Source organism: Gossypium hirsutum, chromosome A01 (assembly GCF_007990345.1).
Source record: "Gossypium hirsutum isolate 1008001.06 chromosome A01, Gossypium_hirsutum_v2.1, whole genome shotgun sequence".
NCBI lineage: Eukaryota > Viridiplantae > Streptophyta > Magnoliopsida > Malvales > Malvaceae > Gossypium > Gossypium hirsutum.
The window spans coordinates 4,137,984-4,206,593 of NC_053424.1; the positions used below are offsets into that span (position 1 = coordinate 4,137,984).

At 31.8% G+C, this 68,610-nt stretch overlaps 10 protein-coding genes, 1 long non-coding RNA gene and 1 pseudogene across 20 annotated transcripts in view; 9 read left to right on the forward strand and 3 right to left on the reverse strand.

The window, feature by feature from the left end:
- Positions 1–7,345: 7,345 nt before the first annotated feature.
- LOC107933922 (C2 domain-containing protein At1g53590) lies at positions 7,346–12,239 on the forward strand. Of its 2 annotated transcripts, none has more exons than XM_016866234.2 (12): positions 7,346–7,805; positions 7,937–8,011; positions 8,462–8,605; positions 8,827–8,922; positions 9,010–9,141; positions 9,332–9,484; positions 9,577–9,618; positions 9,776–9,824; positions 9,967–10,059; positions 10,143–10,326; positions 10,610–10,733; positions 10,848–12,239. In XM_016866234.2, the coding sequence occupies exons 1-12, from the start codon at positions 7,680–7,682 to the stop codon at positions 11,982–11,984; spliced, it is 2,355 nt and encodes a 784-aa protein (XP_016721723.1). In that variant the 5' UTR covers positions 7,346–7,679; the 3' UTR covers positions 11,985–12,239. The 2 variants fall into 2 exon arrangements, with proteins under 2 accessions (XP_016721723.1, XP_016721724.1); XM_016866235.2 differs by having other exon boundaries at positions 7,376–7,805; positions 10,857–12,239.
- Positions 12,240–12,478: 239 nt separating this feature from the next.
- LOC107933927 (ubiquitin-conjugating enzyme E2 36) lies at positions 12,479–14,906 on the reverse strand. The gene is made up of 8 exons (XM_016866244.2): positions 14,767–14,906; positions 14,509–14,536; positions 14,326–14,412; positions 13,883–13,941; positions 13,319–13,380; positions 13,178–13,237; positions 12,881–12,978; positions 12,479–12,780 (listed from the first exon to the last, which is right to left on the reverse strand). The coding sequence occupies exons 1-8, from the start codon at positions 14,800–14,802 to the stop codon at positions 12,743–12,745; spliced, it is 468 nt and encodes a 155-aa protein (XP_016721733.1). The 5' UTR covers positions 14,803–14,906; the 3' UTR covers positions 12,479–12,742.
- A 40-nt stretch (positions 14,907–14,946) lies between these two features.
- LOC107933926 (phosphoacetylglucosamine mutase) lies at positions 14,947–19,851 on the forward strand. 4 transcript variants are annotated; one of them, XM_016866241.2, is made up of 12 exons: positions 14,947–15,029; positions 15,267–15,294; positions 15,530–15,610; positions 15,709–15,971; positions 16,569–16,688; positions 16,789–16,931; positions 17,012–17,260; positions 17,590–18,008; positions 18,088–18,263; positions 18,746–18,842; positions 19,010–19,224; positions 19,317–19,851. In XM_016866241.2, exons 3-11 carry the CDS (start codon positions 15,550–15,552, stop codon positions 19,168–19,170), a joined length of 1,689 nt encoding a protein of 562 aa, XP_016721730.2. In that variant the 5' UTR covers positions 14,947–15,029; positions 15,267–15,294; positions 15,530–15,549; the 3' UTR covers positions 19,171–19,224; positions 19,317–19,851. The 4 variants fall into 4 exon arrangements, with proteins under 4 accessions (XP_016721730.2, XP_016721732.2, XP_016721729.2 ...); XM_016866243.2 differs by having other exon boundaries at positions 15,002–15,134; positions 19,010–19,258; positions 19,363–19,851; XM_016866240.2 differs by having other exon boundaries at positions 15,002–15,134.
- Positions 19,852–20,684: 833 nt separating this feature from the next.
- Positions 20,685–23,989, forward strand: LOC107933930 (persulfide dioxygenase ETHE1 homolog, mitochondrial). 5 transcript variants are annotated; one of them, XM_016866249.2, is made up of 10 exons: positions 20,698–20,910; positions 21,000–21,171; positions 21,269–21,397; positions 21,590–21,697; positions 22,033–22,167; positions 22,826–22,867; positions 22,975–23,034; positions 23,114–23,167; positions 23,568–23,592; positions 23,712–23,989. In XM_016866249.2, exons 2-10 carry the CDS (start codon positions 21,046–21,048, stop codon positions 23,801–23,803), a joined length of 771 nt encoding a protein of 256 aa, XP_016721738.1. In that variant the 5' UTR covers positions 20,698–20,910; positions 21,000–21,045; the 3' UTR covers positions 23,804–23,989. The 5 variants fall into 5 exon arrangements, with proteins under 5 accessions (XP_016721735.1, XP_016721738.1, XP_040930272.1 ...); XM_016866246.2 differs by having other exon boundaries at positions 20,685–21,171; XM_041074338.1 differs by lacking the exon at positions 22,033–22,167 and having other exon boundaries at positions 20,730–21,171.
- Positions 23,990–24,391: 402 nt separating this feature from the next.
- Positions 24,392–27,410, forward strand: LOC107933925 (60S ribosomal protein L18a-like protein). The gene is made up of 4 exons (XM_016866238.2): positions 24,392–24,838; positions 25,573–25,645; positions 26,313–26,427; positions 27,174–27,410. The coding sequence occupies exons 1-4, from the start codon at positions 24,586–24,588 to the stop codon at positions 27,231–27,233; spliced, it is 501 nt and encodes a 166-aa protein (XP_016721727.1). The 5' UTR covers positions 24,392–24,585; the 3' UTR covers positions 27,234–27,410.
- A 155-nt stretch (positions 27,411–27,565) lies between these two features.
- Positions 27,566–30,073, forward strand: LOC107933924 (cytochrome P450 CYP72A219). The gene is made up of 5 exons (XM_041074347.1): positions 27,566–28,354; positions 28,433–28,650; positions 28,739–28,983; positions 29,060–29,435; positions 29,522–30,073. Exons 1-5 carry the CDS (start codon positions 28,072–28,074, stop codon positions 29,954–29,956), a joined length of 1,557 nt encoding a protein of 518 aa, XP_040930281.1. The 5' UTR covers positions 27,566–28,071; the 3' UTR covers positions 29,957–30,073.
- Positions 30,074–33,735: 3,662 nt separating this feature from the next.
- Positions 33,736–35,961, forward strand: LOC107933874 (cytochrome P450 CYP72A219). 2 transcript variants are annotated; one of them, XM_016866184.2, is made up of 5 exons: positions 33,736–34,240; positions 34,319–34,536; positions 34,625–34,869; positions 34,946–35,321; positions 35,408–35,961. In XM_016866184.2, exons 1-5 carry the CDS (start codon positions 33,958–33,960, stop codon positions 35,840–35,842), a joined length of 1,557 nt encoding a protein of 518 aa, XP_016721673.2. In that variant the 5' UTR covers positions 33,736–33,957; the 3' UTR covers positions 35,843–35,961. The 2 variants fall into 2 exon arrangements, with proteins under 2 accessions (XP_016721673.2, XP_040930289.1); XM_041074355.1 differs by having other exon boundaries at positions 33,748–34,240; positions 34,319–34,419.
- A 7,458-nt stretch (positions 35,962–43,419) lies between these two features.
- LOC107933884 (cytochrome P450 CYP72A219-like) lies at positions 43,420–46,157 on the forward strand (annotated as a pseudogene).
- Positions 46,158–48,606: 2,449 nt separating this feature from the next.
- Positions 48,607–49,473, reverse strand: LOC107933904 (uncharacterized). The gene is made up of 2 exons (XR_001693735.2): positions 49,129–49,473; positions 48,607–48,831 (listed from the first exon to the last, which is right to left on the reverse strand). It is a non-coding gene; the product is annotated as an uncharacterized lncRNA (long non-coding RNA).
- A 4,438-nt stretch (positions 49,474–53,911) lies between these two features.
- On the forward strand, positions 53,912–56,147 carry LOC107933872 (cytochrome P450 CYP72A219). Its single transcript, XM_016866181.2, has 5 exons — positions 53,912–54,428; positions 54,509–54,726; positions 54,814–55,058; positions 55,135–55,510; positions 55,597–56,147. The coding sequence occupies exons 1-5, from the start codon at positions 54,146–54,148 to the stop codon at positions 56,029–56,031; spliced, it is 1,557 nt and encodes a 518-aa protein (XP_016721670.2). The 5' UTR covers positions 53,912–54,145; the 3' UTR covers positions 56,032–56,147.
- A 5,594-nt stretch (positions 56,148–61,741) lies between these two features.
- On the forward strand, positions 61,742–63,973 carry LOC107933873 (cytochrome P450 72A15). The gene is made up of 5 exons (XM_016866182.2): positions 61,742–62,147; positions 62,230–62,447; positions 62,580–62,824; positions 62,908–63,283; positions 63,397–63,973. The coding sequence occupies exons 1-5, from the start codon at positions 61,865–61,867 to the stop codon at positions 63,829–63,831; spliced, it is 1,557 nt and encodes a 518-aa protein (XP_016721671.1). The 5' UTR covers positions 61,742–61,864; the 3' UTR covers positions 63,832–63,973.
- Positions 63,974–67,768: 3,795 nt separating this feature from the next.
- Positions 67,769–68,610, reverse strand: part of LOC107933885 (uncharacterized) — a 1,478-nt gene continuing 636 nt past the window's right edge. Inside the window, exons 2-3 of the mRNA XM_016866190.1 lie at positions 68,308–68,427; positions 67,769–68,220 (exon numbers count right to left, since the gene is read on the reverse strand). Of these exons, the coding sequence (XP_016721679.1) occupies positions 68,078–68,220; positions 68,308–68,427 (263 nt within the window). The 3' untranslated portion in view covers positions 67,769–68,077. The remainder of the gene's footprint in view (positions 68,221–68,307; positions 68,428–68,610) is intronic.

Here is a 68,610-nt window from a genome sequence, read left to right on the forward strand (position 1 = left end):
ATCCTCTTTTGAGGGGTTTTTCCACGTTAAATTTGTGTGTTCATCTTCTCAATTTCTTCTACTATTTTTACTTGTTCGTTGCTTAATCGGGACGATCCTAACAAGTGGTATCAGAGCTAGTTTAACTTTCATAGATCAGCCCGGTCAGAGATGGCAGCAACAAGGTTTGAAATTGAGAAGTTCGATGGTGAGACAAATTTCAATCTGTGGCAAGTTCGGATGATGGCAATTCTAGTTCAAAATGGCTTGAAAAAGGTTGTTACAGGGAAAAAGCCTGAGAATCTAAATCAAACAGAATGGGAAGAGCTTGATGAAAAGGCCTTGTCTGCAATCCAGTTGTGCCTCGCGAATACAGTATTGCAAGAGGTATTGATGGAGAAGACCTCATTCGCCTTGTGGAAAAGGTTAGAAACTCTTTATGCGACTAAGTCTCTGGCTAACCGTTTAGTGTTGAAACAACGTCTATTTACGTTTCGCATGAACGAAGGTGAGCTTCTTAAAGATCACATCAGTCAATTCATTACTCTTTTAAATGATTTAAAGAACGTTGAGGTTCATATTGACGATGAAGATCAAGCTATGCTATTATTGTGCTCTTTACCCTCTTCATACAAGTCTTTCAGGGAGACCCTGATTTATGGCAGAGACAAACTCTCGTTCGAAGATGTGAAGGGTCATTTGTTGAGTAGAGACAAACTCGACAATGAGTTTGATTTGAATAGCAAAGCAGATAGACAAGCTTCCGTTTTGGTAGCATCAAAGAAACGAGACAAAAGGTGTCGCTATTGCAAAAAGTTAGGTCACGTCAAAGCAGATTGTTATAAACTGCGAAATAAAAGAGCTGCTGAGAGTAACGAGGAAGATGTAGCTGGTGCTAATTTGGTCGATGAAGGCGGTGATGATTTCTTGTTAGTGTCAACGAGCGATAACTCCAAGCTTACGTCTGAGTGGATCCTAGATTCAGGATGTTCTTTCCACATGTGTCCCAATAGAGAATGGTTCTCCACATACAGTTCAGTTGAAGGTGGAGTTGTGCACATGGGAAACGATTCATCTAGTAAAATAATCGGTATTGGTACTGTTAAAATTAGGATACACGATGGGACGATTAGGACACTCTCAGATGTCAGGTATGTACCTGATTTATGAAAGAATCTCATCTCCTTGAGTATTTTAGACTTGAAAGGATGCAGAATCAACATCGAGTCGAGCGACATTAAAGTATCTCGTGGAGCTCTCGTTTTGTTAAAAGGTAAAAGAACCGGCAGTCTTTATATTCTGGAAGGTTCTACAGTGACCGGTGAAATCGGACGTCCCTCGTCCGTTACGGAGTCAAAGTCAACTCATTTGAAGCGGAGGCAACTTAGTCATAGGAGGGAAAAAGGTATGACCGTTTCGTTGAAGAGAGGTTCTCTTTTGGATGCAGGTTTTGAAAAGTTAGGGCACTGTATTCGTGAAAATCAGACCCGGGTTAGTTTTGATTTGGCAGTGCACAAGTCGAAGGCTAGAAGTCTTCCAGCTTCTAAGCATAGATTCGACTCAGTTAATTCCCTGCATAGTTCAAGATAGGCCCGTGGCGGGTTTTGGCAAAGATGGCATTGAAAGAATTCGTGTCAAGGTGGAGATTGTTAGAATTGTGTGACCCAAATTCTAAGAGATTGCTTGCAAGTCAAGTTAAACAAAAATATATTTTCTTTCTAGAAGATTTAGTATTTATTAGTATAATATATTTAGCATTTATTAGTATAGTTTATTTGACTTACTAATTGAGCCTATAAATAGGCTCCTTTACAATCTTAGAATTAAGAGACACCCATTAGATTAGAACTCATAACACATTCAGAGAATTTTGTGTTTACGTTTGAGGGTTCTTTGTTTTTCGGGTTTTCGGGGTTTAGTTTTTATCTCCATCTTTTGTACTCTTCATTCTTTTGCCATTATAGTAAAATTATCTTTGCCCGTGGTTTTTTATCCTCTTTTGAGGGGTTTTTCCACGTTAAATTTGTGTGTTCATCTTCTCAATTTCTTCTACTATTTTTACTTGTTCGTTGCTTAATCGGGACGATCCTAACAGAATGTAATTTAAAAAAATATAAAATGTAATATAATAAAATAAAATATTGGAGGTCTTTTTTTTTCTGCTTGCTACGAAACGTGATTAGGAAACTTTAAAGGGTTGGAATTTTCTTTTTCACATTAAAAGTTAAAAAATTTATTTTTGGGTGCTTTTCAGTCTTGGGTTATGGGCGTCCGCACTCTCAAATTACCCCTAGGGTCGAACCTACTAAAAAAATCTTGAACTTCGTAGCATGATATGTTCGTTATGATCTTACAAACTCCATTTTAATTAGATTTGTTGCATTTGTGGTATAATGATACGAGTGAAAAAAAATTATGTAACAATTTTATTTATTAAAAATTTAAATAAAATCAAATAGTGCTTTGATTGAAATGGTAAAATTAAGAGTGTGCTATGAATATGTTTTGAGTTCAAATTCTATAATAATATTATTTTATTAAAAGATATGAAAGGGTAAAAATACTTTTACATTAATATTGATAACTTTGTATATAAAATGATATTTTAATAATATCTCAATTAATTTAATACTTAATTAACTCATGGTATCAGCTTGATCAAATATTAATATAATATAGATTCAACAAATTAATCATAATATCTCTAATTATATAACTCGAAACCTAATAAATCAAACTACGTTACTCCCATTTCTTTAAAAGAATTCTTCCATTAAAAATTTTAATTTTATTAAATTTAATTTTTTTAAGAAAAAAATTTAATTCGATCCCATTCATCATTTCTTTTACAAAATAATATTTGATATACCATTAGAACATGAGTCTCAAGCATTATAAATGAATAATAATACCACAGTATATGAAGAAATTATGTTGTATCAAAGGAAAATTTTTCACTTATTTTAAAAAGATCTTAATTTTTACAAGAAATTTTATTCGTTTTTCTAATTACATATATAATTTGTATTAATTATTTTTTTATTTTATGTCTAATTATTTTAAAACATATATATTAAATAAACTTTTTGATTAGATTATTAATTAAAAATCAAATGTAGCATTAATATTTAAATAATATGAAATTGAATATTTAAACGTAAAATATAAAATTATTTCTAATAATTTATAATATATGAATAACAAAACAAAAAACAGATCATTAGATGAAATCAGGTTGAATTCACACCTGAACATTAAAATATTTGTAAAAAAGTAAACCACGACCAGAATCGATATATATATGAATTATAAACAGGGTTTAGCCATGAGACTTTTTTGTGAGAGGCAAAATCAAAATTTTTCTTTTCACAAAATTTTTTGTGAGAAACTTAATATTTTATTTTTCCTTAATTTTCTCCATTCAAACATGTTAAGACTGTTTGGTTTGGTTTGCCTGTCGGTACGTAAGCTTATTCATGCAAAAGTGTCCTTTTATCAATTAAAAAAAACAGCAATAACGTAAAACGTCAGTTTCTAATAGGATTTGACTGCGGCGTCGGCAAATGAGTGTAGAATCTTCTACGGTAAGCAATAGCATGCTGTCCTATTTTCCTCCAATAGCATATTTATTTATCATTAATAATTACTTTTATTTTATTTGTAATAAAAATTATGACATAATTCATCGTTTACAAACACCATCTTCATATAATATTTAGATTTTCTTTTAGATAATTTATGATTGTAATAGTAAATTTTTTAATTTCATAAATAGATTTGAAAATTTGATAAATATTTTAAAGTTGCATTTTAAAAATAAATAAATAAATAAAATATATGAAAAATTTTCAATCCCGCTTTATAACCAGTATATTAATTAATAATCCATAAAAAATAATAACTTTGTATGTTTTAATTAAATTATCAAATTTAATTTTAAATTAATTTTAGATATTTGACTTCTATCAATTTAAATGTTTTAATATTTTTATGAAAAGGTGACTTGTTAAAAAAGTGTGTATTTAGTTCTTCATAAAACAAATTATTTGTACATGATCATAAATGGGTATAAGAAGACTGTACAATCAAACCTAATATATCAAAGCAACTAAGCAGATTGATGGTTTGATTTCAATATATGTTTAAATTTGATACTCAATAATTTTAAAGAGATAATGAGATAGTAATTTTGTAAATTAGATATCTCAATATTAATATTAATTGATCGATGTCTCTAAGCTACCTAAAAACAAGAAGATAATTAATCTTCACTTTAACTTGTAAGGCACGAAATTCCTAAAACCGTATTAAAGAACCATCAAGAAATAATAGATACAAGATCTAACCAAAACATCAAGTAACAACCCAACCGAAACCGACATCCAAAGTCTCAAATGCATAAAATATGATTTTTTTTCGATCACTTCTTGAAAGAGTTGATAGTTCTCATATTTAGAATTATTTTAATATAATTTTCATAGTATTTTAAGAATAAAATATTTTTTTATTATAGTTTATAATTTTTTAAATTAATTAATTTTTATTTAATTTTCATCATTGCTCCTCTTGATCAAATTTACAGTGAAACATATCAAGTTATTCCTTCCACCATAATTTTTTATTTGGTGGAGGTCCTAATAAAAGTCAAAAAGAAAAAAAAAGTATGGGTTTGATCAATATTTTATGGTTCATTTTTTTATATATATAGTCGAATCTCTGTTTCTAAAAAATCTCTTAAAACATTGAAAAATAATAATTTAATTAGCAACAAGTACGCGTTTTATATTCCCAAATTATTGGTTCAATCAATTGATTTAATTAGAAATTTAAAAATTATTTATGATTTTAATATAAGAACAAACTTAGTTAACAGTTTGATCCATAAATATTATAAATTAAAAATGTAACATCATTTTCACTCAAACTTAGTTTTTTTTTCCATCATCACCCAAACTTAATTAAACACGAAAGAAATAATGGCATGTTTGCACATGATGTTTAAGGAACAGTTAGATACAACAAAATACAAGAATGTCAACTCCCCCAACGTGATCCCCATGTGAGAACAAATTATTCTAATCGGTCATGATAATTATTACTTCTATAATTTTTATACAATTTTAAAAAATTATTAGAGAATATAATAATATTTTTAAAATTGTATCAAAATTGAAAATACATATTTTTTTAGAAAAAGAAAAAATTAAATTGATGGTAGTGGGGTCACAACTCCGACATAATTAAAGGAAGCCGACAGTCATTTTCCGACTTTATGTTCCCCCAGAGAGTAAATATCCAGTGCAACTGACTCAATTACATCAACAAAACCAATGACAGGAGGAGATGTTTCAGTCATTCCACATGGATCCCCATGTTGACGTCAGAAGATACGGTTCCCGCAAGCCTCCGATATTTAATAAATGTTCCCAAATCTTATCCATACGTAACAAATGTAGCAACGCGTAACATACACGTGATAGAAACGTGGCGTCCAACCACCAAAGCTGCCAGTCCAAATGACGGGAAAACGTCGAAAAAGGGACATTACAATAACACAATGGCATCCACTTGGAGAAATCGAAACTTGTTAACGTTTAGTCACAAATCCGTGTATCATTGGTGTGTAAAATATAATTTTTTATTGTCAAGTAAAAGTATGACTTATGAATGTGTTATTTTATTATATTAGGAATTTTCCAAATCCGTTAGTCAAAACAACAAAAATACCTAATCCAATTCCAACCAATTATATCTTCACTAATCTTTTTAGTTACCTTAAAAATTCTCTCAGCATTGGTGAGGGTAAAATAGACTACTTAAAGCACCGAATTAATAATCGATAAAAAGAATACGGAATAGAAATAACTTAATTTTCCTATATCAATCTAAAATGAATTACACTCATAATAAAATATTTTTATCTTGTAAACTTTTATTCACCTTCAATAAAAAAATCCTTTCAATCTATCACTATGTTATGGTGACTGACACAATTACTTAATTTGGTTGGGTATAAATAAGGCATGTAGCATGAAATTACTAATATAAATATATGAAGCACGAATGATGTCACCAATTAAGTGCAATGTTGAATTTTGTTAGAATATTGTACGTGTTACACATTGTTGCATTGAATGTTACAAGTATTTGAGTACACCACAGAAGTTGTGATTATGTTGGTAATTTTATTTTATAATAATAATATTAATATTAATAATAATTTTCTATTTGAAGATTTAGTAGTAACAAATATAGAGATTATATTTGTATTGGAATTTAAATTATAAAGAGTGAATTCTTAAAATGGACAATTTAAAGGACATTCAACTAATAGAGAAACTTATGTTTGATATATTTCAATTTGTAGTGGCTCTCGTGATGTGAAATTGTTGATTTATAAACAATGAAAAATTAAGGTTCAACATGTTAACAAGGAAGGTAATAGAGTTGCAAATGTATTGGCTAAACAAATTCTTAGTTGGGAAATATGTTTCTATAGTTTCCTACAACCATTCGTGTTTTATCTCTTGTTCATCACGATTTAATCGAAGATGACAAAAACAATTTAACTTTGATGTAATGAATCAATTTACTTTATTTACCAAAATAAACATGCCATTCTTTATACGAAGCAGAACAAAAATTGGTGTATTTACTGTGTAAATAATTTTTATTTGTTTATATATTTATTGTTTTATTTTTTTATTTCAAAAGTGTAATATTTCAACGCATAAAATTATGAGCAACCCACTCAAAAAGTTATACTTATTAAATATTTTTAATTGTAAATTGTAAAATAGTTAATGACAGCCCATTAAGAAGATGGACTTCAGAGTCTTAGCCTTCACTAGATATAGTTGAAGAGTCATCTTATACATAAATGAAAGTGGAACTGAAAATTTATTTTTAGTTAAAATGGTCAACAATTTCTTACAATGTTTTCATTTGCTCAAATTAAATGTATTACAACGTAAATTTATCTTTTATTATATTTTGATATACTATCATAAATGTTTAAATCTAACCTCACTTATTTTCTTTTTTAAATAATTAAAAAAATTAAAATTAATCAGTTTACATAAAAATTTCAACTGATATCAATTAACGCACTCAAATCTATATCTTTTTGTATTGATAATAATCTTAAAATTAATCGAACTAAAACACAATCGACTATTCAATTAAAATATTGATTTCAAAATTTACAAATATTTAATTATTCTAAAGTAAAGTAAAATAAAAATAAAAGATTACGTTTTCCCCAAATACTTTTTACATTTCCCAACCAAAAACCCAGTTAGTTTAGTTTGCTTCGGTAACACGGTAGCGTTTTCCTATAAGGAAATCAGTCAAACTCCATCACCATACTCAAAATGATTTTTTTAAAATTAAATATAATTACTTAATATTTAATTAAATTAAAAAGAAAAACAACTCTGATCAATTGTATATAAGAAGAAACTTAGTGTAATCTAACTGTCATTCAAGATCACGCATTCATTTGAGACGTAGCAGACCCTTTTGAAATTCAAGTCTTTGATTCAGATTCTTTTTTCTTTCTTCTTTTGAATGAAATCTCTATGAAAGTTCTTTTTCTAATTCCTTAACGACAGTGATTTTGGGTTATGCAGAAAAGTAGTGAAAAGTTGTGATTTTTGTTGAAGTTGGGTTTTTTTCTTTCTCTTTTAATAGTTTTAGAAATGGGTTTGATGGAGATTTCAATAGTGCTTCATGTTGGATTAGTTTTGTTCCTGCTTTGGACGCTTTCTCAATTCAATCTTTGCCATCCAGTTGCTTATTTCGCGTCTCTCATCTACCTCTATTTGGTAATTCATTCATCTTCTTCTGAGAATAAAAAATGAATCTTTTTTTTCTTTATTTTTGAACTTGGATTGAACTCTTTTTTTTTTTTTGCTTTTGTTTACAAAAATTCCTTTTATTTCTTTGTTCATCAAAGGTTCATGAAAGGTATGTGACGAGATTGAGGAAGAAATTGGAGTTCGAGGAAAAACGGCAACAATTCAGGAGAAGGGTGATTCTCAAAATTCTATCTTTTTTTTTTTGCTTTACTTTTAAGTTCTTAAAAAAGATTGATTTATGCTGATTGTTATTGTATTATTTATCAATCATTTTGGATGTATTTTTCCTTTTGGGTAATTCCAATTCTGATACTTATAGTTTTTCTTGTTTTCTACTGTATCAGATCTTCTTTTTTCTTCTTTAATGGATGTTTTAGCATTCTTTATTTGGTTCAAATGGTTACTTTTTTTTGCAGTCAATTTTAGTCTTTTGGATGTTGAGAAAAGTGTTTAGAATCAACCTTTTTATGAAAACAAGAAAAAGCATATGCTTTGCAGCTTTTTATGTTGTTTTATTCTCTTTGTGTAGTATATATAGGCTGGTTGAAGTTTTAGATTCTTAATTTTGAATTTTGATCTTGTAAAGTCTGCCCCTTTAATGCTTTGTTGGCCTTTTTCATTAGGTACTTTCGGATTCCGAATCTGTTCGGTGGCTAAACCATGCTGTTGAAAAAATATGGCCTATTTGTATGGAACAGATTGCATCACAGAAGATTCTGCTTCCCATCATACCTTGGTTCTTGGCTAAGTACAAACCTTGGACTGCTGTATGAATTTTGCTTCTCTTAGTACTATTTTATTGGCTATCTCTGGAAAACTAGTACATAAAGATTCTGATTTAGTAAAATGTTCAATTTAGTGCAAATGAACAATTTGTACTTTTTTAAGACTTGCATTCGCTCCTATGAAGTTACTTTCAATGACCATCAGATGATTATTTTTTGATCCATTTTGGGTGTGTTTGACTGAAATGTTGCTATGCCTGCAGAAGAAAGCTGTGGTTCAGCATTTATATTTGGGAAGAAATCCACCTTTGATCACGGAGGTGAGAGTTCTTCGTGAATGCTCTGATGATGACCACTTGGTATACCTTCTCCCTAACTCCTCTCTGTTGGCTATGATTTCTTGTTTCAATTTTAAGGATGATAGAACTTTCAATTTCTCGTTGCAGGTACTGGAGTTGGGAATGAATTTTCTCACCGCGGATGACATGAGTGCAATACTTGCTGTGAAACTACGGAAAAGACTGGGATTTGGGATGTGGGCGAAGTTGCATGTAACAGGCATGCATGTTGAAGGAAAGGTATTAATAAAAATGGAATGGTATTAGCTATATTCAATTTTCACATTAAAAGAGTTTATAGTCTTTCCTAAGCAGTTGTTAATCGGAGGAATTTGCATGGCATCACATAGTTTGGGCCCCATCCTGCCTCCTGCAAATACTTAACTTTATTGACTTACTGTAATTAACTGGCATTTACTCCATGTTTCAGGTTTTGGTTGGGGTGAAGTTTATCCGGAAGTGGCCTTTCATTGGTCGTTTGCGAGTATGCTTTGCTGAGCCTCCATATTTCCAGATGACTGTGAAACCTGTCTTTACACACGGACTTGATGTTACGGAACTTCCAGGAATTGCTGGATGGCTTGTAATAACTCTTTTTCCTGAAAATCTTTGACTATATTTTGTTATCTTTTCCTTCCTCTCAATCTTATTGTGTATCCTCTTTTGCTCGCGTAGGACAAGCTTCTTTCGATAGCATTTGAGCAGACACTTGTTGAGGTTAGTTTTCCTTAACTCTGTTGCCATACAATGGCATAAATTCCATCTTATATTCCACAAATGCATATCGTAGTTTTAGAATGCACTTACAGGTTTAAGTTACCAGCAACTTGCTTCTGTATTGAACTTTAGCTCCAAATATTTGTTTATTTTGCAGCCCAATATGCTGGTTGTGGATGTTGAGAAGTTTGCTTCACCCATTCCAGGTAATTTTTTTCATTATTTTCCAGTATTTAGTTGCTCTTATATTTTACTTATAGCTCGTTTCCGGTCATTAACTTATTACCAGTTCTGCTATTTCATTAGTCAAATTTTCTCATTCACCTTTTTGTTGATTCTGTCCGACAGAAAACTGGTTTTCTGTCAATGAGAAGCAACCTATTGCTCATGCCAAGGTTGAAGTTATTGAAGGGTCCGACATGAAACCTTCAGATTTAAATGGTCAGTTTTAAATCCAGTATCTTACTTTTCCATCATGTAAAATACATGGTTTTATGGTCATTGATTGGATATAAAATTTTCAGGATTGGCTGATCCATATGTGAAAGGGACACTTGGCCCTTATAGATTCAGGACTAAGACGCAGAAGAAAACTTTGTCTCCGAAATGGCACGAGGAATTTATGATCCCCGTCTGCTCCTGGGAGGCACCTAACGTACTGATTATAGAAGTTCGTGACAAAGACCATTTATATGATGATAGCCTTGGGTTTGTCTCTGAATCTCTAAAATAACCATATTGCTCGATCATGTTTGAAATCTTCAAACAAATTTTCTTTTCATTTACGCCTATTATGCTTTTTGAGTGCCACTGTTTTTGCAGTTTGTGCACTATGTTGACAACCCTTTCCAATTATGCATTAGCACGTCTTAGAAATAGTTCCCTTTTAGATGTTTTTGATCCGTGATATATGATACCACTGTTTGTTTTCCGAATTCCTTATGACTTGTTTAAGACTCTCAAATGGTGTACTGATTTGCTGTGTTTACAGTAAGTGCTCGGTAAATATTACTGAACTTCGAGGTGGCCAGAGACATGACATGTGGTTGCCTCTTCAAAATATTAAAATGGGAAGACTGCATCTCGCAATAACCGTTCTTGAAGAGAACGCTAAGGTAATTTATTCTATGATCCACATTATAGTCGGAAGGTTTTAAATTGCAACCTTGCGTGCAAATTATTATTATGAGTTAATATGTGTCGAGAAACTAAAAAGGATGTATGGACAGTTTACGCAGGTAAGTGATGGTGCTGCAGTTGATGCTTTTGACGCCGAAGCATTAAACAAGGAAGATGTACAAAACTCATTTGCAAATATAGATGTGAATAATGGTTTATTCTCGCCTACTTCTTCAAAGAAATCTCCGACCCTGCCGGATCATTTAGAACCAATAGATGTTGAAGGACAACAAGAAACCGGGATATGGGTCCATCACCCCGGAAGTGAAGTGTCACAAACTTGGGAACCTAGAAAAGGGAAGGGTAGAAGCCTCGAGACACAGATTCATAAAGTGCCTAATAGTTCATTTGGCAGCACCATGTCGGCTGCATCTGGATCCTCTAAAAGTGATGACAGCAGTGCTGAGGAAAACCATAATCCGAAGAATCGAGTCAACAGAGTTAAGCAGGGTTTACGGAAGATCGGTTCTGTATTTCATAGGAGTCCCAAAAACGAGGGTCACTCAGGCAACCTCGGAGAAGTGGTTCCATCTCCCCATGAAAATCTCAGAGCAGTTAATGACAAGGAGATTTTGGTAAAGTTTGTAGTCGACGACAATCTTTCGGCTGATAAGGTCTCAAACGAAGGAAGCTTGAGTCCTGGAGAAGAAAGCCCTGGAAAGATGAAAGACATGGCGAAGAGTATTCTAAAACATGCCGAGAAATCTGCTCGTAGCATAAAACATGTTCTTTCTCGTAAAGGGTCGAAAAAATCACGCAATCTATCAGCTGTGGAAGAACAAGAGTTTCCAATAGAATCCGACTCCGATGATGATGATGATGAATCTTTGTCATCCCCGGGAGTCAAGGGAATACCAATTCTTTCCAATCGCATGCCCAGCTCCCGTGGCAACGATGATACTGAGGAGCATGTCATTTTGACAGATTCAAACAGCCAGTTGAGCCCTGAAACAAATGTTAAGGAACAAGTAGAGAAAACAAGTGTTGAAGGACACAACAACATAGATGACGAAGATGTGAACAATCCCATTAAGCACGGTAATGGAATGAACAACATAGATGACGAAGATGTGAACAATCCCATTAAGCTCAGTAATGGAACGAATGAGCCACCCTTGAAACCAAATCCTTCGGAGAGTGAGAAAAAGGTAGAAGAAGACACTTCTCAAACAGATACCAAAGTTTAGGTTCAGTGTTTGTATGTGCATCCATAATAGAAGACTTGAAAAGAGTTTTGAAGAACAGCGGGCATGGTCCAGCAATTTAGAGTTTTAGATGGATAAGCAATACGTAATACGTTTATACATGTTCCCTGTAAAAATCTCCTTTGTTTGATTTCTCACATTTGTTATATACAACACATCTTTGTAGAGTTCCAAAATGAAAACAGGTTGTACAAGTTTATGGCTTTTTAAACTTTTATTTAAGTTACTTTTTTTTAATTTTAATTTAAAATTCATAATTTAATTGTTGATCATTTCAAAATAGTTAACTGCTCCTGTATTAAATTCACATACAAGGATGACTGCATATTTTGACATCCAAAATACGAGAAAGTCGATAAAAGTTGCCAAATATTGTCTGTAACATAGGTTTCCGAATATTCCGACGAGATAAATTAAATTTAAATTAATCACCTAGTTTAGTCATCAAAATTTAATAAATTAACAATTAGATTCAATTATGTCGTTTAAACATTTTGCTACATTTGAGAATAATTCTTTGGTTTGAGCATTTCAGAGTTTTAGAGAACAATGTATATATTATCTTACAAGCTCAGAGATGAGACTGCACTTGCTTCCAACTCCAAACCGAAATGATTTAACAGGTTGCAACCGGAAGCTATGCTACTATCAGACTCTTTCAAACATTAATTCTTCTGAATTTCCGAATTACATTGCATAAAAATGTCATTTCAAGAGAGCTAACATTTCCACCACTCATATTATGCACCGCTCGCATACAAACGGGTCCATTCCTTAGCTGCAAATAGTTAAGGAAACCAAGAACATCAATAGTAAGAAGCACGGCATATCATCTTTGATTCTAGTAGTGATCTAAGATTGCAACCACAGGGTTTTACCTGTCTCGACGGCTTCGGCCTCATTTGTTTTCCAGTGCTTAGCAATGTTCTCCAAGAGTGGATCATCAGGATTAGGAGCACTCAAGAGTGCTTGAATGCTAGCAATAACGATAATAACTTCAGTATCAACCTAAAACTTGATCAAGATACCGCAATAACTTAAATAACATCTTCAACCCAGACATTAATGAAACCCCTTTCCAAGTATTAGCATGTACATACGAAAAAGCAGTGAAGTCTTTCATGCAGAACAGAAGCTACATAAATAGGGTTATGCTGCACAAAAACTTATAATACCTCAAAAGTACAGTTCGAATCTGGAGAGCCGAACTCCATTTGTCTTTCAGAATATCGAGGCTATTCTTCCAAGCTGCAAGAAAGCTCAATCCTTAGAAGCCAACAAAAGGCATCTTTAACACCATAAAACAAGGACAAAACAAGGAACAGGTAGAGCTGACCTTATCGATGTTAGGATGATATATCTTTGTAAGAAACCGGACCTGTTACACCAAATTTGTTAAGGTGGATAAAAATACAGAACATTCCAAAAAGGGCAAAACTAATGGAAGATGAAAAAATTCTGAGAAACAAACAAGTCCAATCACCATACTAGTAAATGTAAGAACAAGGACTTTGAAAAGCCAGTGCATATAACATACTATTAAATGTTCATTTCCAATCAATATTTTCCTCTCAAATGTCATTAAAAGCAAATAATGACATAGAACCAAAACTTCACCATGTTGAAAGGAGAATAATACCTATTTGCCACACCAATAAAGTAAAAGTGAAATTCTGTTGAACCTGAAACTACCGGAACAGATAAAGCAGCGTTCTCTACATGCAAACTAGTGCATCCCTAATTCATATTAAAATCCAATATATAACATTTTCAGATGAAGTCGATCAATATCGTTTATCAAAGGAACATCAATCGAGCATATCCCAACATATGCAAAAAACATGAAGGTCATGCTTTAAGAATAAGTCAATGTTGATTACCTTGGGAGCCGCCATGGGATATTCTTCAGGCAAAAATAGTTCCAACTTGAAAACCCCTCCTAAACAAAGAACCCAAACAAGAAAATTCATCATATTCCATACATAATCCAAAATGATAAAAAGGTGATGAGATATTACAAAGCATGCGAATTGGCCTTAAATTTCAACACAGAAAACATGGGTCCCTTTCTTTATCTTTAAAAGATGGAAATGAAGTAATATAAACGCTGCATAATCATTTTCTCAAAAGAACAGAAAAAAAAGAAAAAGCAAACTTTACGCATATGGAGGTTATTTTAATAACTAAAAATTGGCTATGGTGTCAATCTGCATGTATTAAATCAGCTGAGATCGAACTATTATACAATAACTTCTAAAATTTTACAGTTCTAACACAAAGAAAAATTATCAGCAACCATCAGATTAAAAAGAAAATCAACTACCTTCATATGGAGATTGTGTTGGACCAAGGATCATCACATTGAAATATCGCATATTATCCTCTGATGGTGAGGCACTAATTCCAGGCGCTGTATTTAAGGGGGGAAAAACAATAAACTCTTTTATTTACCAGGAAAAGAAACCCAGAAAATTCAACAAGAGAAAAAAAAGAGCAGAGTATTTACCTGGTTCACTGAGGAGACGCTGAGTTTCCTGTTTAGATCAAAGATTAAGAAACAAAAATTAAGCATGAAGCATTTACAAAATTCACACAAACAAACTAAGAACACTTAAAATAATTTGCTGAAGCTTTTGATTCATTAAAACCCAAAACAATTCAGCTACCAAATCAAACTCTAAAAACCCAGAAAAAAGAAAAACAAAAATTATGAGGCTTCTAATGAAGAAACCGAGAAGGATCAGAGTGAGACCGAAAAAGGAACCTTTATGATTCTTCGAGGGAGATTACTGTTGGCCATTGGCGAGATCGATTGCAAGAAAAAAAAGAAAGAGGGTTTTTGGGATTTAGAAATTGAGAGAAAACGAAATTAAGAATCTTTTGTGTATGTAAAAAGAAAGAAAAAAAAAAGGAAATTATTTAATGCGCTAAAAAATAATATAAAAAAGAAAGTACTTAACATAATGTTTATGTATAAATATAAAAAATAATATATATACTAGTAATCTCCCTCGAAAAATCATTCAGGTCCCCTTTCGATCTCACTTTGATCCTTTTCGATTTCTTCCCAGAAGATTTTTTTTTCGTTAAATTTTGTGTGTTCTCCTTTCTGGGTTTCTGGAGTTTGATTTGGTAATTGAATTGGTTTGGGATTTAATGAATCAAAAACTTCAGCAAATTATTTTCAGTCTTGTTAGTTTATTTGCGTGAATTTTCTAAATGTTTATTGCTTAATTCTTGCTTCTTAATCTTTGATCTAAACAGGAAACTGAGCGTCTCCTCAGTTTACCAGGTGAATACTCTGCTTTGTTTTTTTTAATTTGAAATCCTTGTTGAATATTGTTTGCTATCGTTTTTCGGTTTAAATCTTATGAGCTGAAAAAAAGTTAAAATTTCTGGGTTTCTTCTCCTGGTAAATAAAAGAGTTCATTGTTTTTTCTTTTTCCCTTAAAGAGTTGATTGTTTGCTCTCATATACTTAATGGTGAATTAATTTTGTTTTTCTGGTAAAAATTTGATCAACCCCAGGAGTTTGATACATTGACACCATGAAAGAGGAACAACGCTTACTTCTTCTCCACTCATCCTCACTCTTCTCTCCTCCTCAAGGTCTTTCCTTTCCTTCAAAAACCAATTGATATTTCTTTTCAATTTTGTTGCTAACAAAAACATTGAACTTTCTATTTTACTTTTTTGGTTTTTTTTAGGAGTGAAGCTATCATATGGGACGGCAGGGTTCAGGGCAGATGCATCGATCCTTAAATCAACAGTTCACAGAGTTGGGATATTGGCTGCTTTAAGATCACTCAAAACCCAATCAGCTGTTGGATTGATGATCACAGCTTCACACAATAAAGTTACTGACAATGGAGTCAAAATTGTTGATCCAAGTGGTGGAATGCTCACTCAAGAATGGGAACCTTTTGCAGATCAACTTGCCAATGCCCAAACTCCTGAAGCCTTCCTCTCAGTGAGTAGCCTCTTCTTTATGTTTTTGGATGCGCATTTTATTCGTTTTATAGTAATTCAGTGAATATTGCTGAAAGATAATGGGAAGTGATGCATTTTTAAATATATTTCCAAATTTTCTTGATGATTAATGTTAATGTGTTCTATAAGAAACAATAGCTTTCTTTCCCCTTGATGAAAATACAATGTATTATGCATATAATTAACAGAAAAGTAAACCAACTAATATAGCCTAAGAAGCCCACTTGTAGTTGAAAAAAATTCCAATATAAAGTTAGAGTAGTTTGTATAAGGTGATACTTACAGTTGAGACCTAATGGTTTTGGGATTGTCGCCTTACCTGTGAGACAAGGTCAGTTGAGAAAGCAACAATCGTTTTGATACTATAGTTTATGTTTGTTTGATGAGTGAACTGAAGGTGTAATAATTTTGTTTAAGCTCAAAAAGTATGCTAAATTTTAGTGTTGTTGTGTATTTGATATAAATGGAGAGGGAGTTTTAGGAAAGGGATGTTGAGTTTGAAGAGTGGATTTAAATTCAATGTTAAATGCGACTAGGAATGCATATTATACTTATCAATTGTTTGTTCATACAACAGCTCATAACAGAATTTGTAGAGAAGGAAAAAATTCCATTAGATGGAGTGCAATCTGCAGAGATATTGTTAGGAAGAGACACCCGGCCTAGCGGAGAATCTCTCCTTGAAGCTGCAAAGCAGGTACACTTTTTTTAATCAACAGGGGATTGCTGAAACTTTGATAATTTTCATTGTGATGTTAAATGCATCTATCATTTGCTAATATCTATCTATTTTTTAGGGAATAAGTTCAATTCTTGGAGCTATTGCACTTGATTTAGGAATTTTAACAACCCCACAGCTGCATTGGATGGTTCGTGCTAGGAATAAAGGCATGAAAGCGACAGAACCTGCTTATTTTGAACAGATTTCAAACTCCTTCAGGTTAGTTGAAGCTTCAGGTTTTTTTGTAGCCATTTTTTAGCTTGAAATTGTACTACCTACAGTAATGTACTATTGTTTAGGTGCTTGGTAGATTTGATCCCAAATGAAACCAAAAGCAGCAAGATGGATAACACAGTTGTGGTTGATGGGGCTGATGGTGTGGGTGGAGAGAAACTTGAAGTTTTGAAAACTATGTTAACCAGTTTAGTTATCGAGGTTCGTAATACTGGTAAAGGTGGGGGTATATTGAATGATGGGGTTGGTGCTGATTACGTACAGAAAGAGAAGGTTGTTCCACGTGGATTTTGTTCCAATGATGTTGGATTAAGGTGTGCTATCTCTTCAGATTTGGGAGTAAATTACTGTTATCAACTGTTTATAAGCTAATTATTCTTGCATCTCACTGAATTGTTGATCAAAGGTTAAAGGCACATTAAACATGTAACAAATTTGTGATATTCTTTTCTTTTTATAACTGGTGTGTATAATTAACAAATTTTCGATGGTTTGATAACTGTCTAGTTAGCACTGCTTCATGAAGTGATCACTAATCAGACAATTGATTGATTCATGATGGTATTTGATGGTATTTTTACTATGATACTGTTTCTAGAGTATGTTTTGAAATCTGGTCGTGCTCTGAACTTTTGTTTATTAGGTGTGCAAGTTTGGATGGTGATGCTGATCGCCTTGTATATTTTTCGGTCCCAACTAACAGTAGCAGAAAAATTGATCTTATTGACGGGGACAAAATATTATCCTTGTTTGCATTGTTCATCAAGGAGCAACTAAGTATTCTGACCAAGAAGGGCACTGAAAACCTTAATAATAATTCTCATGCTCGACTTGGTGTTATACAGACAGCTTATGCTAATGGAGCATCCACTGATTATCTCAAACAATTGGGTTTGGAAGTCATTTTTACTCCTACAGGGGTAAAACACTTGCATGAGAAAGCTGCTCAGTTTGATATTGGAATCTATTTCGAAGCCAATGGTCATGGCACTATCTTGTTCTCTAAATCCTGGTTGTCTTGGTTAGAGGCCAGGAACAATGAATTAGGTTTTGCATCTGAAGGTAATTTATGAATAGAGTCCTTTTCTTAGAAGAATTATCTATTATAGTTTATCGAGTATTATTGTCATTTTTTTCTCAGGATCCGAACAACAGAAAGCTGCTCTAAGACTACTCTCTGTCAGTAAATTGATCAACCAAGCTGTTGGAGACGCTTTGAGTTGCTTGCTTTTGGTTGAGGTTGTTTTGCAACATAAGGGTTGGTCCATACATAAATGGAATGAACTTTACCAGGATTTACCTAGTCGACAACTTAAGGTCAGTTTTCGTTATCACTCTTGGAAAAGAAACTAGGGTAGTCTTTCCCATCTATAGAAGGGATCATCATATCTACCTTTTCTTGCTAGTTTTCCATATTTTGACTAAGATCTTTCTTTTGCACGTTACACCTAAGACATCTTATAACTCGTTGAAGAGATGGACCATTTGATTTTCTATACGAGGGAGAAAGTATGCTTCATGTCTGTTGAACTTGAAAAGGATTCATATAGTCCTCAATAGAGAGGCTGTGTTCGAGGGCTTCTAACTAAACTCCTAGAGTTTGACTAGTATAAGCTTGCAACATTAGCTTAAAAATATTAGATTTATTACATCAGAAAGAGAAAAAAGGGAAAATCTTTGATACAACTGATTTCTGCATGCTGCGTCCACTTTATAATGTTTGTCTTGTAAACTCTGCTATAGTGTAGTCTTACATTAGCAATGCTCAAACAATTTAATGTTTCCATTGCTTGTGCTAGGTCAAAGTTGTAGACAGAACAGCTGTTGCAACAACAAATGCCGAAACTGTAGCTATTAGTCCCCCTGGCATTCAAGAAGCCATTGATGCTGAAACTGGTAACATTTTTGTCATTGGTCTCATCTCAATGCATGTTTTGGTGCTTATCCTTGGGCTTATTTTTTGGTTCAATTAACATCTAACTGTTGGGGGAATATTTTTCTCTTAAATCTCTTTCGAGGCCTCGTGTATATTAACTATTTCTGAGAACTCATACAAAATGCAGCGAAGTACCCTAGAGGCCGGTGTTTCATACGACCATCAGGTACAGAGGATGTCATTCGTGTTTATGCAGAAGCCTCCACCCAAGAAGCTGCAGACAGCTTGGCCGGTTCTGTTGCCAAAATTGTTGATCGTTTTCTAGGTTTTAGCAGCTCTCAGCGGTAGCTTCCCTAATCTTTCACAATGTAACAGAAATCACAAATGGAGACGCAGATTACTGTGGGTGCTTTATATTTTATGTTTTGTTTTGAAGGTAATATATTTTGTTATACTTTTTTATAACATTAAACTTTGTCATCTTACTTTTACAGGCATTGATTTCAAATTGAGTTTTCCCCACTACTTTGAACATTACAGAGTTCCTTTTCTGTTCGGTATCTACTCGTCTATGTGGATGCTTCCCTGTGCGGTAAAAGTACCCCGCAAGCTTTCACCTTCATCCCTTGCCCTTCATTGTCCTGGTTGATGAAATGGTTAAACTACTTCTTTGGCTGACAATTCCGGCTCCAACCGAGTAATCCATTTGGTGATGGGCAAGGAACACATTGGTTTTCCTCCCATTCTGTGCCCCACATTGATTTCCTAGAGAAGAGTGCAATGTCTCTTCCCAAGCTTGTGAAACGAACTTGTCATAGTAGGTAAAAGCCCCATCGGCCTTGTCAAAAATGAGAACCTTTTGCCGATCAACTTCCCAATGCCCAAACTCTTGGAAGCTCTCCTCTCTGTGGGTAACATTTTATGTTTGTGGAAGTGGGTTTTATTTGTTTTATAGCAATTCACTGAAATTATATCAAGAAACTATTGGAACACCCGGAAATATATTTGAGCACCTCCAACTTCTAATAATTAACAAAAAAAAAAGAAAAAAAAAGGAAGCTTTTGTGCTTCAGGGTACAGCCTTTTTTATATTCAACATCACCATAAGCATTTTAAATAATAATAATAAAAACCAGCACCATAAGCATTACTTTCCAACATCAAATTATGTTTATCCAATTCCTCAAGTACAAGGTTAACCAACGAGGAATCTACAAGAAATGCCAGTCCTTTATCATTAAATATTTAAAGTGTTAATAAACAAATCCATCCACCAAACCATCAAAAACAATGTCAAACTGAACAATGATGTACCATTTCCCTGAGATCCTTCCCATGTAAGTCTTGAAGAGCATCATACTCCACCAATCTATCTCCTTCACTCACTTCACACAAATTTTTCATTGTAAGAACAAAAATTTTATTTACTCGAGTTTAAAAAGGGTAAAAATAATTAGTTTAACTTTTTAATTTTAAATTGAATTGATTCAATCGATAATTTGATCTAATATATGAACAATTAACTAACAAATAAAAATACATCCCACCACATAATTATTTTAAGTGTGTTATTTTCAAAATAAAAATCCCAAAGTTTTGATATTTATAAAAGAAATTATTTAGTTAATTATTAATAATCCACCAACATGACATGTTATAGTATATGGTCAAAAATATTTAAAATAATTAATATAATAAAAAAATATGTCTTCTTAGTGGGGCTTTTTAATTTTAATTAATCCAATTTAAATAACTATATATAAATATTATTAAATTTTAAATAAAATAAATTCAACTAAACCGGTTCATGGGCCGGATACGAGCCCACCGTTTTTCTTCAACAAACCGCGAAAGAGCAGATTGCTTGAGTGATGTTTATAAACAAACGGCCGAGAAAATGACAATACACTCACCAAACCAGCAAACCAAACGAAGGATAACATTAAAAATGAACACTTAGAAAGATATCTTCTAGATTTTGCTTATTAAGGCTTTGATTTGATCGTTTCCTCGATCTCATTTAATATTTTTAAAATTAATCTCAAACCCAAACCACCCCATTCAGCGGAATTGACAATGCTGCTTAACGTGGGTACTTCCATAAGATCAGCTACTCGATTTTCTCCTTTCATTATAACCCATTCTTCTCCTTCATCTCCTTCTTCGTTTTGTTTCAGTTTCTCTCCAAAGCAAACCGTCTCTTTTACTCTACAATCATCGCAAATGGCGTCTTTTACTACGTTATCTCAATCGCCTCCAAAGCTATTGTTTCGTCAGTTGTTCGAGAAAGAATCATCTACTTATACTTACCTTCTTGCTGATTGTTCCCACCCTGATAAACCAGCGCTTGTAAGTGTTTATTTTAATGAAAATAAAATCTAGGTTTTGTTTGCTTTTGGGTTTTTTTTATTAGTATTTGATATATGGTGAAAATGGGCGTGTGCAGTTGATTGACCCTGTAGACAGGACTGTTGATAGAGATTTAAATTTGGTTAAAGAATTGGGGCTGAAGCTTATTTATGCTATGAACACTCATGTACATGCTGATCATGTTACTGGAACTGGCCTCATCAAGGTTTTCCCTTTCTCACTTTTACTGTACTCTGTTCTCTATATTTTTGGGGTTATTAGAGAAATAAAGTCTACTATCAGTCAATTTTGTTACTTAAGACTTGAGACTGTTGAACTGGATAATTCAGGTTCTAATCATTCAGGGAATGTTATTGGCTCTTAGATTGACGTATATGAATGTGATTGTTCCTTTTAGGGCAAGGTGCCTGGTGTCAAATCCGTTATTTCAAAGGCCAGTGGTTCCAAGGCTGATGTTTTTGTTGAAGCTGGTGACAAAATCTCTTTTGGGGATCTCTTTCTTGAGGTAGGCTTGTGTACGCAAAACTGCTTGTTCTGTCAGTTTCGTTGTATGGATCTTTTTAAACAATTCAGGAGAATATAGCTATGATGTTGCGGTGGTTTACGTATTGCTGGCTCGTTATGAATTCTAAAAGATGAAAAAGAAAATAGAGTTAGAGATGTGAGTATACTGTGTAGGTAACCATGATCAGCATTCTAATGGTTTTGTTATTTAATTGGTAATTTGGTTTTTTTATTTTGATTACACCCAAACTTCCAATGTGGTTTAACGGTCATTATTGAATGATGACCAGTAGGTCTACTGCAGTACTATCTTCTATAATAAGGTAATAATTGCAGGTCCGTGCTACTCCTGGTCATACAATGGGTTGTGTTACCTATGTCACGGGAGCTGGACCAGATCAACCTCAGCCAAGGATGGCTTTCACAGGAGATGCTCTGTTGATAAGGGGATGTGGGAGGACAGATTTTCAGGTGTAATGTCTTGAAAATGTTATTGCAGCTAATCGCAAAAAAATGGAACGAATTAATATTCATGTCATTAATACAAAAGAAGCAGTCTAAATTAAAATGTTAAAAGCATGTAAACCAATCTTGGCTTTGCTTATGCAATTTAAAATTTTTGTATGTCCCCATGTGATGTTTGGATTACGAATGTATATTTATCCACTGATATTTGTCCCAGGAAGGGATTGTCGAACCAATAATTGATTGTTTTTGCATTTAATTTGCATGTCCTATTTGTATTTCAAACAATAGGACCGATGTGTAGATATCTAACTCTCGGTTACCTATTTGTCTAGTCTTCTACTTATCAGTGCTTACCTTGTTACTGTGGTTGCACATAAAATGTTTGTCATTCAGAAGCCTCATGGTAAACTAATCAGTAATTCAATCATCCTTGAAGTAAAAGTTTGAACTATCAGGGCTATACTTTTTGCAATGGATTTTCAGTCATGAGTACATAAATGCTTGTTTTATATGCTGGCAATTTCTTTCCATCTGGATGTCATTGTCATGGATATTTCTTTGTCTTCCAGGATTTTTGTTATGCTTAAGTTTTTAAGATAATTTTCTCTAATGCTTCCACATTCAGTAGCCATTGACTAGTACTGATTAATACATTTTGCAGGGTGGAAGTTCACAGCAACTCTACAAGTCAGTGCATTCACAGGTAAGGACAGGGTCCTTTTATGGTCCCATTCTTTGAGTTCTCAAAATTTTATTGTAATTGTCAAAATTTGAATAAAAATTATGGACTTATTTGTTTCATGGATCCAGATTTTTACATTACCGAAAGAGACATTGCTATATCCAGCTCATGACTACAAAGGATTCTCAGTAAGATATATAACTTGATTCCTATCATTTCTTACATATATAAATGATTGTTTGATTATATAAAACTCATTGATTATAGGTAACCACTGTGGGAGAGGAGATGCTATATAATCCACGCTTGACAAAGGATGAGGTATTCTTTCCGGAACCATCCATCTTCCCTTTTCTTTGGAAAACAGCTTGTTACTTTTGACAATAGAACATTAAGAGTGCATGTTTTCATTTCAGTGATAAGAAAGGGTTTCCTTTTATCCGTATGATCTTTAACTCGTATAAGCCGCATATAACTTCTGTAATTAAAATTGCATATGCATTGAACATTTCTTGCTGAGCATTGGTTTGATTCTCTTGGATGGGACTATTCCAATGAACATCGCTATGGTAAAACATGAAATCATGAAAAAGCATGACATCTCGATATCTTCACGCATTTGATTGAAGATTATTCTTTATTGTGGTCATAGAATACTAGTTTCAATGTGTCCTATCAACATGTCTGATAAGATATTATTTGTTGAATACCCTTTTTGCAGGAGACTTTCAAAAATATCATGGAAAGTAAGTTGATGCTCACTATATCCAGTCTATAAAAGATTAGAAAAAAAAACAAAAAAGCATCTTTGGGTTTTTTCGGATTGCTGGTTCTGATATCTCCTCTGTTTTTGTTGGTGCAACAGATCTTAACTTGGCATATCCTAAGATGATTGATGTTGCAGTGCCAGCAAATATGGTTTGTGGGTTGCAAGATTTGGAACCTAAAGCCGATTGAGGCTTTGCTGGACACCATCCATAAGTGTGCACAGATTTTAGTTGTATTATAATTCTGGATCTTAATATCACTGGATATGCTAAATAAAATGGCTAGAGAAGCCACGTGATTGCAAGGAATCCATAAATTATAAATATATACTATATCATATTGTAATCATGTAATATTGTCGTCTTTCTATCTGCATCAACTTGTGTTCTTCATACATACCCTCCTAAGTTACCGAACTATCTAAACAACAGAACACCAATCATATTTTTATTATGGACCAATCATATTTTTCAGGTTTGATTTGATTATTGGACCAACCAAATTCAGCCATATCCTCTACATTTCTGAATTCGATCAAGTAGAACATATTAGTAGGTATAAGCTATGAGTTGAATTTGATTTCAAGATAAATAACGAGTTGTACAAATTTGTTGGATTAACTTTGATTTTAATTTCAATATTATAATTTGAATTCAAATTAATATTAAAAATTTTCATTATAAATTAACTCGTGAATTTTTTTCAAAACAAATATTAGAAGATTAGAATTTAAATCATTCGATAACTTAAACTGACTCGATTAACCGAAGTGAATCAGGAATAATTTAGCTTCACAAGATGTGTCGTTTATATCCCAAATTACAATGTAATAATAAGTTAAAATTGCCAAACTGGGTATGATAGGCAGAAGGCAGCTTCCTGAACCCGATCCTAACGCTCAATTTTCCCTAGTTGATTGATCACCATAACCAGATCTAATTTCCCAATCTAGAATCTCCCTGGGAGGAGAAATGAGTAATGAAGATAGAGACAGAGGTGTAGCTGTAGATAAACAGCAGCATAACCAATATGGAACATTCCAAGGAGTTGCCAACTACCCTCCTCCACGTCCTCCACGTCCCCACCACCACAACCCGCATCCGCAACAGCAACAGCACCAGCACCAGCAACAGCAACAGCACCATGTGCCAACTATTGGGTTTCCTCCACCTCCCTCTATCGCTCCTCCTCAGTATTACCCCCAAGCCTACCAGACCGTGCCGGGTATTCTACAAATATGAAAAAACTTTCTTCTCTTTTTATTAGCTTATCGAAATGAAGGATTTTGAGATTTGGGTTCTTGTTAGATGAATGGTTAATGATATTTTTTAAATGAAAGATCCAAGTTTTTTAATGTTTTAGAAGAAAAGGTGTTTAAATATTAGGAGTTTTTTAGCAGAGAAAGAAGATAAATAAATGCATGAGATACATTAGCAATATTATTTGGATTTGGTTGTCTAATGTATTGAATTTTTTTTTTAAGGGTGACCTGAGTAGGTGTGGGAAGATTCAAAGTTTTTTCTATTATAGCAGATATATATATTTTAATGGTTTAAGAAGAATGGAAGTTGGTTTCAAAGGAAGATGAGAAATAAAAGCATTTATATATATATATATGATATGTCATTAATTCATAAACCAAACATATAAAATATGTAAAAATGTTTGGGGGTTAATTATGGTGTTTTGACAATCCTGTAACCTTCAACTTGAAGAAAACCTTAGGTTTCTAAAATTTATGTGAAGAGTTAGAATGGTAGGCTTCATGGATCTGAATAACTAGAATCAATGTAAGAGTGGTATATTGTGTGAAGTTTGGTTTCTTGTATATAATTGTATCGAAAACAATGTTACATGATTTAAAATGATCGTTCATCCAATTTAACAAAGCCTGCATTATGTTGATAAAAAATTTTAATTCATGTTGCGGTTTGTTCTATGATATCTTTGATGTCTAGGTTATGATGTTGCTGAAGGAACACCTGTAAGAGATAAGCTACCGTGCTGTGGCATTGGATTCGGATGGTTCTTGTAAGTGTACATAGTTTTCTTTGTTTTTTAGGAGTTCTTTACATATGAAGTAAAACAAGTAGCAACTTGATGGATATGTCATTATGCTTTAACTTGAACAAATCATTTTCCTTTATCTCTAATTGCCATTTCTTTAAAAGAAAAAGAGGGAGTTGTGTAGTTTACAGTTTGGACAAATGGGAAGTTAATATAATGCACTATTTGGATGAAAATGTTATAAGAAACCTGTGAGTTCATATTGGGTTTATTTTATATCATAATTAGATTGTTGAGCTGGCTGTCATACTTAGATGGTCTTTCATTTTGCTACTTGTTAAACCATACCACTTTCACATTCATACTTGAAATGGCTGGGATTTAGTGCCATTCTACTTAGCAGCCTCGTGTAATACACAGGTGAAATGTTTATCTTTTCATGTCACCTTAAAGTTCCCATTTCCATGACGGTATTGTTAATTGAAGACTGGTAGACACCCCAAAATACGGAAATTGTTTTGGATGTATACCACTTTACCATGCATGATTGCATGACATATATTTTTCTACAAGTTTGCATGACATTTTATTATTATATTGGTCGTTATTTTCTGTACTCGTAGCTTCCATTTATATATTTTTATGAATTTTGAACTTTCTTGTTTAATAAGAGAAGTATGCTGCTTTGAAGGTTCATCATTGGTTTCTTCATTGGTGGCCTTCCCTGGTATATTGGATTCTTTGTTTTACTTTGTGCAAGGATAGACGACAGAGAGAAAGCAGGATATATTGCTTGCACAATTGCCGTGAGTATCTTTTCTATCAGTATTTTTTCTTTTCCAATTTTATGAAAGCCATCCTGCCTTGTATTGATCATCAACTTAACCATTATATATATATGTGTGTGTATCTTATGTATTTGTACCATGCTTTATCTTCAATGCAAATATAAGTTAAACTACAAAGATTGGATTGTTAAAAAAAAGTTTAAAATGTTAAAAAAATTGGAAATTTTGATTTTGTAAGAATGATAGAAAACCAAGGTCAATGCTTGCATATGTTATCTACTACATGCACAATCGGGTCGATGTCTGTCTATATTTTTCTTGTTTAGAAATCGTGTTCAATTGGGTTACAATATGTACTATTGAAGTGTCAATTTTTAATTTCCTTATCAAGATTACACATTTTTTTGTTAATATTTGGAATCACTTAATGGTTATAAACCCTGCGTGGATACTGTCCACAAAGTCTAGTTGGAAAATCCCTTGTATTCTTTGTCCTTTCTAAGAACTTTTCCTTTCCATCATTCTCGCTTCTGTTTTCTTTTTTCTTCCCTCTACTTTAAGTCATTATCTAACGTAGATATCCCTTGTATTCTTTGTCCTTTCTATGGCAATCGAGTCAATTGATGGCAAGCCAAAAAAAAGAACAACTATCCTGTCTTACTCGATTGCCATCCCTACTGTTAAACACCATTAGGAAAAGGAAAATTTTAGTTAAGCTTTAAAACAGCCATGTTTTAACGATGTTGGTGATGGTGCTTGTGCAGGCCCTTCTTGCTACAATTACAATTATTCTTAGTATAACAATTAAAGCTGGTGGGTGGTAAAGCACACCTGTTTTTGACTGAGAGATGTATAGGTTCCCAAATAATATGTATATGCCCCCCCCCCCTCTTTTATTTTATTTCATTTCCAGTAAGTTATTGTTTATGATAATTTGCAACAAATGTTTTTATCATTATTTTGTTGGTGAATGATAATAAGATTAAACTTTACTTTCTTAAGCTCCAATTCTTTGGACGTTGGTGATTTTTTATTATAGTTGATTCATTGTATGGTATTAATATAATTTATGTCGCTTAAAATTTATAACTGGAAATATAAATTTTAAATTTTACTTCAATTTGTTTGTATTTATAAATGGTTAATTCAAACTTATCTTTTTCCTCATTATATTTTATATTTAAATTAACATTTAAACTATTTTCATTAGCAATATTGTTATTAATTATATTTATTAGCACCAGCATCAAACTTACTAAAAATTAAATTTTTAACTTCAAAAAAAAATATTTTTAGCTATTTATCATCACAGAGAAAAAAAGGTAAGGTCACCACGCCTCATGCTTCAACACCTCAAACTAGACTCTCATCACCTGTATTTATCATCGATTCAGAATTTTATTTTTACTGTATTCCAGAACTACCTAGAAATATATCTTCAAACTTCCTCTGGTTAAGTTCATTGATAGTCAACTTACTATTATTTCTAAAAAAAGACAAATAAATTGATTAATAGTAATATCAATGGTTCAATTTTATTCTTACCAGTATCTGTCCTTTAGAAAGGGGCTTATAAAAGAGATAAGAGGTGAGTAAACTTGAGCTTCAGCTTTCCACAAACACCTTAATTTGAAGACACTGTTCTCTCATACTAAAAAAGACATGGAAGTTTACCTTGTAATTAGAGATTTGGTTTCATTGCTTGTTGTTGGGTTATTAATGATATGGGGATGGAGAGCTTTAAACTGGGTATGGCTGGCCCCAAAAAGGCTCGAAAGGTGCTTGAGACAACAGGGTTTTGCAGGGAATCCTTACAGGTTCCTTTCTGGTGACATAAAAGAGCTCTTCACTATGAGCAGACAAACAAGAGCTAAACCTATGCCTCTTAGTGATGATATTGGGCCTTATGTTGTTCCTTATCAACATCAAACTGCCAACCAGTATGGTATGTTTTTTTATTTAATCTGCAATTTATGATAATTCTTTGTTATTTATGTATGGAATTTATTGGGAGGAAATGCAGGAAAGAATTCATTTACGTGGTTTGGTCCAAGACCAAGGGTGAACATTACGGACCCTGAAAAAATAAGAGAAATACTTAACAAATTTAATGACTTCCAGAAGGTACGTACCAATCCACTGCTTAATTTGCTTGTAAGCGGCCTTGCTAACCTCGAAGGAGACCGATGGAGCAAGCGTAGAAAAATCATAAACCCTGCATTTCATCAAGATAAGTTGAAGGTATAGAATAGTGATGGGTACTCAAGACTTTACAGAAAACATCATACTTAAACCTGAGCTTTTCTGATTTAGAAATAATTGGATGCAGAATATGTTGCCAGCATTTTATCAAAGTTGTAGTGACATGTTAAGAAAATGGGAGAAGATGGTGTGTACAGAAGGATACAGTGAGTTAGATGTGTGGCCTTATCTCGTAGATTTGACAAGAGATGTGATTTCCCGATCTGCTTTTGGAAGCAGCTTCGAAGAAGGCAAACGAATTTTCCAATTACTAGAGGACCAACTCGTTCTCACAATCAAATTAATACAAACTGTTTACATTCCAGGATGGAGGTAACCCTCAACTTAATTTACTTGAAAAAGGTTGCAAATGTTGGAATTCGCTAAAATCGTGTTTGTTTTCTTGAAGGTTTTTGCCAACAAAGACAAACAGGGAGATGAAGATGAAACACAGAGACATAAAAGAGTCGCTTAGGGAAATGATAAAGAGAAGAGAGAAGGCAATTAAAGCAGGGGAAGAGAGCAATGAGGACTTGTTGGACATACTTGTGGAATCCAATATCAGAGAAATGGAAGCAAAGAATATGGGGATGAGCATTGAGGATGTGATTGAGGAATGCAAGCTGTTTTACTTTGCTGGCCAAGAGACCACTTCGGTCTTACTGGTGTGGACTATGGTTTTATTAGCAAGGTATCCCGATTGGCAAAGTAAAGCAAGAGAGGAGGTTTTGCACGTTTTGGGTGACAGTAAACCTGATGCTGATGGCCTTAATCGTCTCAAAGTTGTAAGTCCCTAGCATGTCTTTTGAAGGTCCGATCAATGAGGTCGACAACTCAAAAACTTGGTTTTTTTGTTTCGCTAATTCTACAGGTAACAATGATATTGTACGAGGTTCTAAGGTTGTACCCACCAGTGGTTGAGCTAGGACGTTCCGTTCCAAAAGAAATAAAACTGGGGAATTTGTTGTTACCAGCAGGAGCAGAAGTTTCGGTTCCGATCCTGCAGATCCACCATGACAAAGATCTTTGGGGTGACGACGCACGGGAATTTAAGCCAGAGCGGTTGGCGGAAGGGGTTTCCAAAGCAACAAAGAGTCAAGTCACGTTTCTGCCATTCGGATGGGGTCCTAGGATCTGTATTGGCCAAAATTTTGCCATGATGGAAGCCAAAATGGCGATGGCTATGATTCTCCAACGCTTCTGGTTCGAGCTTTCCCCTTCCTATGCTCACTCTCCTTACAGCAGGGCAACTCTTCGTCCACAGCATGGTGCACAGATAGTTTTACATAAACTTGGCTCTAATTGAATTGTTATGTAAACAGATCTTTTTGAAAATATAGCGTTTTAGTGTATCGTCAAAGTCCGGTGTCTGTAATGGTACAATTCCGATGCATGAATAGTAAATTTTAAGATGTTTGGTTAAGTCCGAAATAATATGCAGAAATTGAGTGTCTTGAATGGATGTAGTATTTAATGGTGGACATAGTTGAGGGATTAATGTGGTAATTATCGAACAAATAATTGCATATGGTACAAAGACTTATATGGAAATTAGAGCGGGGGGAGTAGAAAATGACTACTTTGCTTTGGGCATCAATTTAGAAAGATTTAAAGTACAAATGTATTATTAGTTTAAAGGATTTGTTTTAAAGAAGGAATGACAATTAAACCTCATGGTTGATTTGTGGAAGGGAACCGATGATGGGATGATTATTCTTAGTGGTAAAAAAAAAACTATTAAGGAGGTTATTATACTTGTTATCAATTTCTCAAAATTTGAATGGGTTTAAGTCAGATTATATCGAGCTTGTTAGATGAGTTCACGGACCAAGCTTGCATGATAATGGCTGCTTACAGAAATGTATCTATAGTTTTCTACAAAGTCATATGTGAAATTATGCATTGGTACCGCATAAACATGTTTTATGTCTAGAATATTATACGTGTCTATGTGCATGGAATCTACCTAGTATATCATATCAATGAACAGTATCAATGGTGGACCCCAAAAGTATTTTTGGGGGGTCAGAATTAAACTGTATGTTTTTATGAAAGTAAAAATTTAATTTCACTATTTTATAGTCAATTTCTTTTTAATTTTTGAAGGATTAAATTAAATTTTTATAAATTTTTAAGAGGTTGAAGTACAATTTTATCATTACTAATTTAAAATTTTATAAACTATAAAAAATATAAATAAAAAATTTTATATTTTAGGATAGCCAAGGCTACTGCCAACTCTAACTCACTGAATAGTATAAATAAATAAATACCATCATCTAAAATATGGGTAAGTGTCCAAAATATGATTTTGGTGAAAATATGTAGGGTTGGTCTCATGGAAGTGTAAAGACAAGAACCCCGCTAATGTATGGGATGTGTAAAGTTGAATCTAGGGAGCAAATAGGAGTGAATCATTTTGGTAACATTTGGACAAGAAACATAATGAACAAAATGAAAGGAGAGGAAGCTAGTAAAATATTTTTTTGGGTCATATAATTTGTTTGGCATATATTTTTATAAATTTTAAATATCATTTTGGAGTTGAATTATAACTTTTTTTTATATATTATCTTAAAATTTTATAAAATTTAAGGAGTTAAAACACAATTATTCCATGGGTCAGAGCTGCCCTCGCTTTGCATTTCTTTGAGATTCAGCCTTATCTCAATTGAGGGTTGAGTAGAAAGATTTGGTGGAGCAAGCAAAGCTATCAATCAAGGTTGGAGAAAGCTTAGGAGGTCACAATGCATAATTATTTAAATGTAATTCTAATATTTAAATAAAATTTATTAATATAATATCAACAAGTGTTAAATATAATGATCAGATACCATTATATTTTTAGAAAGAGAAAATATGTTTAAACCTTAAAAACGGCGTTACTAAAAATAATAATCACAAATCTTGAAATATAAAAAATAAATTTTTTAATATAATTAAAATTTAATTTGAAAGCCGAGCTGGATAAAATTCTAATTTTAGATAATGGTACCAACAACAAATCAATATTTAAATTAAAATTAATCTAAATTTAATATAATCAAATTGGACTCTAATATTAAATTTAATATAATCAAGGTTCATGAACTTTATACCCTATGCTTTACGTAATTGAAAAAAAAATCATTGGACATAAAAGTCTACGAAAAGTTTCACTATATTAATAAATAAATAAATAAAAAATATTGCTACAAGATTACAACATAAAGTTACAATAAGAGCTTATAACTTAACAAAGGCTATCAATAAATAATCTCAAACAAACTAAAGAGAAATATTGAGAGTCCCACCAAATAGTGATTGCCTTTAAAAGTTGAAAACTCGAAGTTATAGTATCTCAAATAAAATTAAACCATGAACATTAAATTTTTCGAGTCTACTAGCTACTGTAAAAAATTGAGCTCCAACGGACAACAAATGAACCTTTGATCGAAGAAAATACGAAAATTAGTCTCGGTAAATCAAGCTGCCAAACTTACTTTTTATCTTATCTTTAATTTGTAATAAAATTCAAAATTAAGGTTTTGTTTGTTTCATTTAGAACAACTTTCAAAAAATTAATTTTGGAAAATGGATTGATTTTTTGAAATAGATGATATTTTATTGTGTAAAAATTTTATTTGTTGTTTGATGAACTTTTTTTTAAATCATTTTTTTAGAATTATTTTTAGTGAAACAAATATATCATAAATATATTTGTTACAAAATATTATATTAGTATTTTCTTTTGACAATTAAAGTTTATTTTATGATAAGACAATATTTTATAATAATTAATATCATATATACTTAATAATAAATCATGTCTAATTAAAATTTAAGTTAAATTAAATATATTAATAAAGCTACATATAATCATATTTTATATAATTAAAATAGTAATATAAATATTTTTCAATAAGATATTAAAGAATATTTAAAATTTAAATTTATTATTACTAAAATTAATTATTAAAATAAAAATGTAATATTAAATAATTTATCTAATGATAAGTTATATTAATAATTTATTATATCATTAAATAAAAATAATTAAATATGTATGTTTAATAATATTATGTTATAATATTCATTATTAATATTTTAATATTCTTAAACAGCCGTGTCTCAAAGATGGTTGTGATGGTGATGGTGATGATGCAGCCCCCCTTCTTACAATTACAATAATTTTTAGTGCAATAATTAAAGTTGCTGAGTGGTAAAGTAAACTTCTTTTGACTGAGATGCATGTAATATATGGATGTTGAGGTTTTAGACTGCGCGATCTTTAAAGGGGTTAAATTATATATTTATATAATATGATTATTGTTTATGAATATAATATTATAGATAAATTTTTATACATATTAATATGTATCTTATTTTAAAGTTAATATGTATTTTTTTAGATGTGGATTCACCTATATAATGATATGAACTCATTATGCAGTCTCATGAAATATGCAAACACATATAGTGTAAATATAAAGTATGAACCACCAAAAGTACAGATCAACACCTAATTGAATAATTGGATAACAGATAGGTAATAATAAATATCATTCACTATCCCCTCTTGTTTTAATTTATTTTATTTCCAGTGAGTTATTTTTTTTATGATAAATTTGCAACAAATGTTTTTATCATTATTTTGTTGGTAAATGATAATAAGATTAAATTTACTTTCGTAAGCTCCTTCAATTCTTTGGAGTTAGTGGTTTTTTATTCTGATCTTTTTTTCTTATTAAATTTTTTATAATAAATGTGTTTATAGATGAGGTTAGATTATAATTGAATTATTTTATAGCATTAACATAATTTATATGGATTAAAATTTATTCTACTAAAAATATAAATTTAAAATTTTACTTCAATTTATCTTAATTTATAAATGATGAATTTAAATTTACTTTTTCCCCATTATATTCAATTTTCCACATAATATTTGGCATAGAACAAAAACTAGAACAATAAAACAAATATAAACTATGCTACAAAGAGTATACAGCTACAGAAAGCTGAAATGTTTTCCAAAAATTATATTGTTAACTTTTAAAAAAAAATATTTTAGCTATTTATCATCATGAAGAAAAAAGATACAGTCATGCACCTGGTCTCATGCTTCAACACCTCAACCTAGATTCTCATCACCTGTATTTATCATCGATTCAGATCTTTATTTTTACTATATTCTAGATCTCCCTATAAATATATCTTCAAACTTCCTTTGGTTAAGTTCATTCATAGATGGGTGAGTAAACTTGAGCTTCAGCTTTCCACAAACACCTTAATTTGAAGACACTGTTCTCTCATGCTAAAAACCACATGGACGTTTACCATGTAATTAGAGAGTTGGTTTCATTGCTTGTTGTTGGGTTATTAATGATATGGGGATGGAGAGCTTTAAACTGGGTATGGCTGGCTCCAAAGAGGCTCGAAAGGTGCTTGAGACAACAGGGTTTAGCAGGGAATTCTTACAGGTTCCTTTCTGGTGACATAAAAGAGCTCTTCACTATGAGCAGACAAACAAGAGCCAAACCTATGCCTCTTAGTGATGATATTGGGCCTTATGTTGTTCCTTTTCAACATCAAACTGTCAACCAGTATGGTATGTTTTTTTGTTTAATCTGCAATTTATGATAATTCTTTGTTATTTATGTATGGAATATATTGGGAGGAAATGCAGGAAAGAATTCATTTACGTGGTTTCGTCCAAGACCAAGGGTGAACATTACGGACCCTGAAAAAATAAGAGAAATACTTAACAAATTTAATGACTTCCAGAAGGTACGTACCAATCCACTTGTTCATTTGCTTGTAAGCGGCCTTGTTAACCTCGAAGGAGACCGATGGAGCAAGCATAGAAAAATCATAAACCCTGCATTTCATCAAGATAAGTTGAAGGTATAGAATAGTGATGGGTACTCAGACTTTAAAGAAAACATCATACTTAAACCTATGCTTTTCTGACTTAGAAAATAATTGGATGCAGAATATGTTGCCAGCATTTTATCAAAGTTGTAGTGACATGTCAAGCAAATGGGAGAAGATGGTGTGTACAGAAGGATACTGTGAGTTAGATGTGTGGCCTTATCTCGTAGATTTGACAAGAGATGTGATTTCCCGATCTGCTTTTGGAAGCAGCTTCGAAGAAGGCAAACGAATTTTCCAATTACCAGAGGACCAACTCGTTCTCACAATCAAATTAATACAAACTGTTTACATTCCAGGATGGAGGTAACCCTCAACTTAATTTACTTGAAAAAGGTTGCAAATGTTGGAATTCGCTAAAAGCGTGTTTGTTTTCTTTAAGGTTTTTGCCAACAAAGACAAACGGGGAGATGAAGATGAAATACAAAGACATAAAAGAGTCGCTTAGGGAAATGATAAAGAGAAGAGAGAAGGCAATTAAAGCAAGGGAAGAGAGCAATGAGGACTTGTTGGACATACTTGTGGAATCCAATATCAGAGAAATGGAAGCAAAGAATATGGGGATGAGCATTGAGGATGTGATTGAGGAATGCAAGTTGTTTTACTTTGCTGGCCAAGAGACCACTTCGGTCTTGCTGGTGTGGACTATGGTTTTATTAGCAAGGCATCCCGATTGGCAAAGTAAAGCAAGAGACGAGGTTTTGCATGTTTTGGGTGACAGTAAACATGATGCTGATGGCCTTAATCGTCTCAAAGTTGTAAGTCCCTAGCATGTCTTTTGAAGGTCCGATCAATGAGGTCGACAACTCAAAAACTTGGTTTCTTTGTTTCGCTAATTCTACAGGTAACAATGATATTGTACGAGGTTCTAAGGTTGTACCCACCAGTGGTTGAGCTAGGACGTTCCGTTCCAAAAGAAATAAAACTGGGAAATTTGTTGTTACCAGCAGGAACAGACGTTTTGGTTCCAATCCTGCAGATCCACCATGACAAAGATCTTTGGGGCGACGACGCACGGGAATTTAAGCCAGAGCGGTTCACGGAAGGAGTTTCCAAAGCAACAAAGAGTCAAGTCACGTTTCTGCCATTCGGATGGGGTCCTAGGATCTGCATTGGCCAAAACTTTGCCATGATGGAAGCCAAAATGGCGATGGCTATGATTCTCCAACGCTTCTGGTTCGAGCTTTCCCCTTCCTATGCTCACTCTCCTTACAGCATGGCAACTCTTCGTCCACAGCATGGTGCACAGATAATTTTACATAAACTTGGCTCTAATTGAATTGTTATGTAAACAAATCTTTGTGAAAATATATAGCTTGTTAGTGTATCGTCAAAGTCCGGTGTCTGTAATGGTACAATTCCGATGCATGAATAGTAAATTTTGAGATGTTTAGTGAAGTCCGAAATAATATGCAGAAATTGAGTGTCTTGAATGGATGTAGTATTTAATGGTGGACATAGCTGGGGGACTAATGTGGTAATTATCGAACAAATAATTGCATATGGTACAAAGACTTGTATGGAAATTAGAGCAGGGGGAGTAGAAAATGACTACTTTGCTTTGGGCATCAATTTAGAAAGATTTAAAGTACAAATGTATTATTAGTTTAAGGGATTTGTTTTAAAGAAGGAATGACAATTAAACCTTATGATTGATTTGTGGAAAGGAATCGATGATGGGATGATTACTTTTAGTGGTAAAAAAAACTATTAAGGAGGTTATTATATTTGTTATCACCGGCCCAAAATTCAAATGTAGTCACGTCAAATTATATCGAGCTCGCAATATGAGTTCACGGACCAAGTTTGCATGATAATAGGTGTTCACATAAAGGTATTTATAGTTTACTGCAAAGTCACATGTGAGATCGTGCATTGGAACCGAATAGACATGTTTTATGTTTAGAATATGATACGTTTCTATGTGCATAGAATCTACCTAGTATATCATATCAATAAATAGTATCAATTGCGGAGCCAAAATTTTTTTTGAGGGGTCAGAATTAAATTGTATATTTTTACTAAAATAAAAATTCAATTTCACTATTTTAATAGTTTATTTCTTTTTAATTTTTAAATGATTAAATCAAATTTTTATAAATTTTTAGAGATCAAAATATAATTTTATCATTACTAATTTAAAATTTTATAAATTATAAAGTATTTAAATAAAAAATTTCTTATTTTAGGGTGACCAAGGTGCTGCCAACTTCCTACTCGATCACTGAACAGTATAAATAAATAAATACCACCATCTAAAATACTCAAGAAAAACACTCAAGGATAAATAGAGAGATGTTGGGTAAGTGTCCAAAATATGATTTAAGTGAAGATACGTGTGGTAGGTGTCATGGAAATGTAAAGACAAGAATCCCACTAATGTATGGGATGTGTACACTTGAATGTAGGGAGCAAAGAGGAGCGAATCATTGTGGTAACATTTGGACAAGAAACATAATGAACAAAATGAAAGGAGAGGAAGCTAGTAAAAGATTTTTTTGGGGCATATAATTTGTTTGGTATATATTTTTTTAATTTTTAAATATCATTTTGGAGTTGAATTATAGTTTCTTTTTATGTTTTAAAACATAATTATTTTATTTTTAGAGTGTCAAAGTAGAGGTGAGCATGGATCAGACTACTCGGCTCGGCCGGAAGATCTGTCTGAAATGTGAGAGGTTTGAGCAAAAATATAGGCAAAAAAAATGGGCTTGGACAAAAAATATAAGGCTCGTTTAGAAAATGGGTCGGGCCTTGAGTAAGACATTTTTGGCCTCGAGCCTGGCCCGGCTTGAATTCACTAAAGGACAAAAAAAATTAATTTTTTAAATATTATTTTCTTGTTATTTTCTTCCTATTTTGCTACCATTGTACTATTATGTTACTACTATTTTGTTGTTATTGTTTGGATATTGTATAAACCTTATTTTATTGTTAATTTTGTTATTATTTTAGAAACATTTGCTTGTTAAGTTGCATCTATCTTAGTGTTATTTAAGTATACATATTTTTTAAAATTTATTTTCAATTTGTTGGAAAATATTTATTTTATATTTTTAGTATTTTAGATGTATTATATATATATTTTAAAATTATATAAAAATTAATATGGACAGGAGGGTCGAGCCCGAGTTTTAGCATTTTTATTCGGGTTAGGCTTGGACAAAATTTTAAGCCCATTTTTTGGGCCGAGCCTAACAAACAGTCTTGAATTTTTAGTTGAGCTTGGCCCGGCCCATGCTCACCTCTAGTTCAAAGCTGCCCTTGCTTTGCATTTCTTTGAGATTCAGTTTTATCTACTGTTGATTGGCCACTCAATTGAGGGTTGAATAGAAAGATTTGGTGAAGCAAGCTAAGCTATCAATCAAGGTTGGAGAAAGTTTAGGAGATCACAATGCATAATTATTTAAATGTAATTCTAATATTTAAATAAAATTTATTAATTTAGTATTAACAAGCCTTAAATGTAATGATCATATACTATTACATTTTCAAGAAGAAAAAATATGTTTGAACCTTAAAAACAACATTATTAAAAATAATAATCACAAATCTTAAAATATAAAAAATATAATTAAAAATTAATTTTAAACTCGAGCTGTAACAGCCCAAATTTCAGTGGTGTCGGAATAGTGATGTGAGATCACTAAATACGACATGTGAGTTTAGATATTAGTAAGTAAAAGTTAAGTGTGATTTTAGAAATATTTTTGAATTAGTGAAATTGTGAATTAAAGAAAATTTCTAGATAAAAACGAGGTATTGAGACCTCTAATTCATAAACCAAGCCATAAATATTTTTAGAAATATTTATGGAATGTTACTAAGTTAATATTAAAGTTTTGTTAAGAGATTTTAACATTTCAGTAATTAATTGAAGAAAAATGACTAAATTGAATAAAGTGTAAAACTATCAAATATGATTAAATAGCTTAAGAGATCATTAAGGAATGAGTTAAAAGGTAAATAGACCCAAATTAGGTGGGTTGGACGGCATGAGTGTGCAGGAAATGTAAAAAAATTAAGTGTGAACAAAGGGCAAAAGTGAAAATAGGGTAAAATTTAATTGTAAAATATGATGTAGTTGGTAATTTTAGAGAATTCATCATTTTTCTTCATCTTCATCGGCTAAAAACACCATTAGAGAGCTTTTAAGAAGCTGGTTTTATATTTTACAGCATGTAAGTTCAATTCTTGATTATTTAGTTCAATTCTTGATTATTTCTTGTAATTTTTGTGTTTTTTGAGACTTTTACAATTGGGTCCTACTATTTAACTTATTAGTTTTTGCTTTTATGAATGGTTTAGAAAGTTGCCATAAATAAGAGCTGAAATTTTATGATGATTTATTATGGAATTGGGACTGTAAGTTTATTATATGATGATTTTATGAAGAGATTTTATAAGAATTGATTTTTAGGACCTAATTGTGAAAGTCGTTGTAATTAGGGTTTTGTGTTAAAACTTTGAATTTCAAAGGCTTGGAAGTAGTTATAATGTTTAGATAAAATGATATTTTAGAATAATTAGTTCAATTGATGAACAAATTGAGCAATGACTAAATTGTAAAAATTGAAAAGTTTGAGAAAAAATGTAATTTCAAAAATTAAAGGGTATAAATTGTGAAGTAGAATAGAATTGAAATAGATGCTCATGAGGGAATGATTTTATAATTACAGATCAAGAAAACGAAGTGAATCGTGGAAAGGAGAAATTGCAAGAATATTCCCTGAAATTTCTACGACTTTTGCAAATCAGCCCAGTTAAGTTCATATGGAAAAAATTAATGTTTTGTTATGAAAATCTTATGATTTGATAAGATATATTATTATAGATGAATACTATCAAATTGTAATAATTATGAAATAATATTTAAGTAAAAGTACAAATTAGTTGGAACAATGGATTTGAGTGCTTTCGTTCTGTGACCATGATGAATTGATGGAAAAGGTGTGATATGTGCGCCCGTATAAGACCATAGTTGGGCTATGGCATCGGTGCAATGTGATATGTGCTCCTATATAAGACTATAGTTGGGCTATGGCATCGGTGTGATGTGATAATGTGCTTCTGTAAAAGACCATATTTGGGATATGGCATCGGTATGATATGTGACCCGTGTAAGACCATAACTGGGCTATGGCTTCGGTGTGTGATATGTGACTATGTGCAAGTCTATGGTTTTACCATGGCAATGTGATAATGAAGCACTCAATTCCATTATTGTTTCCTAATTTGACTATGAAAGTAAATGAGAAATAGGCCCAAGAGATCTAAAATTGGTGAATAGTGACATTGAAATCAATCAAATGAGTTTATTAATGATTTGTGATTTACAGGAAGGTTTAGTGAAATTAAATATTATATGATTGTGTGCAATATTCGGTAAGATTTATTTTTCTGTGCTTATGAGCGTACTAAGCTTCAATAAGCTTACTTGTGTATGTTATTTGTTTTGTAGATTGACTTATATACATACGGAGGATTGGATCTACATCGAGGATCACGCTATCCAGATTTATTCTGGTAGATTTTGTTAAACAACTTTTTGATTTATATGGCATGTATAGGGTTGATTTGATAATGTAATAGTATGAATGATTAAGTATGTAAAGTAAATTGAATGCGATGGTTGTGTTTGATAATGAAATATACATGTTTTGGCTTGAAATAGTTGATTTGTTGGACTTTATTAGTGTATAAATGTGATTTTGTGCAGGAAAATATTAAAAGGGTGAGAAAAGAGGCCTTAAATGACCTATTTTCGTCCACACGAGTAGGCGCAGGCCATGTGTGACACACAACCTACTATATGGGCATGTGATAAGGTCGTGTGTCCCTTGCAACTTAAAAATGAGAATCAGAATGTCCAGGTTTAGGCACATGGCCTAACACAAGGGCGTGTGGCTTGGCCGTGTGACACACCCACGGGCTTTAACATGGCCGTGTGATACGGCTGTGTGAAGTCTGCACTTAAAATGTGAAATTTAATTATCACACGGCCTAGCAACACGGACGTGTGCTCAGGCTGTGTGACTCAAGTTTCTTCTTGAATGCAAGTCAGAGAGCTCCACGGGCTTGGGACATAGGCGTGCGTGACCACACAGCCTACCCACACGGGCGTGTCCCTATCCACACGGGCGTGTGGCCCTGTTTCATGATAATTTTTTTAAAAATTTTCTAAAAGCTCTGAAAGTTCTTAGTTTGGTCCCGATCTATCTCCAACATATATTTTGGGCCTCGTAGGCCCGTATAAGGGACTTTAAGCATGTGTTTGAATAATAGTTAATTTGGAATGAAGTTTTATGATCTGGTTTTGGGTGTTTAATTGTGTTTAAGCCTGGTAATACCTCGTACCCTGTTCCGGCGTAGAATACGAGTAAGGGGTGTTACACAAGCTGGATAAAATTCTAATTTTTGATAATGATAGTAATAACAAATCAATATTTAAATTAAAATTAAAATTAATTTAGTATAATATAATTTTTGAGTTTTCGGCAAAGGCACTCAATGAATGCTTGGAAAGAAATAATGCAACTTAGTGAAATAATGCAACTTAGTGATAGCTTTTGTTGGAGTTATATGCTGTTATTATAGTTTTATGTTTTTATCTTGCAAAAACAACATATTGGAGTTTTCGGTGGACTTTTAAGTTTCATGATTTTTTCCTAATACTTTACGTGAAAAAGATAATGGTACTTAAAAATCTAACAAAAGCTTCTCTATAATTAAAAAAAAAACACATTGCTACAATATTACAACACAAAGTTACAATAATAGCTTATAACTCAACAAAGGCTATCAATAAATAATCTCAAGCAAGTTAAAGCGAAATGTTGAGAATACCACCCAAATAGTGACCGACTTTAAAAGTTGAAAACCCAAAGCTATAGTATCTCAAACGAAATCAAACCATAAATATTAAAATTTTTCGAGTCTATTAGCTACTGTAAAAAATTTAGCTCCAACAGACACCAAATGAGCCTTTGATTGAAGAAAATACGAAAACTAGTCTAGGTAAACCAAGCTGCCAAACTTACTTATCTTATATTTAATCTGCCAAACTTACTTAGAACGACTTTCAAAAAATTATTTTTGAAAAATGGATTGATTTTTTGAAATAGATGATATTTTATTGTGTTGAAACTTTATTTGTTGTCTGAAAACTTTTTTTAAATTATTTTCTTAGAGTTATTTTTAGTGAAATAAACATAACATAAATATATTTGTTATAAAAAATTATATTAGTATTTTCTTTTGACAATTAAAATTTATTTTATGATAAGACAATATTTTATAATAATTAATATCATATATATACGTAATAATAAATCATGTTTAATTAAAATTTAATTTAAATTAAATATATTAATAAAGCTACATATAATCATATTTTATATAATTAACATATTAATATAAATATTTTTCAATAATATATTAAAAATATTAAAATTTAATATTATTATTACTAAAATTAATTATTAAAATAAAAAATGTAATATTAAATAATTTATTGTATTATTAAATATAAATAATTAAATATGTATTTTATAATATTTTAATATTCTTAAACAGCCATGTTTTATAGATGCTGGTGATCGTGATGGTGCAGGCCCTTCTTGTTTTAATTACTATAATTTCTAGTGCAATAATTGAAGTTGTTGGGTGGTCAAGCAAACCTCTTTTTTGACTGAAATGCATGTAATATACTGGTAAGGGCGAATCTAGAGGGGTTCGCGTGGTACCGGTCTCTCTAAAGTTTAAAATTGTTATTTAAATTTTTAATTTTTTAAAAAATTTTAAATTTAATAAAAGTAAAATTATATTTTTACCTCTTAAAATTATAAAAATTATTTAATCCTTTAAAAGTTATAAATATATAGACTAAAAAATTAAAATTTCATTCGGCCTATTAAAAGATTATTCTGGCTTTGCTCTTGATACCGATGTTGAATATTTTAGAGTATGTTTCTTTAACATGGTTCAATTATATATTTATATAATATAATTATTGTTCATGAATGTGACATCGTAACTAAGTTCATATGCATGTCAACATATATATTATTTTAGGGTTAATACGTTTTTTTTAAATGTGAGTTCACTTATATAATGGTATGAACCCGTCACGCGGTCTCATGAAATATGCGAATATATGTCGTGCGAACACAAAGTACGAACTACACAGAATAAGGACTAAGACCCAATTGGGTAATAGGATACGGATCAGTAATAATGAATTTCATAACAGCCACCATCCCCTCATTTGTTCTAATTTATTTTATTTCCAGTGAGTTATTGTTTATGATAATTCACAACAAATGTTTTTGTCATTATTTTTTGGTAAATAATAATAAGATTAAACTCTACTTTCTTAAGCTGCTTCAATTCTTTGGACGTTGGTGGTTTTTTATTCTAATCTTATTTTCTTATTAATTTCTTTTTTATAATAAATGTGTTTATAGATTAAATTGGATTATAATTGAGTCATTGTATGGAATTAACATAATTCATATCGATTAAAATTTATTCGACTGGAAATACAAATTTAAAATTTTACTTCAATTTATCTTAATTTATAAATGATGAATTTAAATTTATTTTTTTCTCTCATTATATTCAGTTTTCCGGATAAGATTTGGCCCAGAACAAAAACTATAACAATAAAACAAATATATATGTTTTCCAAAATTTAAATTGTTAACTTTTAAAAAAATATTTTTAGCTATTTCTCATCATTGAGAATAAAAATAAGGTCACCTCGCCTCATGCTTCAACAACTCAACCTAGATTCTCATCACCTGTATTTATCATCGATTCAGATTTTTATTTTTACTATATTCAAGAACTACCTATAAATATATCTTCAAACTTCCTCTGGTTAAGTTCATTCATAGATAGGTGAGTAAACTTGAGCTTCAGCTTCAACAAACACCATAGTTTGAAGACACAATTCTCTCATACTAAAAATATGGAAGTTTACCATGTAATTAGAGATTTGGTCTCATTGCTTGTTGTTGGGTTATTAATGATATGGGGATGGAGAACTTTAAACTGGGTATGGTTGGCCCCAAAGAGGCTCGAAAGGTGCTTGAGACAACAGGGTTTTGCAGGGAATACTTACAGGTTCCTTTCCGGTGACATAAAACAGCTCTCAACTATGGGCAGACAAACAAAAGCCAAACCTATGCCTCTTAGTGATGATATTGGGCCTTATTGTTGGAGTTTCAACACACTTTAACCGGGTAAAGTAAGAATTTTAAACAGAGCACTAGCAGCAACGTATTATACCCGGATAAAATATGAAAGAAAAATGCTTGGAGTTCAAGCTTTTAGCTACTGTCAAGAATGAAAAACAGAACTTAGAAGTTTTTAGAAGGCAAAAAAAGATGGAGCATATGGAAGAAAATCTGATGATTTCATTCATTGAAACATTGGCTTAAAGCCATTACATATACCAGTCATTTGGCTGGTCAAAAGATTAACAAATCCTTTACCTAAACACTACCTAACTCCACTAATTACATAGGGACTAGGTGATTTTACTTGCAAACATAAACAAAGCTGGTGATCAGCTCTATCACCATCAAATTACATCAAACATAAACTAAACTAAGTTCAAAATGAACTAGATTACAAAAGCATAGTTAAACGGTAACAAAATGTAACTGAGACGGAAAAGAAGTATCAACCCCTTCAGTTGCATGTATTTTACCCGGGTAACTTGTGTGTATGAATTCTTGCACATACTTTACCCGGATAACATAAGTGCATTAATTTTCACGTGCTTGAATCTGCATGGGCTGCATGGGAACTAACTTCAACACTTATGTTGCTCCTTTTCTTCATCAAATTGTCAACCAGTATGGTTTGTTTTTTATTTATTTATTTAATCTTCAATTTATGATAATTCTTTGTTATTTATGTATGGAATTTATTGGGAGGAAATGCAGGAAAGAATTCATTTACGTGGTTTGGTCCAAGACCAAGGGTGAACATTACTGACCCTGAAAAAATAAGAGAAATACTTAAACAAATTTAATGACTTCCAGAAGGTACATACCAATCCACTGCTTAATTTGCTTGTAAGCGGCCTTGTTAACCTCGAAGGAGACCGATGGAGCAAGCGTAGAAAAATCATAAACCCTGCATTTCATCAAGATAAGTTGAAGGTATAGAATAGTGATGGGTACTCAAGACTTTACAGAAAACATCATACTTAAACCTATGCTTTTCTGATTTAGAAATAATTGGGTGCAGAATATGTTGCCAGCATTTTATCAAAGTTGTAGTGACATGTTAAGCAAATGGGAGAAGATGGTGTGTACAGAAGGATACAGTGAGTTAGATGTGTGGCCTTATCTCGTAGATTTGACAAGGGATGTGATTTCCCGATCTGCTTTTGGAAGCAGCTTCGAAGAAGGCAAGCGAATTTTCCAATTACTAGGCGACCAACTCGTTCTCAGAATCAAATTAATACAGATTGTTTACATTCCAGGATGGAGGTAACCCTCAACTTAATTTACTTGAAAAAGGTTGCAAATGTTGGAATTCGCTAAAATCGTGTTTGTTTTCTTGAAGGTTTTTGCCAACAAAGACAAACAGGTAGATGAAGATGAAACAGAGACACATAAAAGAGTCGCTTAGGGAAATGATAAAGAGAAGAGAGAAGGCAATTAAAGCAAGGGAAGAGAGCAATGAGGACTTGTTGGACATACTTGTGGAATCCAATATCAGAGAAATGGAAGCAAAGAATATGGGGATGAACATTGAGGACGTGATTGAGGAATGCAAGCTGTTTTACTTTGCTGGCCAAGAGACCACTTCAGTCTTACTGGTGTGGACTATGGTTTTATTAGCAAGGTATGCCGATTGGCAAAGTAAAGCAAGAGAGGAGGTTTTGCATGTTTTGGGTGACAGTAAACCTGATGTTGATGGCCTTAATCGTCTCAAAGTTGTAAGTCCCTAGCATGTCTTTTGAAGGTCCGATCAATGAGGTCGACAACTCAAAAACTTGGTTTCTTTTTTCGCTAATTCTACAGGTAACAATGATATTGTACGAGGTTCTAAGGCTGTACCCATCAGCGACTGAGCTAGGACGTTCCGTTCCAGAAGAAATAAAACTGGGAAATTTGTTGTTGCCAGCAGGAACAGAAGTTTCGGTTCCTATCCTGCTGATCCACCATGACAAAGATCTTTGGGGCGACGACGCACGGGAATTTAAGCCAGAGCGGTTCGCGGAAGGGGTTTCCAAAGCAACAAAGAGTCAAGTCACGTTTCTGCCATTCGGATGGGGTCCTAGGATTTGCATTGGCCAAAATTTTGCTATGATGGAAGCCAAAATGGCAGTGGCTATGATTCTCCAACACTTCTGGTTCGAGCTTTCCCCTTCCTATGCTCACACTCCTTGCAGCATGGTAACGCTTCGTCCACAGCATGGTGCACAGATAATTTTACATAAACTTGGCTGTAATTGAATAGTTATGTAAACAAATTTTTGTGAAAATATAGCGTTTTAGTGTATCGTCAAAGTCCGGTGTCTGTAATGGTACAATTCCGATGCATGAATAGTAAATTTTGAGATGTTTGGTGAAGTCCGAAATAATATGCAGAAATTGAGTGTCTTGAATGGATGTAGTATTTAATGGTGGACATAGTTGAGGGACTAATGTGGTAATTATCAAACAAATAATTGCATATGGTACAAAGACTAGTATGGAAATTAGAGCAGGGGGAGTAGAAAATGACTACTTTGCTTTGGGCATCAATTTAGAAAGATTTAAAGTACAAATGTATTATTAGTTTAAGGGATTTGTTTTAAAGAAGGAATGACAATTAAACCTTATGGTTGATTTGTGGGAGGGAACCGATGATGGGATAATTACTCTTAGTGGTAAAAAAAAATAAACTATTAAGGAGGATATTATACTTGTTATCACCGGCCAAAATTCAAATGGGTTTGGGTTGAATTATATTGAGCTCGCAAGATGAGTTCATGGACCAAGCTTGCATGATAATGGGTGTTCACAGAAAAGTATCTATAGTTTCCTGTAAAGTCACATGTGAGATCGTATATTGGGACCGCATAAACATGTTTTATGTTTAGAATATGATATGTGTCTATGTGCATGGAATCTACCTAGTATATCATATCAATGAATAGTATCAATTGCGGAGCCAAAATTTTTTTTGAGAGGTCAGAATTAAATTGCATATTTTTACGAAAATAAAAATTCAATTTCACTATTTTAATAGTTTATTTCTTTTTAATTTTTAAATGATTAAATTAAATTTTTATAAATTTTTAGGAGGTTGAAGTACAATTGTATCATTACTAATTTAAAATTTTATAAATTATAAAGGACTTAAATGAAAATTTTCCTATTTTAAAGTGACTATAAATAAATAAATACCACCATCTAAAAGACTTAAGAAAAACACTCAACAAAGGATAAATAGAGAGATGTTGGGTAAATGTCCAAAATATGGTTTAAGTGAAGATACGTGGGGTAGGCGTCATGGAAATGTAAAGACAAGAATCCCACTCATGTATGGGATGTGTACACTTGAATGTAGGGAGCAAAGAGGAGCGAATCATTGTGGTAACATTTGGACAAGAAACATAATGAACAAAATGAGAGGAGAGGAAGCTAGTAAAAGATTTTTTTGGATCATATAATTTGTTTGGTATATATTTTTATAATTTTTAAATATCATTTTAGAGTTGAATTATATTTTCTTTTTATGTTTTAAAACATAATTATTCTATTTTTAGAGGGTCAAAGTAGAGGTGAACATTGGTCGGGCTATCCGGCCCGGCCTAAAGATCTACTAGAAATGTGAGAGGTTTGAATAAAAATATAGGCCCGAAAAATGGGCTTGGACAAAAAATATAAGGTTCGTTTAGAAAACGGGCCGAGCCTTGAGTAAGGCATTTTTGACCTCGGGCCTGGCCCTGCCTGAATTCACTAAAAGACAAAAAAAATTAATTTTTTAATATTATTTTCTTGTTATTTTCTCCCTATTTTGCTATCAATTTTACTATTATTTTGCTACTATTTTGTTGTTATTATTTGGATATTATATAAAACTTATTTTATTGTTAATTTTGTTATTATTTTAGAGACATTTACTTGTTAAGTTGCATCTATCTTAGTGTTATTTAAGTATACATATTTTTTAAAATTTATTTTCAATTTGTTGAGAAATATTTATTTTGATATTTTGAGTATTTTGGATGTATTATATATATTTTAAAATTATATAAAAATTAATATGGGCAGGCTGGGTCGAGTCCGCATCTTTATTTGGGTTGGGTTTGGACAAAATTTAAAGCCCATTTTTCAGGCTGAGCCTAACAAATGATTCTAAATTTTTAGTTGAGCTCTCAGCCCGGCCTATGCTCATATCTAGTTCAGAGCTGCCCTCACTTTGTATTTCTTTGAAATTCAGTCTTATCTACTGTTGATTGCCTACTCAATTGAGGGTTGAGTAGAAAAATTTGGCGAAGCAAGCAAAGCTATCAATCAAGGTTGGAGAAAGCTTAGGAGGTCACAATGCATAATTATTTAAATGTAATTCTAATATTTAAATCAAATTTATTAATATAGTATTAACAAGCCTTAAATGTAATGATCATATACTATTACATTTTCAGGAAGAGAAAATATGTTTAAACTTTAAAAATAACGTAATTAAAAATGATAATCATAAATCTTAAAACATAAAAAATATAATTAAAAATTAATTTTAAACCCTGGATAAAATTCTAGTTTTAGATAATGATACTAATAACAAATCAATATTTAAATTAAAATTAATATTAATTTAATATAATTTTTGAGTCTTCAGCAAAGGCACTCAATGAATGCTTGGAAAGAAATAATGCAACTTTGTGATAACTTTGTTGGAGTTATATGGTCTTATTATAGTTTTATGTTTTTATGTTGCAGAAAAAACATATTGGAATTTTTCGTGGACTTTCAAGTTTCATGATCTTTTCTTAATACTTTATGTGAAAAAAAATAATGGGATTTAAAAATCTATCAAAAAGCTTCTGTTGTAGGCTAATTTTAGCTCAAATACAACCCAATTATTCAAACCCCTTAAAACCCAATACAAAATAGCCCAACTACTAACCCTAGCCCAGACCAATAGTAAAAAATAGCAAAGAAAAAAAGAACCCTAGCCACCCCATGATGTTTGCCACCCCATGCCTCTGCAGCACCATTCCCAGGCATCACACACTCCCACCAACTCCTCCATACCCTGCAAAATGAGACAAACACCAAGACAGAAGCTGACAACACAAGAGCAGTAGCAAGAGGCTTAAAATATCGTTTTGAAATGGCTATAAGAGGGGGATCCGATTGTAAAAATTGGGGGGGGGATTCAATATACAAAAATTGTATCACGAATTTTGGCAAATCAAAAGCAAAAAAAAAGCACATAAAAAAGGTTGAATTTTATTTCCTTTTTTTGTTTCTTTATTTTTTATTTTCCTTTTTTTGTTCAAAAAATCAGTTTTAAAACAAAAAAAATAAAAAAAGAAGAAAGGGGACTTACCTGAACTTCGGAGCCGCGACATCGGAGCCCTACTCCGTCGTTGAAATCGGCTCTCAAAAAGGAAAATGGGGGTCTCTCCCTTCAGATTTTCGGGCTAAGAAAATAGGGCCTTCAGGCGCCCCCAAAATCGGGGTCAAAAGCCCCCATTCAAGCAACCCTGACCACCACTTACGGTGGCTCCATGGCGGCGGCAATGATGGGTATAAACCCTAGCAAAAGGGGAAATGAGGGAGAGAGAGCCAAGAAACTCTCTATTTTTTTTGCTTTTCAAAATGGGGGCTGGAAACACAAAATAAAAAAAAAGGGTTTTAAGTTATTTGAAAAAAAAGGCCTGCACTTTAACCCGTTTAACAGGCCTAATATGTGCTTTTTAATTGAAAATGAGGGAATTGTACATTAGGTCCTTCTCATTTGCGCAAACATTCAATCATGCCACATTTATTTCACTTCCTTTTTAATTTGGCTTTAAAACTTACGCATATTAGCAATTCGGTCCCATTTCTTTTTATTTTATTATTTTCACCCCGAATTTCTGTCTAGAGTTCAAATTAGCCCCTTTTCGTCCTTTTCTTTTCTTTTATATTTTATTTTATTATTTGATATTATGGTATTATAATTGTATTTATTTTCTTGCATATTATTTGCTATTATTATTATCACCTTCATTCCATTATTATTATTGCTATTGCTATGTTTTTTGTTGTTTATATTTTTATTTATATTATTAGTATATTGTTATTCCTTAGTTTATTATTATTATATCATTTTTTATGTATTTATCTACATTATTATTATTATTATTATTATTATTATTATTATTATTATTATTATTTTTGAACACATCATGCATTTTAAATTATTACCAATTTTAAATATTTTATATATATCATTTCATTTAATCATCATATGTAGTATTTATTTTTAGATTCTTATACGTATCTTGGTATTTTAGATTATTACATGTATACCTATATATATATCTTTTATTTTAAACATTTTTCTATGCATTATCTTACATCAAATTTCTTTTTTTTCACGTTATTCTTTCTAAATATTTTATATGTCATTTGAACTAAATTCTATTTTTAAAATTTTTATATATTACTTAGTTACATTATTTTATATGAAAATTATTTTGAACTCTTTTATTATTTATTGTAAACCTTTATTATTGTTAATTTTAAGACTATATAGGTATTTATTAAAAAAATTTCATAAATATTATTTTGGATTTATATATATTTTTATTTTTGAACAATATTTATTTTAAATTTTTCATTTACACATTTTAAGCTCTTTGGTAAATTATTTTAAAGTGTTCTTGTTTTTTTTTGTATTATTCATCTTATTTCATTTAACATATTGTTTATTTGAAGTTTGCTTTATATAGGTTACTTTATTTTATGCCCAAAATATTATATATATTAATTATTATAAATTGTTTTATATTCTTTACTTTAAATTGCCTTTTCATTTTAAAATTGTTTTATGTATTATTTATTTAAAACTGTCTTATTATTTTGAATTGTTTTATGCCCCATTTTTTAGAGCTCAATTTATTTATTTTTATTTATCACCCATTATACGTTATTTCCTTATACTATTACATATTTTATACTTATATATACATATATATGTGTATGCATCATTTGATCTAAAATTTTTGTAAATAAATGTATCATCTTTCCTTAAATCATTTTATATATTTTAAATATCCATTTTTCACTTTATTTACTTTTAAAACTTAGTTATGATCATGTTAAATAGTTTTTATATCTTATTCGTTTTAATTGGCTTTATACTATATATTTTTAGATTATCACATATGTTATTTCATTTATTTGTTTATTTATTTTTTTTCTCCTTGATTACTAATATTAACATTTAAATAATGCATGTTGAGTGATTATTGTTATTGCGTGTACCTTAATTCATTCACTTGCGTATTTGTATTTGTCGTACATTTGTGATGTTATTCTTGTATTATTATTTCATGGTCTATACTCCCTTTCATTTTGTTTCGTTTAAATCATATCGTGCATCTACCTCAAATGTATTTGTCCAAACATGGACCGTTTTAATCCAAACAAATGATACACGTCGCTTAAGTATCACACTTGCTATGGTTTTAAAAAACAAAAATTTCAAAATGAGGCAATGTTTCGCGTTTTAGAACATCGAGAAATTGTGCCCTAACTTACAGGGTTTCGATTTTCTCGTTGGTTCTAAATGTCAAAGTATCCTTTTGAGTTTTAAAATACACGAAATTTTAATTAAAATTAAAGATACACCTATGCTCGAGAATTCATGGTATGGTGTCCTAACTTACGGGATGTGATGCTCCGATATCTCGAGATAAGGAAATCTTTAAACAAATTGTTTTGAGCTAATTCAAAAATTTTAAAATCGATATTGATAGAAAAGATCATATTTCAAATTCATTCCCGATTTTTGATTTTCGACATTAAGACACTAACTAATCAATTCGGTACCAATTTTTGGGCGTGTCGGGGGCGCTAATCCTTCCTCGCACGTAACCGACTCCCAAATTTGTTCTCTTGGAATTCGTAGACCAAAATGCCGTTTGACTAAACTAAAATTGTTAAAACAAAGGTGATCCGATCACACCAAATAAAGATCGGTGGCGACTTTCGTTTTAATTTTTGTTTCCAAACAAAGTCGACCCCATCCTTCAAAAACCGGTTTCGACAGCTTCACTATAATAATAATAATAAAACATTGTTACAATATTACAACACAAAGTTACAATAAGAGTTTATAACTCAACAAAGGCTATTAATAAATAATCTCACACAAGCTAAAGAAAAATGTTGAGAATACCACTCAAATAGTGACTGACTTTAAAAGTTGAAAACCCGAAGCTATAGTATCTCAAACGAAATCAAACCATAAACATTAAAATTTTTCGAGTCTACCAGCTACTGTAAAAAATTCAGCTCCAACAGACACCAAATGAGCCTTTGATCGAAGAAAATATGAAAATTAGTTTGGGTAAACCAAGCTGCCAAACTTACTTATCTTATCTTTAATTTGCAGTGAAATTCAAAACTAAAGTTTTTGTTTATTTCACTTAAAATAACTTTCAAAAAATTATTTTTGAAAAATGGATTGGTTTTTCGAAAGAGATGATATTTTATTGTGTTAGAATATTATTCGTTGTTTGAAAACTTTTTTTAAATCATTTTCTTAGAGTTATTTTTAGTGAAACAAACATAACATAAATATATTTGTTACAAAAAATTATATTAGTATTTTCTTTTGACAATTAAAATTTATTTTATGATAAGACAATATTTTATAATAGTTAATATCATATATATATACACGTAATAATAAATTATGTTTAACTAAAAATTAATTTAAATTAAATATATTAATAAAGCTACATATAATCATATTTTATATAATTAAAATATTAATATATAAATATTTTTTAATAATATATTAAAAATATTAAAAATTTAAAATTATTATTACTAAAATTAATTATTAAAATAAAAATGTAATATTAAATAATTTATTCAATGATAAGTACTTATATTAATAATTTATCGTATTATTAAATATAAATAATTGAATATGTATGTTTAATCATATTACGTTATAATATTTTAATATTCTTAAAACAGTTTTAAAGATGCTGGTGATGGTGATGCTGCAGGCCCTTCTTGTTAATTTTTAGTGCAATAATTGAAGTTGTAGGGTGTGGTCAAGCAAACCTCTTTTGACTGAAATGCATGTGATATACCGGTAAGTGGCGTATCTAGAGGGGGGCTGGCGTGGCCCTCGCCCCCTCCTCCCCACCCCCCCCCCCCCCCAAAAAAAAAAATTGAAATTGTTATTTAAATTTTTTCAAAAATTTTAAATTAATAAAAGTAACATTATACTTTATCCTCTAAAATTATAAAAATTCTATTTAATCCTTTAAAAATTATAAATATATAGACTATAAAAAATTAAAATTTCATTCGACCCCCCTAAAATATTGTTCTGGCTTCGCCCTTGATACCGATGTTGAATATTTTAGAGTATATGTCTTCTTTAACAAGGTTAAATTATATATTTGTATAATATAGTTATTGTTCATGGACGTGACATCGTAACTAGGTTCTTATGCATGTTAACATATATCCTATTTTAGGGTTAACATGTTTTTTTTAAATGTGAGTTCATCTGTATAATGATATGAACCCATCACGCGATCTCATAAAATATGCGAATATATGTCATGCGAACACAAAATACAAACCACACACAATACATATCAAGACCCAATTGTGTAATTGGATACGGATCAGTAATAATGAATTTTCATAACAGCCACCATCCCCTTTTTTTTCTAATTTATTTTATTTCCAGTGAGTTATTATTTATGATAATTCACAACAAATGTTTTTGTCATTATTTTGTTGGTAAATAATAATAAGATTAAACTTTACTTTCTTAAGCTCCTTCAATTCTTTGGACGTTGGTGGTTTTTATTCTAATCTTATTTTCTTATTAATTTCTTTTTTATACATGTATGGTATTAACATTATATCAATTAAAATTTATTCGACTGAAAATATAAATTTAAAATTTTACTTCAATTTATCTTAATTTATAAATGATGAATTTAAATTTATTTTTTTCCTCTCATTATATTTTTCCGGATAATATTTGGCCCTAGAACAAAAACTAAAACAATAAAACAAATATATATGTTTTCCAAAAATTAAATTGTCAACTTTAAAAATATATATTTTTAGCTATTTATCATCATAGAGAAAAAAAAAATAAGGTCACCTAGCCTCATGCTTCAACACCTCAACCTAGATTCTCATCACCTGTATTTATCATTGATTCAGATTTTTATTTTTACTATATTCAAGAACTACCTATAACTATATCTTCAGACTTCCTCTGGTTAAGTTCATTCATAGATAGGTGAGTAAACTTGAGCTTCAGCTTCAACAAACACCATAGTTTGAAGACACAATTCTCTCATACTAAAAATATGGAAGTTTACCATGTAATTAGAGATTTGGTCTCATTGCTTGTTGTTGGGTTATTAATGATATGGGGATGGAGAGCTTTAAACTGGGTATGGTTGGCCCCAAAGAGGCTCGAACGGTGCTTGAGACAACAGGGTTTTGCAGGGAATCCTTACAGGTTCCTTTCTGGTGACATAAAAGAGCTCTCAACTATGAGCAGACAAACAAGAGCCAAACCTATGCCTCTTAGTGATGATATTGGGCCTTATGTTGCTCCTTTTCTTCATCAAACTGTCAACCAGTATGGTATGTTTTTTATTATTTAATCTTCAATTTATGATAATTCTTTGTTATTTATGTATGGAATTTATTGGGAGGAAATGCAGGAAAGAATTCATTTACGTGGATTGGTCCAAGACAAAGGGTGAACATTATGGACCCTGAAAAACTAAGAGAAATATTTACCAAATTTAATGACTTCCAGAAGATACGTACCAATCCACTGCTTACTTTGCTTGTAAGCGGCCTTGTTAACCTCGAAGGAGACCGATGGAGCAAGCATAGAAAAATCATAAACCCTTCATTTCATCAAGATAAGTTGAAGGTATAGAATAGTAATGGGTACTCAGACTTTACAGAAAATATCATACTTAAACCTATGCATTTCTGATTTAGAAATGATTGGGTGCAGAATATGTTGCCAGCATTTTATCAAAGTTGTAGTGACATGTTAAGCAAATGGGAGAAGATGGTGTGTACAGAAGGATACAGTGAGTTAGATGTGTGGCCTTATCTCGTAGATTTGACAAGAGATGTACTTTCCCGATCTGCTTTTGGAAGCAGCTTCGAAGAAGGCAGACGAATTTTCCAATTACTAGACGACCAACTCGTTCTCAGAATCAAATTACTACAAACTGTTTACATTCCAGGATGGAGGTAACCCTCAACTTAATTTACTTGAAAAAGGTTGCAAATATTGGAATTGGCTAAATTCGTGTTCGTTTTCTTGAAGGTTTTTGCCCACAAAGACAAACAGGGAGGTGAAGATGAAACACAAAGACATAAAAGAGTTGCTTAGGGAAATGATAAACAGAAGAGAGAAGGCAATTAAAGCAGGGGAAAAGAGCAATGAGGACTTGTTGGACATACTTGTGGAATCCAATATCAGAGAAATGGAAGCAAAGAATATGAGGATGAGCATTGAGGATGTGATTGAGGAATGCAAGCTGTTTTACTTTGCTGGCCAAGAGACCACTTCGGTCTTACTGGTGTGGACTATGGTTTTATTAGCAAGGTATCCCGATTGGCAAAGTAAAGCAAGAGAGGAGGTTTTGCATGTTTTGGGTGACAGTAAACCTGATGCTGATGGCCTTAATCGTCTCAAAGTTGTAAGTCCCTAGCATGTCTTTTGAAGGTCCGATCAATGAGGTCGACAACTCAAAAACTTGGTTTCTTTGTGTCGCTAATTCTACAGGTAACAATGATATTGTGCGAGGTTCTAAGGCTGTACCCATCAGCGACTGAGCTAGGACGTTCCGTTCCAAAAGAAATAAAACTGGGAAATTTGTTGTTACCAGCAGGGACAGAAGTTTCGGTTCCGATCCTGCTGATCCACCATGACAAAGATCTTTGGGGCGACGACGCACGGGAATTTAAGCCAGAGCGGTTCGCGGAAGGGGTTTCCAAAGCAACAAAGAGTCAAGTCACGTTTCTGCCATTCGGATGGGGTCCTAGGATCTGCATTGGCCAAAATTTTGCTATGATGGAAGCCAAAATGGCGGTGGCTATGATTCTCCAACGCTTCTGGTTCGAGCTTTCCCCTTCCTATGCTCACTCTCCTTGCAGCATGGTAACGCTTCGTCCACAGCATGGTGCACAGATAATTTTACATAAACTTGGCTCTAATTGAATTGTTATGTAAACAAATCTTTGTGAAAATAGTGTTTTAGCGTATCGTAAAAACTCCTGTGTCTGTAATGGAACAATTCCGATGCATGAATAGTAAATTTTGAGATGTTTGGTGAAGTCCGAAATAATATGCAGAAACGGAGTGTCTTGAATGGATGTAGTATTTAATGGTGGAGATAGTTGAGGGACTAATGTGGGAATTATCAAACAAAGAATTGCATATGGTACAAAGACTTGTATGGAAATTAGAGCAGGGGGAGTAGAAAATGACTACTTCTACGGGCATCAATTGAGAAAGATTTACGGTGCCAATGTTAGCAATTCTTTGTGCTTCAGCCTTAAACATTAGCAAGATTTTAATACCGGGCTTAACTAGTGTTGATTGCCCGCTCAATTGAGGGTTAAGTTGAAGGATTTGGTGAAGCAAGCTAAGCTATCAATCAAGGTTGGAGAAAGCTTAGGAGGTGACAATACATCATTATTGCATAATTAGTTTAAATGAAATCTTAATATTTAGATAAAAATTATTAATATAGTACCAACAATCCTTATCTTTTAACCACGTGTTTCAAGATTCTGAATTTCATTAATGATTTGCAAAATATATCCTCCATTCTTATTGCGTGGGTCTAATGAAAAATTCTCCTATTTCTAATTGTGATAAAGTTGAAACTTTCTTTAGAAAAAAGGGCAGCAACAATTTTCAATTATTGAACATGTTAAATATGACTCTTATTTTCAGTCAAATTTGAAAAATAGTCTTTCAGTTAAATTTTGTTTTCTTGTTTCAATCAAACACTGATTAGTTTAGATTATTTTATTATTATTTGATCTATGAATTTAGCTTATAAATAGGCTCTTTTACAACCTTAGAAAATACACCCATTAGAAATTAGAACTCATAACACATTTAGAGAATTTTGTGTTTACGTTTTGTAGGTTCTTTGTTTTCGGGTTTTCGGGGTTTAGTTTTTATCTCCATCTTTTATACTCTTCGTTCTTTTGCCATTATAGTAAAATTATCTTTGCCCGTGGTTTTTTATCCTCTTTGGAGGGGTTTTTCCACGTTAAATTTGTGTGTTCAATTTCTCAATTTATTCTGCTATTTTCTTGTTCGTTACTTAATCGGGTTAAAATCCTAACAAGTGGTATCAGAGCTAGTTCAATTTTCATAGATCAGTCCGTTCAGAGATGGCAACAACAAGGTTTGAAATTGAGAAGTTCGATGGTGAGACAAATTTCAATCTGTGGCAAGTTCGGATGATGGCAATTCTAGTTCAATCAGGCTTGAAAAAGGTTGTTATCGGGAAAAAGACTGAGAATCTAAATAAAACAGAATGGGAAGAGCTTGATGAAAAGGCTTTATCTGCAATCCAGTTGTGCCTCACGAATACGGTATTGCAGGAGGTATTGATGGAGAAGACCTCATCTGCCTTGTGGAAAAGGTTAGAAACTCTTTATGCGACTAAGTCTCTGGCTAACCGTTTAGTGTTGAAACAACATCTATTTACGTTTCGCATGAACGAAGGTGAGCTTCTTAGAGATCACATCAGTCAATTCATTACTCTTTTAAATGATTTAAAGAATGTTGAGGTTCATATTGACGATGAAGATCAGGCTATGCTATTATTGTGCTCTTTACCCCCTTCATACAAGTCTTTCAGGGAGACCCTGATTTATGGTAGAGACAAACTCCCGTTCGAAGATGTGAAGGGTCATTTGTTGAGTAGAGACAAACTCGACAATGAGCTTCATTTGGATAGCAAGACAGATAGGCAAGCTTCCATTTTTGTAGCATCAAAGAAATGAGATAAAATGTGTCGCTATTGTAAAAAGTTAGGTCACGTCAAAGCAGATTGTTATAAACTGCGAAATAAAAAAGCTGCTGAGAGTAACAAGGAATATGTAGCTGGTGCTAATTTGGCCGATGAAAATGGGGATGATTTCTTGTTAGTGTCAACAAGTGATAACACCAAGCTCACGTCCGAGTGGGTCCTAGATTCATGATGTTCTTTCCACATGTGTCCCAATAGAGAATGGTTCTCCACATACAGTTCGATTGAAGGTGGAGTTGTGCGCATGGGAAACGATTCATCTAGTAAGGTAATTGGTATTGGTACTATTAAAATTAAGATGCACGATGGGACGATTTGGACACTCTCAGATGTTAGATATGTACCTGATTTACGAAAGAATCTCATCTCCTTAAGTAGTTTAGACTTGAAAGGATGCAAAATCAACATCGAGTCGAGCGGTATTAAAGTATCTCGTGGAGCTCTCGTTTTGTTAAAAGGTAAAAGAACCGACAGTCTTTATATTCTGGAAAGTTATATAGTGACCGGTGAAATCGGACGTCCCTCGTCCGTTACGGAGTTGAAGTCAACTTGTTTGGAGTGGAGGCAACTTGGTCATAGGAGGGAAAAAGGTATGACTGTTTCGTTGAAGAGAGGTTCTTTTTTAAATGCAGGTTTTGAAAAGTTAGGGCACTGTGTTCGTAAAAATCAGACCCGGGTTAGTTTTGATTTGGCAGTGTACAAGTCGAAGGCTAGAAGTCTTCCAGTTTCTAAGCACAAATTTGACTCAGTTGATTCCCTGCATAGTTCAAGATAGGCTCGTGGCGGGCTTTGGCAAAGATGGCGTTGTGGAAATATGAGTCAAGGTGGAGATTTGTTAAATATGACTCCTATTTTCAGTTAAATTTGAAAAATAGTCTTTCAGTTAAACTCTGTTTACTTGTTTCAATCAAACACTGATTAGTTTAGATTATTTTATTATTATTTGATCTATGAATTTAGCCTATAAATAGGCTCTTTTACAACCTTAGAAAATACACCCATTAGAGATTAGAACTCATAACACATTTAGAGAATTTTGTGTTTACGTTTTGTGGGTTCTTTGTTTTCGGGTTTTCGGGGTTTAGTTTTTATCTCCATCTTTTGTACTCTTCGTTCTTTTGCCATTATAGTAAAATTATCTTTGCCCGTGGTTTTTTATCCTCTTTGGAGGGGTTTTTCCATGTTAAATTTGTGTGTTCATTTTCTCAATTTATTCTGCTATTTTTTTGTTCGTTACTTAATCGAGTTAAAATCCTAACAGAACACCTAGGTGAATTTTCATTTTTTTTTTGGATTGGGTGTATGTTAAAATTGATTTTTTTGACAGAAATTAGTAGACTTGAGAATTTTTACTTTGTAGGGTTCAATTTCCGTTTGGGTATTGTAATTTCGGGTTTTCAACTTTCAAAGCTAATCATTGTTTAAGTGATATTCTCAACTTTAATCTTTAATTTACTTGAGATTATTAGTTGATTGTTTTTGTTTGAATTATATGATATTATTGTGTCTTTATGTTTTAATCTTTTAGGAAGAAGTTTTTACATGGACTTTCAAACTTCGTGATTTTTACTATATACTTTACTTGAAAAAAATTCGTGAGAGATAAAAATTCACAAAAAAAACTTGCTATAAGATTACAACATAAAACCATAACAAGAGCTTATAAGTCAACAAAAGTTATCAATAAATAATCTCAAGCTAGGTAAAGAGAAACGTTGAGAATATCACCCAAACAGTAACTTGCTTTAAAAGTTGAAAATCCGAAGTTATAGTACCCCAAACGAAAATCGAATATTAAACATTAAAGATCTTTGAGTCTACTAACTACTGTAAAAAAATCAGTTCCAACGGACACCAAACAGACCTTTGATCGAAGAAAATACCAAAACTAGTCTAGTTAAAACAACTTGCCAAACTCACTTTTTCTCAATTCTTTAACTTGCAGTGAAATTCAAAACTAAGGTTGTGTTTGGTTAACTGAAAACAACTTTGAAAAAATTATTTCTAAAAAATAATTTATTTTTTTGAAAATGATTGATATTTTATGATATTTGGATGATTTTTTGTAAAATATATTTTGTTGTTTGATAATTTTTTTTGAAATCATTTTCTTAGAGTTGTTTTTAGTAAAACAAACATAAAATAGATATATTTGTTACAAAATATTATAGTAATATTTCCTTTTTGACAATTTAAATTTATTTTTATAACAAGACAATACTTTATAATAATTAATATTATATATAAACTTAATAATAAACAATATCTAATTAAAACTTCATTTATTTTAAATATATTAATAAAGCTAAGTATAATTTAAACAAATACTCATGTTTTATATCATTAAAATATTAATATAAATATTTTCCAATAATATATTAAGAATATTATTTAAATTTTAAAATTATTAATGCTAAAATTAATTATTAAAATAAAAATGTAATATTAAATAATTTTTCAAAATGATAAATTATATTAATAATTTATTATATTATTAAAAATAAATAATTAAATATGTATGTTTAATAATATTCAACATTATAATATTTTTATTAATATTTTAATATTCTTAATTTTTAAAAAATCAAAATAAAAAATTTATTATTAATATAATAGTATTAGGCTTGATTCAAATTAGTTTTTATATAAAAAAATAAAATTATACATAAATGAACTAATTTTAAAAAAATAACTTACACTTTTAAAAAAGTAAACTAATTTACAGAAAAATAAAATTATTTTGTGTTAATCCATTAATTTATTTTTTTAATAAAATTATTTTCATGAAATAAATATAAAAAAGTACAAAAAAAAACATTTTCCCTATTAACTCTCGATACTAAACTGCCATTTTCTTCCTCTTCCCTAATTTGTATGTAGCTGTGAATGTTTAATCAAATTGAGTAAAAATAAAATTTGAGTTAACAAGTCATATTTTATCATATTAATTCGATTTAAATTTTTTTGAATCAAGTCAAAAACTAAGAGCACATAAATTTGAGATTTTTTAAAGAAAAAAAAACTTTAACATGATAAACTTAAATTGTTAATTAACTTACTTAGGTCTCAAAATTTTTTATATATATTTTATAATTTTTATAACTTTTCAAAAAATATAAATTTTAAAATTTTTATAAATAATTTAAATGTAATTTTTGTTGAGTGAGAGATTAATTTACTCATTTTTAAAATTAAAAAATTCAACTCAACTCAAATTCAAAACTTATATAACTCAATTTGATTAACCCAAAATTTAATATCTTTTTAATTTTTTCAAATCAAATTTAATTATGCTCGTCCTATATCAATAACTTTGTATCCAGATCAAGCTTCTTTTAAGCTATATATAAAATTTTAGAGAATATATGGTCACCACGGCCCAATGATTGAACACCACTATACTCTCGTCGATGTATACTTAAACAAAATTTCAACATTCTTTGCACAAGTCTTTGGCCTGTGGTGTTTATAATTGAGCTCTAACCTTTGTCTATTCCTTCATAATCATCTTAATTTTTTGAGGATATTATTTACTCTTTTAATAGGTAAATAAATTTATTAATATTATCATACGTTTCATCATAATATTATTTTTTACATAAATTTTAATAGATATGTTAATAATAAATTAATTTAATTGGTAATATTTATTTATTCTCATGACTCATTTTTAATAAAGAAGATAAAAAAAATTATTAGTTATATTTTTAACAAAAAATATTAGTTATATTTCTAAGTTTAAATCTAAATCCATACTAACTATTTTTTATTTTATATTTAATTATTATAATACATAAATAATAAATTTTTTTTTCCTATTCATGCTACCAAACAATCCATTAATCATAACTTATTAATATTTATGGAAAGTAAATCGGACGCCAAAGAAACCTTAGTCATACCAAAAAGAAAGAAGAGATAGAGGTGGGCAAAGCTGAGGTTCAGCTTTTATAAACACCATCATTTGATGACACAGTTCTCATATTCAAATCAAAAGACATGGAAGTTCACCTTGTAATTAGAGATCTGGTTTCACTGCTTGTTGTTGGGTTATTAATGATATGGGGATGGAGGGCTTTAAACTGGGTATGGTTGACCCCAAAAAGACTAGAAAGGTGCTTGAAACAAGAGGGTTTTGCAGGAAATCCTTACAGGTTCCTTTCTGGAGACATCAAAGAGAGCTTCACTATGAGCAGACAAACAAGAGCCAAACCCATGCCTGTTAGTGATGATATTGAGGCTTATGTTCTTCCTTTTCTTCATCAAACTATCAAGAATCATGGTATGTTCTACATTAATCTGCAATTTCATCGTGATATTTAGATTTCTTTTTTTATGTCTGAAATTTATTAGGGGATATGCAGGAAATAATTCATTTATGTGGATTGGTCCAAGACCAAGGGTGACAATTATGGACCCTGAAAAAATAAGAGAAATATTTACCAAATTCACTGACTTCCAGAAGCTTCATTCCAATCCACTGGCTAGATTCCTTGTAGGTGGCCTTTCCAACCTCGAGGGAGACCAATGGAGTAAGCATAGAAAAATTGTAAACCCTGCATTTCATCAAGATAAGTTGAAGGTATGTTGTGTTTGCACTTTTTTTCCTCTTTTAATTCAATCATTTTGACTTACCTTAATCAATAACTTTAGGAGACCGATTTTCATTTCTAATATATTTATGTACTTTCTTCTGGTATGGAAATAATTGCAGAACATGTTGCCAGCATTTTATCAAAGTTGTAATGAGATGATAAGCAAATGGGAGGAGATGGTGTCTAAAGAAGGATACAGTGAGTTAGATGTGTGGTCTTATATCGTAAATATGACAAGAGATGTGATTTCCCGAGCTGCGTTTGGGAGCAGCTACGAAGAAGGAAGACGAATTTTCCAACTATTAGAGGACCTAACCTCTCTCACAATCAAAGTTTTTCAATCTGTTTACATTCCAGGATGGAGGTAAACCTGAACTTTATCTTCGAGTTTTAAGGAAAATGTTACAGATGTTGAAATTCGAATCTCGGGTGTTTGTTTTCTTGAAGGTTTTTACCCACAAAGACAAACAGGGAGTTGAAGATGAAACACAAAGACATAAAAGAGTCGCTTAGGGAAATGATAAAGAGAAGAGAGAAGGCAATTAAAGCAGGGGAAGAGAGCAATGAGGACTTGTTGGACATACTTGTGGAATCCAATATCAGAGAAATGGAAGCAAAGCATATGGGAATGAGCATTGAGGATGTGATTGAGGAATGCAAGCTCTTTTACTTTGCTGGCCAAGAGACCACTTCGGTCTTACTGGTGTGGACTATGGTTTTGCTAGCAAGATATCCTGATTGGCAGACTAAAGCAAGGGACGAGGTTTTGCATGTTCTTGGTGACCGTAAACCTGATGCTGATGGCCTTAATCGTCTCAAAGTTGTAAGACCCCTTCTCCTAAATTCTCTATTTATTATTGCACCGAATATACAAAATTAATCATTTTACTACTCGTTTTTCTAAGTTAACAACTAAAAAACTTCGCTAATCTACAGGTAACAATGATTTTGTACGAGGTTCTAAGGCTATACCCACCAGTCGTTTCGCTAGCACGCTCCATTCCAAAAGAAATAAAAGTAGGACATTTGTTGTTGCCAGCCGGAACAGAAGTTTTGATTCCAATCCTGCAGATCCACCATGACAAAGATCATTGGGGTGACGACGCACACGAATTTAGGCCTGAGCGGTTCGCCGAAGGGGTTTCCAAAGCAACAAAGAGCCAAGTCACGTTTCTGCCTTTTGGATGGGGTCCTAGGATCTGCATTGGCCAAAACTTTGCCATGATGGAAGTCAAAATGGCGATGGCTATGATTCTCCAGCGATTCTGGTTCGAGCTTTCCCCTTCCTATGCTCACTCTCCTTGCACCACGATGACACTTCGTCCACAGCATGGTGCACAGATAATTTTACATAAACTTGGGTCTAAGTGAATTGTTACGTAAACAACTCTTTATAGTCATCATTACTCAAATAAGTGAAAATCTAGATTAAATTGCGTACCCTTCCGGTAGGTCGGGGATTTGGATAATATAATATTTTGTGAATTAAATTATAAAAATTATTGAAGTAAAACCTGAATTTGATTTTCATGTTTAAATTACTTATTGAGTTTGTTTTTTGATTTTCGAATTTGACTTCCGTCACAATTTTGATAGAAATAACCTTAACAAACGCATTAAAATGAAATAATATATAATATATATTAAAAGTGATAATATATATATCTATAAATTTAAAGATAGTGTTTAGGCGTTGAATTGCAAAATAGTGGGATTCTTTTATTGAACATTGAGGACGTAAAATATTGTAAATAAGTTGAATGTTTCATGAATATTCTTTTTTCTCTCCATCTTTGCTTGAAATAGAAAATCAAAAGTTTAGGTTGACGAGGATTATGAGTTCATTTTTCAGTGATAAATGATAACATTAAGGGACTAATCATCAACTCCGATAAAATGTGTATTTAAGGGGTAATCGTGATGGTCAACGTATCAATGTGATAAGAGATTAAAGGCCTTAATGTTGCTTGATCGGAGAGGGAAACAAAAAGATATAGAAGAATGAAAGAAAAATTGTGCATATTATTAATGATCTGGAGATTGTTGTTTCTTGGTGCATTAATTATTGCATTTGATCATGAAACTCAATGAATATGTTGAAGATTGAAGTTGATGATATACGTTTTTTTGTTGTAATTAGTATTAATTTCTACATTGTCTTTAGATAGTTGTATTGCGATTATCATATGGACTAGTTTCATGGCTAGGATTAATATTAACTTTTAGATTCAATTTATAGCTTTAGGATTTTAGGATTTAACTTAGAATTAAGTTTAGAAATACAACTAAACTTCAGAACATATGACTTAGTATTCTTTTTGTTGGTATCTTGCTATAATTTGACATATCTTTTATATGTCTTTGTCATGACAAATTTTGTGTATACTTCCATTGATGTCATGATCACCTCCCTCACATCACACTTCCTTTAGAATATATTGTATGCTCACATTATCATATTATTGATTGGATGTCATTTTCTATGTCATATAGCCTCCTAGAATTTCATGTTCAAACATGGTGTAAATGAATGATATCAAGTATACTTATTGAATGAATGCTTCTTGCTTGCCTACCTATATGCTTTATTCATCCTTGCATTATTTACTCCTTATACTCTTCATAATTGATATCATAAGCTTTTGAATTTAGGTATCATTATTGTCGAAACTTTTTTGAAGTCAACTTTTTATTTTGAAAAACAAATGAAAATGAAAGTCGTCACCAATCCTTTTTATTTTGGTATGATTGGATCACCTTAAAACTCATTTTAATAAAATGGTAGACTTGTTAAAACAATACTTTTTGATCTACAAAATCCAAGAATTGGGTTCGGGAGTCGGTTACGCACGAGGAAGGATTAGCACCCTCGTAGCTCCCAAAATTGGTACCTAGTTGATTAATTAATGTCCTAGCGTAGAGAATTGAAATTTTAAAGAGAATTTAAAAATATTATCCCACTTTGCATAATGTTATTTTTAATTAAAATCACTTGAATAAATCAAAAGGTATGTAAAATGCCCTCTTATCTCGAGGTAATAAAAATGTCATATCTCGTAAGTTAGGACACAACATTTCAAATCCTCGAAAATAAGCTTTCTTTTTATTTTAATTACTATTTAAAATCTCATGTGTTTTAATTTTAAAAGGAATGTTCGGTTATCTGGGTTCAAAGAGAAAGTCGAACCCCGTAAATTAGGACACGACTTTTCGAATCTCCAAATACGAAACATTGTCTTAATTTTAAAAATTTCCTTTTTATGCATCGAATAAAAATTAATGTAACACTTAAAATGGTATATATTTAATTTATTCAGGCATCGTATGAAAAACGGACAAATATGTTTAAGCATAATGTATGGTACAATGATAATGAAATGGTGTGAAGTGGCTATGTGGGTAGAATACTAAAATAATAAATAATAAGTAAAGGAATGCTATAATAATTACAATATAATTATAATAATAATAAAACACCAAATAATAACAATAGCAATAATCATATTAATGACTATTCTAATACTAATTAAATAATAAAGGAGAAATAAACACTAATAATAATAATAATAAGTGCAAATAAAGGAATAAATAACAATATAAATTTTAAATAAAAAAAAGAGTAAAGAAATAAATGAATGAATGAATACATAAATAAATAAATAAAATAAAAATAAAACAATACACATATAAAAATCTATGAAAGGTTGAAATTAAATGAATAAAGGATTAAATAAAATTAAAATAAAATTTAGAGCCTAAATTATAATAAAATAAATGAATAAATATAAAAAGGACTAAATTGAAATTTGAATGGGATTTAGGGACTTAAATTGTAAAAAAAGAAGATAAATGACCAACATAAAACGTTCTAAAAAGGACAGGGACCAGATGGGTAATTATTCTAAGCCTTGGGACACGTGTCATCCCCTAAACAAGTTCACAGTGACCCAGGGATTAAATTGTGAACAATTTAAAATTATAGGGAAGAAATAAAATAATTAAAAAGGAAAATGACTAAATTGAAAGAAGTCGCAAAAATAGAAGGGCCAAAGGTGCAAATAGACCCCCTAAAAAAACACGCTGATCCTAGGTCGGGTGGTTTGGGTTGGGCTCAAGACGACACCGTTTTGGGTGTCTATTTCCCAAAAATGGCCTAAGGATCAAAATGAAAATAAAGTAAAATTAAGTGGTAAAATTAAAAAAAGATCAGGAATGTATTAAAAACCACCTAAAAAGTGAAAGGACTAAGGTAGCAATTTTACCCTAGTCACAAAAACATGTGGATCTTGAGGTCTCAGGTTGGGCAATCGGGTTGAAGGCCAAAACGACATCGTTTTGGGACTATTGAAGCCAGCCTAAAGGACATTATTAAACATCGCCTACAAGAGCCAATTTTTTTAAAAAAAAGTCAATTCTGTTTAGTTTTTATAAAAAAAAACTTAAGAGTTCTCTTTTCTTCTCTGGATGGTTCCTAAGTTCGGCCACTAATCCAGCGAGCTCCCATGACGGCCACGGGTCATTGACGACAAGCTCTGCCGTTCTTGGTGACCGGAAAAAGTAAAATGTTTCCTTTTTTGGCCTTTCGACTCCCAAAGCTCAGATCTGATATCGTTGCTCCTCGAAATTTGATGGGAAAAAAATCTAAAAACCCTTTTAATTTCTCCGCCATTTTCACCAAAGGGAGTCGCCCGTCATATGGGACAGCATCCTCGTCCACTCACAGCAGTGGAAACCGAAATGACTCTTTGAGTTTTCTATTTTTATTTTATATTTGATGTTTTTTTAAATAACAGAAAAGAAACAAGGGAATCACCTTTTGAAATTTTTGTTCCATCTTTTTTGACTGCTTTTCGTGTCTGTTTCTTTTTTATTTCTATTTCAAAAAAAACCCAACCACTTTTACAATCTGTTCTAGGCTTTTTATAGCCAATTATGATATATTTCTTTTTGCTTTTTTCTACTGTTTCACTACTGTTTCTTGTGTCGCTGTTGTACTTGCAAGTAAAGGTTGACAGTGGCAGACCTCAGGCGACGAGACCACTAGCAAAGTGGAGCAACAGTGCTGGCTAAGGGTTAATGTTTCTGACCATAGTAGGTAACGGGCCATTGGGCCATTAAGTTTTTCTTTTTATTTTGGGCCTTGTAATATTTTATTTAGATTTGTAATTTTTCTTTTATTTACTTAGAAATGGGTCTGAACTAAATTGGCCTATTACAATTGTGTTTTCTATGACATATTTCTTAATAACAATTGGTATCTTACAAAAAAGAGAATGTTTCAAGAAAATACATCTACTAAGAGGGAGTATGAAAAATAAAAATTGCGTATGTTTATGAATTACTCATTTTATGCAATTTTGACATAGGATCATTCCTTGATCACAATACTTGACAACAATTTGTGTCCTTTTAGGTACTTAATTTCACTCCATAACCCAAATTGATCCTGCCCTAGCCAATAAAAAAGCACCACATTGCCACCTCAATAAAATATGATTAAAAATTTTATATTCATGGAAGAAGTAAATTTATGAAATTGGTTAACTTGTGGAGAATGAAGTCTATTCTACAAAATCAGAGTTTTAAGATACCAAGGCAGCAGGCAGCTTCCATTGAACTAGCAATGTCCCTGCATACCAAGCATCTCAGTCAGACCTTTTAGTCTCTCGGTTCCTTCACTAATCAGGAAGCGAATCTTTTGTCTATCCTTGCAATCTCGATTACTCTCCATCTCTTGTCTAATGACCTGTTTCAATTCAGCTGCATAAACCCATTTCTTTTCAGGCAATGCAAACTAAAACTTGGTTTTTAAAACTCACAATCCATTTCAAGCAATAAGATTTTCACCTCTAGAATCATGAGGAGCCTTTCGAGCAGCCCGTAGAGATTGTCTATAAAGCTTCAGCACTCGAGCACGAAGCAGAAAGCCCTGCAAATCCATGGAGAGAACCACAACTGATTCTCTTCCTTTGAAAAGAAAACATTGCTTCAAGATCTAATTTCCAATTTAAAAATTGAGGGGAACAAGGTTTGGCTTCTTTGTAAATCACTAAACATCAATTCATTTCCAAGGAAGAAAGTAGTGAATTTGTTTACAGAGTAAAGAATCAAACTCCTCAGTCGAATAACTATTCAAGATCAATCAAATAA

Bases quoted from the DNA above. Each gene is read 5' to 3' on its own strand.
- LOC107933927 (XM_016866244.2), bottom strand. From the start codon at position 14,802: ATGGCCAACAGTAATCTCCCTCGAAGAATCATAAAG. The intron at 13,942-14,325 runs GTAGTTGATTTT...TTCTTTGTTTAG, and splicing joins AACACAATCTCCATATGAAG to GAGGGGTTTTCAAGTTGGAA. The intron at 12,781-12,880 runs GTAAAACCCTGT...AACTATTTGCAG, and splicing joins GGCCGAAGCCGTCGAGACAG to CTAAGGAATGGACCCGTTTG.
- LOC107933873 (XM_016866182.2), top strand. From the start codon at position 61,865: ATGGAAGTTCACCTTGTAATTAGAGATCTGGTTTCACTGCTTGTTGTT. The intron at 62,148-62,229 runs GTATGTTCTACA...GGGGATATGCAG, and splicing joins TCAAACTATCAAGAATCATG to GAAATAATTCATTTATGTGG. The intron at 62,448-62,579 runs GTATGTTGTGTT...AAATAATTGCAG, and splicing joins TTCATCAAGATAAGTTGAAG to AACATGTTGCCAGCATTTTA.
- LOC107933930 (XM_016866246.2), top strand. From the start codon at position 20,899: ATGCTGCTTAACGTGGGTACTTCCATAAGATCAGCTACTCGATTTTCT. The intron at 21,172-21,268 runs GTAAGTGTTTAT...GGGCGTGTGCAG, and splicing joins ACCCTGATAAACCAGCGCTT to TTGATTGACCCTGTAGACAG. The intron at 22,168-22,825 runs GTGTAATGTCTT...TACATTTTGCAG, and splicing joins GTGGGAGGACAGATTTTCAG to GGTGGAAGTTCACAGCAACT.
- LOC107933922 (XM_016866234.2), top strand. From the start codon at position 7,680: ATGGGTTTGATGGAGATTTCAATAGTGCTTCATGTTGGATTAGTTTTG. The intron at 8,923-9,009 runs GTATACCTTCTC...TTCTCGTTGCAG, and splicing joins GCTCTGATGATGACCACTTG to GTACTGGAGTTGGGAATGAA. The intron at 9,825-9,966 runs GTAATTTTTTTC...TCTGTCCGACAG, and splicing joins GTTTGCTTCACCCATTCCAG to AAAACTGGTTTTCTGTCAAT.
- LOC107933924 (XM_041074347.1), top strand. From the start codon at position 28,072: ATGGAAGTTTACCTTGTAATTAGAGATTTGGTTTCATTGCTTGTTGTT. The intron at 28,651-28,738 runs GTATAGAATAGT...AATTGGATGCAG, and splicing joins TTCATCAAGATAAGTTGAAG to AATATGTTGCCAGCATTTTA. The intron at 29,436-29,521 runs GTAAGTCCCTAG...CTAATTCTACAG, and splicing joins GCCTTAATCGTCTCAAAGTT to GTAACAATGATATTGTACGA.
- LOC107933874 (XM_016866184.2), top strand. From the start codon at position 33,958: ATGGACGTTTACCATGTAATTAGAGAGTTGGTTTCATTGCTTGTTGTT. The intron at 34,870-34,945 runs GTAACCCTCAAC...GTTTTCTTTAAG, and splicing joins GTTTACATTCCAGGATGGAG to GTTTTTGCCAACAAAGACAA. The intron at 35,322-35,407 runs GTAAGTCCCTAG...CTAATTCTACAG, and splicing joins GCCTTAATCGTCTCAAAGTT to GTAACAATGATATTGTACGA.
- LOC107933872 (XM_016866181.2), top strand. From the start codon at position 54,146: ATGGAAGTTTACCATGTAATTAGAGATTTGGTCTCATTGCTTGTTGTT. The intron at 54,429-54,508 runs GTATGTTTTTTA...GAGGAAATGCAG, and splicing joins TCAAACTGTCAACCAGTATG to GAAAGAATTCATTTACGTGG. The intron at 55,511-55,596 runs GTAAGTCCCTAG...CTAATTCTACAG, and splicing joins GCCTTAATCGTCTCAAAGTT to GTAACAATGATATTGTGCGA.
- LOC107933926 (XM_016866241.2), top strand. From the start codon at position 15,550: ATGAAAGAGGAACAACGCTTACTTCTTCTCCACTCATCCTCACTCTTC. The intron at 15,611-15,708 runs GTCTTTCCTTTC...GGTTTTTTTTAG, and splicing joins ACTCTTCTCTCCTCCTCAAG to GAGTGAAGCTATCATATGGG. The intron at 18,843-19,009 runs GTAACATTTTTG...TACAAAATGCAG, and splicing joins AGCCATTGATGCTGAAACTG to CGAAGTACCCTAGAGGCCGG.
- LOC107933925 (XM_016866238.2), top strand. From the start codon at position 24,586: ATGAGTAATGAAGATAGAGACAGAGGTGTAGCTGTAGATAAACAGCAG. The intron at 25,646-26,312 runs GTAAGTGTACAT...GCTGCTTTGAAG, and splicing joins ATTGGATTCGGATGGTTCTT to GTTCATCATTGGTTTCTTCA. The intron at 26,428-27,173 runs GTGAGTATCTTT...GTGCTTGTGCAG, and splicing joins ATATTGCTTGCACAATTGCC to GCCCTTCTTGCTACAATTAC.